A 71,448-nucleotide genomic window follows, 5' to 3' on the forward strand; every position below is an offset into this window, starting at 1 on the left:
GGTTAGCGTCAGGACAACTAGGGTTAGCGTCAGGACAACTAGGGTTAGCGTCAGGACAAGTAGGGTTAGCGTCAGGACAAGTAGGGTTAGCGTCAGGACAACTAGGTTTAGCGTCAGGAACAACAGGGTTAGCGTCAGGACTACTAGGGTTAGCGTCAGGACAACTAGGGTTAGCGTCAGGACAACTAGGGTTAGCGTCAGGACAACTAGGGTTAGCGTCAGGACAACTAGGGCTAGCGTCAGGACAACTAGGGTTAAAGTCAGGACAACTAGGGTTAGCGTCAGGACAACTAGGGTTAGCGTCAGGACAACTAGGGTTAGCTTCAGGACAACTAGGGTTAGCGTCAGGACAACTAGGGTTAGCGTCAGGACAACTAGGGTTAGCTTCAGGACAACTAGGGTTAGCGTCAGGACAACTAGGGTTATCGTCAGGACAACTAGGGTTAGCGTCACGACAACTAGGGTTAGCATCAGGACAACTAGGGTTAGCGTCACGACAACTAGGGTTAGCGTCAGGACAACTAGGGTTAGCATCAGGACAACTAGGGTTAGCGTCACGACAACTAGGGTTAGCGTCAGGACAACTAGGGTTAGCGTCACGACAACTAGGGTTAGCGTCAGGACAACTAGGGTTAGCGTCAGGACAACTAGGGTTAGCGTCAGGACAACTAGGGTTAGCGTCACGACAACTAGGGTTAGCGTCAGGACAACTAGGGTTAGCGTCAGGACAAATAGGGTTAGCGTCAGGACAACTAGGGTTAGCGTCAGGACAACTAGGGTTAGCGTCAGGACAACTAGGGTTAGCGTCAGGACAACTAGGGTTAGCGTCAGGACAACTAGGGTTAGAGTCAGGACAACTAGGGTTAGCATCAGGACAACTAGGGTTAGCGTCAGGACAACTAGGGTTAGCGTCAGGACAACTAGGGTTAGCGTCAGGACAACTAGGGTTAGCGTCACGACAACTAGGGTTAGCATCAGGACAACTAGGGTTAGCGTCAGGACAACTAGGGTTAGCGTCAGGACAACTAGGGTTAGCGTCAGGACAACTAGGGTTAGCGTCAGGACAACTTGGGTCAGCGTCAGTACAACTAGGGTTAGCGTCACGACAACTAGGGTTAGCATCACGACAACTAGGGTTAGCGTCAGGACAACTAGGGTTAGCGTCAGGACAACTAGGGTTAGCGTCAGGACAACTAGGGTTAGCGTCAGGACAACTAGGGTTAGCGTCAGGACAACTAGGGTTAGCGTCACGACAACTAGGGTTAGCGTCACGACAACTAGGGTTAGCGTCAGGACAACTAGGGTTACTTTCAGGACAACTAGGGTTAGCATCAGGACAACTAGGGTTAGCGTCAGGACAACTAGGGTTAGCGTCAGGACAACTAGGGTTAGCGTCAGGACAACTAGGTTTAGCGTCATTACAACTAGGGTTAGCATCAGGACAACTAGGGTTAGCGTCAGGACAACTAGTGTTAGCGTCAGGACAACTAGGGTTAGCGTCAGGACAACTAGGGTTAGCGTCAGGACACGTAGGGTTAGCGTCAGGACAAGAAGGGTTAGCGTCAGGACAAGTAGGGTTAGCGTCAGGACAAGTAGGGTTAGCGTCAGGACAACTAGGGTTAGCGTCAGGACAACTAGGGTTAGCGTCAGGACAACTAGGGTTTGCGTCAGGACAACAAGGGTTAGCGTCAGGACAAGTAGGGTTAGCGTCAGGACAAGTAGGGTTAGCATCAGGACAAGTAGGGTTAGCGTCAGGACAACTAGGGTTAGCGTCAGGACAACTAGGGTTAGCGTCAGGACAAGTAGGGTTAGCGTCAGGACAAGTAGGGTTAGCGTCAGGACAACTAGGTTTAGCGTCAGAACAACTAGGGTTAGCATCAGGACTACTAGGGTTAGCGTCAGGACAACTAGGGTTAGAGTCAGGACAACTAGGGTTAGCGTCAGGACAACTAGGGCTAGCGTCAGGACAACTAGGGTTAAAGTCAGGACAACTAGGGTTAGCGTCAGGACAACTAGGGTTAGCGTCAGGACAACTAGGGTTAGCGTCAGGACAACTAGGGTTAGCTTCAGGACAACTAGGGTTAGCTTCACGACAACTAGGGTTAGCGTCAGGACAACTAGGGTTAGCGTCAGGACAACTAGGGTTAGCGTCAGGACAACTAGGGTTAGCGTCACGACAACTAGGGTTAGCGTCAGGACAACTAGGGTTAGCGTCAGGACAAATAGGGTTAGCGTCACGACAACTAGGGTTAGCGTCAGGACAACTAGGGTTAGCGTCAGGACAACTAGGGTTAGCGTCAGGACAACTAGGGTTAGAGTCAGGACAACTAGGGTTAGCGTCAGGACAACTAGGGTTAGCGTCAGGACAACTAGGGTTAGCGTCAGGACAACTAGGGTTAGCGTCACGACAACTAGGGTTAGCATCAGGACAACTAGGGTTAGCGTCAGGACAACTAGGGTTAGCGTCAGGACAACTAGGGTTAGCGTCAGGACAACTAGGGTTAGCATCAGGACAACTAGGGTTAGCGTCAGGACAACTAGGGTTAGCGTCAGGACAACTAGGGTGAAAGTCAGGACAACTAGGGTTAGCGTCAGGACAACTAGGGTTAGCGTCAGGACAACTAGGGTTAGCGTCAGGACAACTAGGGTTAGCGTCAGGACAACTAGGGTTAGCGTCAGGACAACTAGGTTTAGCATCATTACAACAAGGGTTAGCATCAGGACAACTAGGGTTAGCGTCAGGACAACTAGGGTTAGCGTCAGGACAACTAGGGTTAGCGTCAGGACAAGTAGGGTTAGCGTCAGGACAAGAAGGGTTAGCGTCAGGACAAGTAGGGTTAGCGTCAGGACAACTAGGGTTAGCGTCAGGACAACTAGAGTTAGCGTCAGGACAACTAGGGTTAGCGTCAGGACAACTAGGGTTAGCGTCAGGACAACTAGGGTTAGAGTCAGGACAACTAGGGTTAGCGTCAGGACAACTAGGGTTAGCGTCAGGACAACTAGGGTTAGCGTCAGGACAACTAGGGTTACTTTCAGGACAACTAGGGTTAGCATCAGGACAACTAGGGTTAGCGTCAGGACAACTAGGGTTAGCGTCAGGACAACTAGGGTTAGCGTCAGGACAACTAGGTTTAGCGTCATTACAACTAGGGTTAGCATCAGGACAACTAGGGTTAGCGTCAGGACAACTAGTGTTAGCGTCAGGACAACTAGGGTTAGCGTCAGGACAACTAGGGTTAGCGTCAGGACAAGTAGGGTTAGCGTCAGGACAAGAAGGGTTAGCGTCAGGACAAGTAGGGTTAGCGTCAGGACAAGTAGGGTTAGCGTCAGGACAACTAGGGTTAGCGTCAGGACAACTAGGGTTAGCGTCAGGACAACTAGGGTTTGCGTCAGGACAACAAGGGTTAGCGTCAGGACAAGTAGGGTTAGCGTCAGGACAAGTAGGGTTAGCGTCAGGACAAGTAGGGTTAGCGTCAGGACAACTAGGGTTAGCGTCAGGACAACTAGGGTTAGCGTCAGGACAAGTAGGGTTAGCGTCAGGACAAGTAGGGTTAGCGTCAGGACAACTAGGTTTAGCGTCAGAACAACTAGGGTTAGCGTCAGGACTACTAGGGTTAGCGTCAGGACAACTAGGGTTAGCGTCAGGACAACTAGGGTTAGCGTCAGGACAACTAGGGCTAGCGTCAGGACAACTAGGGTTAAAGTCAGGACAACTAGGGTTAGCGTCAGGACAACTAGGGTTAGCGTCAGGACAACTAGGGTTAGCTTCAGGACAACTAGGGTTAGCGTCAGGACAACTAGGGTTAGCGTCAGGACAACTAGGGTTAGCTTCAGGACAACTAGGGTTAGCGTCAGGACAACTAGGGTTATCGTCAGGACAACTAGGGTTAGCGTCACGACAACTAGGGTTAGCATCAGGACAACTAGGGTTAGCGTCACGACAACTAGGGTTAGCGTCAGGACAACTAGGGTTAGCATCAGGACAACTAGGGTTAGCGTCACGACAACTAGGGTTAGCGTCAGGACAACTAGGGTTAGCGTCACGACAACTAGGGTTAGCGTCAGGACAACTAGGGTTAGCGTCAGGACAACTAGGGTTAGCGTCAGGACAACTAGGGTTAGCGTCACGACAACTAGGGTTAGCGTCAGGACAACTAGGGTTAGCGTCAGGACAAATAGGGTTAGCGTCACGACAACTAGGGTTAGCGTCAGGACAACTAGGGTTAGCGTCAGGACAACTAGGGTTAGCGTCAGGACAACTAGGGTTAGCGTCAGGACAACTAGGGTTAGCGTCAGGACAACTAGGGTTAGCGTCAGGACAACTAGGGTTAGCGTCAGGACAACTAGGGTTAGCGTCACGACAACTAGGGTTAGCATCAGGACAACTAGGGTTAGCGTCAGGACAACTAGGGTTAGCGTCAGGACAACTAGGGTTAGCGTCAGGACAACTAGGGTCAGCGTCAGTACAACTAGGGTTAGCGTCACGACAACTAGGGTTAGCGTCACGACAACTAGGGTTAGCGTCAGGACAACTAGGGTTAGCGTCAGGACAACTAGGGTTAGCGTCAGGACAACTAGGGTTACCGTCAGGACAACTAGGGTTACCGTCAGGACAACTAGGGTTAGCGTCACGACAACTAGGGTTAGCGTCACGACAACTAGGGTTAGCGTCAGGACAACTAGGGCTAGCGTCAGGACAACTAGGGTTAAAGTCAGGACAACTAGGGTTAGCGTCAGGACAACTAGGGTTAGCGTCAGGACAACTAGGGTTAGCTTCAGGACAACTAGGGTTAGCGTCAGGACAACTAGGGTTAGCGTCAGGACAACTAGGGTTAGCTTCAGGACAACTAGGGTTAGCGTCAGGACAACTAGGGTTATCGTCAGGACAACTAGGGTTAGCGTCACGACAACTAGGGTTAGCATCAGGACAACTAGGGTTAGCGTCACGACAACTAGGGTTAGCGTCAGGACAACTAGGGTTAGCATCAGGACAACTAGGGTTAGCGTCACGACAACTAGGGTTAGCGTCAGGACAACTAGGGTTAGCGTCACGACAACTAGGGTTAGCGTCAGGACAACTAGGGTTAGCGTCAGGACAACTAGGGTTAGCGTCAGGACAACTAGGGTTAGCGTCACGACAACTAGGGTTAGCGTCAGGACAACTAGGGTTAGCGTCAGGACAAATAGGGTTAGCGTCACGACAACTAGGGTTAGCGTCACGACAACTAGGGTTAGCGTCAGGACAACTAGGGTTAGCGTCAGGACAACTAGGGTTAGCGTCAGGACAACTAGGGTTAGCGTCAGGACAACTAGGGTTAGCGTCAGGACAACTAGGGTTAGCGTCAGGACAACTAGGGTTAGCGTCACGACAACTAGGGTTAGCATCAGGACAACTAGGGTTAGCGTCAGGACAACTAGGGTTAGCGTCAGGACAACTAGGGTTAGCGTCAGGACAACTAGGGTCAGCGTCAGTACAACTAGGGTTAGCGTCACGACAACTAGGGTTAGCATCACGACAACTAGGGTTAGCGTCAGGACAACTAGGGTTAGCGTCAGGACAACTAGGGTTAGCGTCAGGACAACTAGGGTTACCGTCAGGACAACTAGGGTTACCGTCAGGACAACTAGGGTTAGCGTCACGACAACTAGGGTTAGCGTCACGACAACTAGGGTTAGCGTCAGGACAACTAGGGTTACTTTCAGGACAACTAGGGTTAGCATCAGGACAACTAGGGTTAGCGTCAGGACAACTAGGGTTAGCGTCAGGACAACTAGGGTTAGCGTCAGGACAACTAGGTTTAGCGTCATTACAACTAGGGTTAGCATCAGGACAACTAGGGTTAGCGTCAGGACAACTAGTGTTAGCGTCAGGACAACTAGGGTTAGCGTCAGGACAACTAGGGTTAGCGTCAGGACACGTAGGGTTAGCGTCAGGACAAGAAGGGTTAGCGTCAGGACAAGTAGGGTTAGCGTCAGGACAAGTAGGGTTAGCGTCAGGACAACTAGGGTTAGCGTCAGGACAACTAGGGTTTGCGTCAGGACAACAAGGGTTAGCGTCAGGACAAGTAGGGTTAGCGTCAGGACAAGTAGGGTTAGCATCAGGACAAGTAGGGTTAGCGTCAGGACAACTAGGGTTAGCGTCAGGACAACTAGGGTTAGCGTCAGGACAAGTAGGGTTAGCGTCAGGACAAGTAGGGTTAGCGTCAGGACAACTAGGTTTAGCGTCAGAACAACTAGGGTTAGCGTCAGGACTACTAGGGTTAGCGTCAGGACAACTAGGGTTAGCGTCAGGACAACTAGGGTTAGCGTCAGGACAACTAGGGCTAGCGTCAGGACAACTAGGGTTAAAGTCAGGACAACTAGGGTTAGCGTCAGGACAACTAGGGTTAGCGTCAGGACAACTAGGGTTAGCGTCAGGACAACTAGGGTTAGCTTCAGGACAACTAGGGTTAGCGTCAGGACAACTAGGGTTAGCGTCAGGACAACTAGGGTTAGCTTCAGGACAACTAGGGTTAGCGTCAGGACAACTAGGGTTATCGTCAGGACAACTAGGGTTAGCGTCAGGACAACTAGGGTTAGCGTCACGACAACTAGGGTTAGCGTCAGGACAACTAGGGTTAGCGTCAGGACAAATAGGGTTAGCGTCACGACAACTAGGGTTAGCGTCAGGACAACTAGGGTTAGCGTCAGGACAACTAGGGTTAGCGTCAGGACAACTAGGGTTAGCGTCAGGACAACTAGGGTTAGCGTCAGGACAACTAGGGTTAGCGTCAGGACAACTAGGGTTAGCGTCACGACAACTAGGGTTAGCGTCACGACAACTAGGGTTAGCATCAGGACAACTAGGGTTAGCGTCAGGACAACTAGGGTTAGCGTCAGGACAACTAGGGTTAGCGTCAGGACAACTAGGGTCAGCGTCAGTACAACTAGGGTTAGCGTCACGACAACTAGGGTTAGCATCACGACAACTAGGGTTAGCGTCAGGACAACTAGGGTTAGCGTCAGGACAACTAGGGTTAGCGTCAGGACAACTAGGGTTACCGTCAGGACAACTAGGGTTACCGTCAGGACAACTAGGGTTAGCGTCACGACAACTAGGGTTAGCGTCACGACAACTAGGGTTAGCGTCAGGACAACTAGGGCTAGCGTCAGGACAACTAGGGTTAAAGTCAGGACAACTAGGGTTAGCGTCAGGACAACTAGGGTTAGCGTCAGGACAACTAGGGTTAGCTTCAGGACAACTAGGGTTAGCGTCAGGACAACTAGGGTTAGCGTCAGGACAACTAGGGTTAGCTTCAGGACAACTAGGGTTAGCGTCAGGACAACTAGGGTTATCGTCAGGACAACTAGGGTTAGCGTCACGACAACTAGGGTTAGCATCAGGACAACTAGGGTTAGCGTCACGACAACTAGGGTTAGCGTCAGGACAACTAGGGTTAGCATCAGGACAACTAGGGTTAGCGTCACGACAACTAGGGTTAGCGTCAGGACAACTAGGGTTAGCGTCACGACAACTAGGGTTAGCGTCAGGACAACTAGGGTTAGCGTCAGGACAACTAGGGTTAGCGTCAGGACAACTAGGGTTAGCGTCACGACAACTAGGGTTAGCGTCAGGACAACTAGGGTTAGCGTCAGGACAAATAGGGTTAGCGTCACGACAACTAGGGTTAGCGTCAGGACAACTAGGGTTAGCGTCAGGACAACTAGGGTTAGCGTCAGGACAACTAGGGTTAGCGTCAGGACAACTAGGGTTAGCGTCAGGACAACTAGGGTTAGCGTCAGGACAACTAGGGTTAGCGTCAGGACAACTAGGGTTAGCGTCACGACAACTAGGGTTAGCATCAGGACAACTAGGGTTAGCGTCAGGACAACTAGGGTTAGCGTCAGGACAACTAGGGTTAGCGTCAGGACAACTAGGGTCAGCATCAGTACAACTAGGGTTAGCGTCACGACAACTAGGGTTAGCATCACGACAACTAGGGTTAGCGTCAGGACAACTAGGGTTAGCGTCAGGACAACTAGGGTTAGCGTCAGGACAACTAGGGTTACCGTCAGGACAACTAGGGTTACCGTCAGGACAACTAGGGTTAGCGTCACGACAACTAGGGTTAGCGTCACGACAACTAGGGTTAGCGTCAGGACAACTAGGGTTACTTTCAGGACAACTAGGGTTAGCATCAGGACAACTAGGGTTAGCGTCAGGACAACTAGGGTTAGCGTCAGGACAACTAGGGTTAGCGTCAGGACAACTAGGTTTAGCGTCATTACAACTAGGGTTAGCATCAGGACAACTAGGGTTAGCGTCAGGACAACTAGTGTTAGCGTCAGGACAACTAGGGTTAGCGTCAGGACAACTAGGGTTAGCGTCAGGACAACTAGGGTTAGCGTCAGGACACGTAGGGTTAGCGTCAGGACAAGAAGGGTTAGCGTCAGGACAAGTAGGGTTAGCGTCAGGACAAGTAGGGTTAGCGTCAGGACAACTAGGGTTAGCGTCAGGACAACTAGGGTTTGCGTCAGGACAACAAGGGTTAGCGTCAGGACAAGTAGGGTTAGCGTCAGGACAAGTAGGGTTAGCATCAGGACAAGTAGGGTTAGCGTCAGGACAACTAGGGTTAGCGTCAGGACAACTAGGGTTAGCGTCAGGACAAGTAGGGTTAGCGTCAGGACAAGTAGGGTTAGCGTCAGGACAACTAGGTTTAGCGTCAGAACAACTAGGGTTAGCGTCAGGACTACTAGGGTTAGCGTCAGGACAACTAGGTTTAGCGTCAGGACAACTAGGGTTAGCGTCAGGACAACTAGGGCTAGCGTCAGGACAACTAGGGTTAAAGTCAGGACAACTAGGGTTAGCGTCAGGACAACTAGGGTTAGCGTCAGGACAACTAGGGTTAGCTTCAGGACAACTAGGGTTAGCGTCAGGACAACTAGGGTTAGCGTCAGGACAACTAGGGTTAGCGTCAGGACAACTAGGGTTAGCTTCAGGACAACTAGGGTTAGCGTCAGGACAACTAGGGTTATCGTCAGGACAACTAGGGTTAGCGTCACGACAACTAGGGTTAGCGTCACGACAACTAGGGTTAGCGTCACGACAACTAGGGTTAGCGTCAGGACAACTAGGGTTAGCGTCACGACAACTAGGGTTAGCGTCAGGACAACTAGGGTTAGCGTCACGACAACTAGGGTTAGCGTCACGACAACTAGGGTTAGCGTCAGGACAACTAGGGTTAGCGTCAGGACAACTAGGGTTAGCGTCAGGACAACTAGGGTTAGCGTCAGGACAACTAGGGTTAGCGTCAGGACAACTAGGGTTAGCGTCAGGACAAATAGGGTTAGCGTCACGACAACTAGGGTTAGCGTCAGGACAACTAGGGTTAGCGTCAGGACAACTAGGGTTAGCGTCAGGACAACTAGGGTTAGAGTCAGGACAACTAGGGTTAGCGTCAGGACAACTAGGGTTAGCGTCAGGACAACTAGGGTTAGCGTCACGACAACTAGGGTTAGCATCAGGACAACTAGGGTTAGCGTCAGGACAACTAGGGTTAGCGTCAGGACAACTAGGGTTAGCGTCAGGACAACTAGGGTCAGCGTCAGTACAACTAGGGTTAGCGTCACGACAACTAGGGTTAGCATCACGACAACTAGGGTTAGCGTCAGGACAACTAGGGTTAGCGTCAGGACAACTAGGGTTAGCGTCAGGACAACTAGGGTTACCGTCAGGACAACTAGGGTTAGCGTCAGGACAACTAGGGTTAGCGTCACGAGAACTAGGGTTAGCGCCAGGACAACTAGGGTTAGCGCCAGGACAACTAGGGTTAGCGCCAGGACAACTAGGGTTAGCGCCAGGACAACTAGGGTTAGCGTCAGGACAACTAGGGTTAGCGTCAGGACAACTAGGGTTAGCGTCAGGACAACTAGGGTTAGCTTCAGGACAACTAGGGTTAGCGTCAGGACAACTAGGGTTAGCGTCAGGACAACTAGGGTTAGAGTCACGACAACTAGGGTTAGCGTCAGGACAACTAGGGTTAGCGTCAGGACAACTAGGGTTAGCGTCAGGACAACTAGGGTTAGCGCCAGGACAACTAGGGTTAGCGCCAGGACAACTAGGGTTAGCGCCAGGACAACTAGGGTTAGCTTCAGGACAACTAGCGTTAGCGCCAGGACAACTAGGGTTAGCGCCAGGACAACTAGGGTTAGAGCCAGGACAACTAGGGTTAGCGCCAGGACAACTAGGGTTAGAGCCAGGACAACTAGGGTTAGCGTCAGGACAACTAGGGTTACCGTCAGGACAACTAGGGTTACTTTCAGGACAACTAGGGTTAGCATCAGGACAACTAGGGTTAGCGTCAGGACAACTAGGGTTAGCGTCAGGACAACTAGGTTTAGCGTCATTACAACTAGGGTTAGCATCAGGACAACTAGGGTTAGCGTCAGGACAACTAGTGTTAGCGTCAGGACAACTAGGGTTAGCGTCAGGACAACTAGGGTTAGCGTCAGGACACGTAGGGTTAGCGTCAGGACAAGAAGGGTTAGCGTCAGGACAACTAGGGTTAGCGTCAGGACAACTAGGGTTAGCGCCAGGACAACTATGGTTAGCGCCAGGACAACTAGGGTTAGCGCCAGGACAACTAGGGTTAGCGTCAGGACAACTAGCGTTAGCGCCAGGACAACTAGGGTTAGCGCCAGGACAACTAGGGTTAGAGCCAGGACAACTAGGGTTAGCGCCAGGACAACTAGGGTTAGCGCCAGGACAACTAGGGTTAGCGCCAGGACAACTAGGGTTAGCGTCAGGACAACTAGGGTTAGCGCCAGGACAACTAGGGTTAGCGTCAGGACAACTAGGGTTAGCGCCAGGACAACTAGGGTTAGCGCCAGGACAACTAGGGTTAGCGTCAGGACAACTAGGGTTAGCGCCAGGACAACTAGGGTTAGCGCCAGGACAGCTAGGGTTAGCGTCAGGACAACTAGGGTTAGCGTCGGGACAACTAGGGTTAGCGTCAGGACAACTAGGGTTAGCGCCAGGACAGCTAGGGTTAGCGTCAGGACAAGTAGGGTTAGCGTCGGGACAACTAGGGTTAGCGTCAGGACAACTAGGGTTAGCGTTAGGACAACTAGGGTTAGCGTCAGGACAACTAGGGTTAGCGTCAGGACAACTAGGGTTAGCGTCACGACAACTAGGGTTAGCATCAGGACAACTAGGGTTAGCGTCACGACAACTAGGGTTAGCGTCAGGACAACTAGGGTTAGCGTCAGGACAACTAGGGTTAGCGTCACGACAACTAGGGTTAGCGTCAGGACAACTAGGGTTAGCGTCACGACAACTAGGGTTAGCGTCAGGACAACTAGGGTTAGCGTCAGGACAACTAGGGTTAGAGTCAGGACAACTAGGGTTAGCGTCACGACAACTAGGGTTAGCGTCAGAACAACTAGGGTTAGCATCACGACAACTAGGGTTAGCGTCAGGACAACTAGAGTTAGCGTCAGGACAACTAGGGTTAGCGTCAGGACAACTAGGGTTAGCGTCAGGACAACTAGGGTTAGCGTCACGACAACTAGGGTTAGCGCCAGGACAACTAGGGTTAGCGCCAGGACAACTAGGGTTAGCGCCAGGACAACTAGGGTTAGCGCCAGGACAACTAGGGTTAGCGCCAGGACAACTAGGGTTAGTGCCAGGACAACTAGGGTTAGCGTCAGGACAACCTGGGTTAGCATCAGGACAACCAGGGTTAGAGTCAGGACAACTAGTGTTAACGTCAGGACAACTAGGGTTAGCTTCAGGACAACTAGGGTTAGCGTCAGGACAACTAGGGTTAGCGTCAGGACAACTAGGGTTAGCGTCACGACAACTAGGGTTAGCGTCAGGACAACTAGGGTTAGCGTCAGGACAACTAGGGTTAGCGTCAGGACAACTAGGGTTAGCGTCAGGACAACTAGGGTTAGCGCCAGGACAACTATGGTTAGCGCCAGGACAACTAGGGTTAGCGCCAGGACAACTAGGGTTAGCGTCAGGACAACTAGGGTTAGCACCAGGACAACTAGGGTTAGAGCCAGGACAACTAGGGTTAGCGCCAGGACAACTAGGGTTAGCGCCAGGACAACTAGGGTTAGCGCCAGGACAACTAGGGTTAGCGTCAGGACAACTAGGGTTAGCGCCAGGACAACTAGGGTTAGCGCCAGGACAACTAGGGTTAGCGTCAGGACAACTGGGGTTAGCGTCAGGACAACTAGGGTTAGCGCCAGGACAGCTAGGGTTAGCGTCAGGACAACTAGGGTTAGAGTCAGGACAACTAGGGTTAGCGTCAGGACAACTATGGTTAGCGTCAGGACAGCTAGGGTTAGCGTCAGGACAACTAGGGTTAGCGTCAGGACAAGTAGGGTTAGCGTCAGGACAACTAGGGTTAGCGTCAGGACAACTAGGGTTAGCGTCAGGACAGCTAGGGTTAGCGTCAGGACAACTAGGGTTTGCGTCAGGACAACTAGGGTTAGCGTCAGGACAACTAGGGTTAGCGTCAGGACAACTAGGGTAAGCGTCAGGACAACTAGTGTTAGCGTCAGGACAACTAGGGTTAGCGTCAGGACAACTAGGGTTAGCGTCAGGACAACTAATGTTAGCGTCAGGACAACTAGGGTTAGCGTCAGGACAACTAGGGTTAGCGTCGGGACAACTAGGGTTAGCGTCAGGACAACTAGGGTTAGCGTCACGACAACTAGGGTTAGCGCCAGGACAACTAGGGTTAGCGTCAGGACAACAAGGTTAGCGTTAGGACAACTAGGGTTAGCGTCAGGACAACTAGGGTTAGCGTCAGGACAACTAGGGTTAGCGTCACAACAACTAGGGTTAGCGTCAGGACAACTAGGGTTAGCGTCACGACAACTAGGGTTAGCGTCAGGACAACTAGGGTTAGCGTCACGACAACTAGGGTTAGCGTCAGGACAACTCGGGTTAGCGTCAGGACAACTAGGGTTAGCGTCAGGACAACTAGGGTTAGCGTCAGGACAACTAGGGTTAGCGTCACGACAACTAGGGTTAGCGTCACGACAACTAGGGTTAGCGTCAGGACAACTAGGGTTAGCGCCAGGACAACTAGGGTTAGCGTCAGGACAACTAGGAATAGCGTGACGACAACTAGGGTTAGCGTCAGGACAACTAGGGTTAGCGTCAGGACAACTAGGGTTAGCGTCAGGACAACTAGGGTTAGCGTCAGGACAACTAGGGTTAGCGTCACGACAACTAGGGTTAGCGTCACGACAACTAGGGTTAGCGTCAGGACAACTAGGGTTAGCATCACGACAACTAGGGTTAGCGTCAGGACAACTTGGGTTAGCGTCAGGACAACTAGGGTTAGCGTCAGGACAACTAGGGTTAGCTTCAGGACAACTAGGGTTAGCGTCAGGACAACTAGGGTTAGCGTCAGGACAACTAGGGTTAGCGTCAGGACAACTAGGGTTAGCATCAGGACAACTAGGATTAGCGTCACGACAACTAGGGTTAGCGTCAGGACAACTAGGGTTAGCGTCAGGACTACTAGGGTTAGCGTCACGACAACTAGGGTTAGCGTCAGGACAACTAGGGTTAGCGTCAGGACAACTAGGGTTAGCGTCAGGACAACTAGGGTTAGCGTCAGGACAACTAGGGTTAGCGTCAGGACAACTGGGTTAGCGTCAGGACAACTAGGGTTAGCCTCACGACAACTAGGGTTAGCATCAGGACAACTAGGGTTAACGTCAGGACAACTAGGGTTAGCGTCACAACAACTAGGGTTAGCGTCAGGACAAGTAGGGTTAGCGTCAGGACAACTAGGGTTAGCGTCAGGACAACTAGGGTTAGCGTCAGGACAACTAGGGTTAGCGTCAGGACAAGTAGGGTTAGCGTCAGGACAAGTAGGGTTAGCGTCAGGACAAGTAGGGTTAGCGTCAGGACAACTCGGGTTAGGCATCAGAACAACTCGGGTTAGCGTCAGGACAACTAGGGTTAGCGTCAGGACATCTCGGGTTAGCGTCAGGACAAATCGGGTTAGCGTCAGGACAACAAGGGTTAGCGTCAGGACAACTAGGGTTAGCGTCAGGACAACTAGGGTTAGCGTCAGGACAACTAGGGTTAGCGTCAGGACAACTAGGGTTAGCGTCACGACAACTAGGGTTAGCGTCAGGACAACTAGGGTTAGCATCACGACAACTAGGGTTAGCGTCAGGACAACTTGGGTTAGCGTCAGGACAACTAGGGTTAGCGTCAGGACAACTAGGGTTAGCTTCAGGACAACTAGGGTTAGCGTCAGGACAACTAGGGTTAGCGTCAGGACAACTAGGGTTAGCGTCAGGACAACTAGGGTTAGCATCAGGACATCTAGGATTAGCGTCACGACAACTAGGGTTAGCGTCAGGACAACTAGGGTTAGCGTCAGGACTACTAGGGTTAGCGTCACGACAACTGGGTTAGGTCAGACAACTGGTTAGCGTCAGGACAACTAGGGTTAGCGTCAGGACAACTAGGGTTAGCGTCAGGACAACTAGGGTTAGCGTCAGGACAACTAGGTTAGCGTCAGGACAACTGGGTTAGCGTCAGGACAACTAGGGTTAGCCTCACGACAACTAGGGTTAGCATCAGGACAACTAGGGTTAGCGTCAGGACAACTAGGGTTAGCATCAGGACAACTAGGGTTAGCGTCAGGACAACTAGGGTTACCGTCAGGACAACTAGGGTTAGCGTCACAACAACTAGGGTTAGCGTCAGGACAACTAGGGTTAGCGTCAGGACAACTAGGGTTAGCGTCAGGACAACTAGGGTTAGCGTCAGGACAACTAGGGTTAGCGTCAGGACAAGTAGGGTTGGCGTCAGGACAAGTAGGGGTTAGCGTCAGGACAACTCGGGTTAGCATCAGAACAACTCGGGTTAGCGTCAGGACAACTAGGGTTAGCGTCAGGACATCTCGGGTTAGCGTCAGGACAAATCGGGTTAGCGTCAGGACAACAAGGGTTAGCGTCAGGACAACTAGGGTTAGCGTCAGGACAACTAGGGTTAGCGTCAGGACAACTCGGGTTAGCGTCAGGACAACTAGGGTTAGCGTCAGGACAAGTAGGGTTAGCGTAAGGACATCTAGGGTTAGCGTCAGGACAACTAGGGTTAGCGTCAGGACAACTAGGGTTAGCGTCAGGACAACTCGGGTTAGCGTCAGGACAACTAGGGTTAGCGTCAGGACAACTAGGGTTAGCGTGACGACAACTAGGGTTAGCGTCAGGACAACTAGGGTTAGCGTCAGGACAACTAGGGTTAGCGTCAGGACAACTAGGGTTAGCGTCAGGACAACTAGGGTTAGCGTCACGACAACTAGGGTTAGCGTCAGGACAACTAGGGTTAGCATCACGACAACTAGGGTTAGCGTCAGGACAACTAGGGTTAGCGTCAGGACAACTAGGGTTAGCTTCAGGACAACTAGGGTTAGCGTCAGGACAGCTAGGGTTAGCGTCAGGACAACTCGGGTTAGCGTCAGGACAACTAGGGTTAGCGTCAGGACAACTAGGGTTAGCGTCAGGACAACTAGGGTTAGCGTCAGGACAACTAGGGTTAGCGTCACGACAACTAGGGTTAGCGTCACGACAACTAGGGTTAGCGTCAGGACAACTAGGGTTACCGTCAGGACAACTAGGGTTAGAGTCAGGACAACTAGGGTTAGCGTCAGGACAACTAGGGTTAGCGTCAGGACAACTAGGGTTAGCGTCAGGACAAGTAGGGTTAGCGTCAGGACAACTAGGGTTAGCGTCACGACAACTAGGGTTAGCGTCAGGACAACTAGGGTTAGCGTCACGACAAATAGGGTTAGCGTCAGGACAACTAGGGTTAGCGTCAGGACAACTAGGGTTAGCATCAGGACAACTAGGGTTAGCGTCACGACAACTAGGGTTAGAGTCAGGACACCTAGGGTTAGCGTCACGACAACTAGGGTTAGCGTCAGGACAACTAGGGTTAGCGTCACGACAACTAGGGTTAGCGTCATGACAACTAGGGTTAGCGTCAGGACAACTAGGGTTAGCGTCAGGACAACTAGGGTTAGCGTCAGGACAACTAGGGTTAGCGTCAGGACAACTAGGGTTAGTGTCACGACAACTAGGGTTAGTGTCAGGACAACTAGGGTTAGCGTCACGACAACTAGGGTTAGCGTCAGGACAACTAGGGTTAGCGTCAGGACAACTAGGGTTAGCGTCACGACAACTAGGGTTAGCGTCAGGACAACTAGGGTTAGCGTCAGGACAACTAGGGTTAGCGTCAGGACAACTAGGGTTAGCGTCAGCACAACTAGGGTTAGCGTCAGGACAAGTAGGGTTAGCGTCAGGACAAGTAGGGTTAGCGTCAGGACAACTAGGGTTAGCGTCAGTACAACTCGGGTTAGCGTCAGGACAACTCGGGTTAGCATCAGGACAACTCGGGTTAGCGTCAGGACAACTAGGGTTAGCTTCAGAACAACTCGGGTTAGCGTCAGGACAAATCGGGTTAGCGTCAGGACAACTAGGGTTAGCGTCAGGACAACTAGGGTTAGCATCAGGACAACTCGGGTTAGCGTCAGGACAACTCGGGTTAGCGTCAGGACAACTCGGGTTAACGTCAGGACAACTAGGGTTAGCGTCAGGACAGCTAGGGTTAGCGTCAGGACAACTCGGGTTAGCGTCAGGACAAATCGGGTTAGCGTCAGGACATCTAGGGTTAGCGTCAGGACAACTCGTTTTAGCGTCAGGACAACTAGGGTTAGCGTCAGGACAACTAGGTTTAGCGTCAGGACAAGTAGGGTTAGCGTCAGGACATCTAGGGTTAGCGTCAGGACAACTAGGGTTAGCGTCAGGACAAGTAGGGTTAGAGTCAGGACAACTAGGGTTAGCGTCAGGACAACTAGGGTTAGCGTCAGGACAAGTAGGGTTAGCGTCAGGACAACTAGGGTTAGCGTCAGGACAACTAGGGTTAGCGTCAGGACAAGTAGGGTTAGCGTCAGGACAAGTAGGGTTAGCGTCAGGACAACTCGGGTTAGCGTCAGGACAACTCGGGTTAGCATCAGAACAACTCGGGTTAGCGTCAGGACAACTCGGGTTAGCGTCAGGACAACTCGGGTTAGCGTCAGGACAACTCGGGATAGCGTCAGGACAACTAGGGTTAGCGTCAGGACAACTCGGGTTAGCGTCAGGACAACTCGGGTTAGCGTCAGGACAACTCGGGTTAGCGTCAGGACAACTAGGGTTAGCGTCAGGACAACTAGGGTTAGCGTCAGGACATCTCGGGTTAGCGTCAGGACAAATCGGGTTAGCGTCAGGACAACAAGGGTTAGCGTCGGGACAACTAGGGTTAGCGTCAGGACAACTAGGGTTAGCGTCAGGACAACTCGGGTTAGCGTCAGGACAACTAGGGTTAGCGTCAGGACAAGTAGGGTTAGCGTAAGGACATCTAGGGTTAGCGTCAGGACAACTAGGGTTAGCGTCAGGACAACTAGGGTTAGCGTCAGGACAAGTAGGGTTAGCATCAGGACAACTAGGATTAGCGTCAGGACGACTAGGGTTAGCATCAGGACAACTAGGGTTAGCATCAGGACAACTAGGGTTAGCGTCAGGACAACTAGGGTTAGTGTCAGGACAACTCGGGTTAGCGTCAGGACAACTAGGGTTAGCGTCAGGACAACTCGGGTTAGCGTCAGGACAACTCGGGTTAGCGTCAGGACAACTAGGGTTAGCATCAGGACAACTAGGGTCAGCGTCACGACAACTAGGGTTAGCGTCAGGACAACTAGCTTCAGCGTCACGACAACTAGGGTTAGCGTCACGACAACTAGGGTTAGCGTCAGGACAACTAGGGTTAGCGTCAGGACAACTAGGGTTAGCGTCAGGACAACTAGGGTTAGCGTCAGGACAACTAGGGTTACCGTCAGGACAACTAGGGTTAGAGTCAGGACAACTAGGGTTAGCGTCAGGACAACTAGGGTTAGCGTCAGGACAACTAGGGTTAGCGTCAGGACAAGTAGGGTTAGCGTCAGGACAACTAGGGTTAGCGTCACGACAACTAGGGTTAGCGTCAGGACAACTAGGGTTAGCGTCACGACAAATAGGGTTAGCGTCAGGACAACTAGGGTTAGCGTCAGGACAACTAGGGTTAGCGTCAGGACAACTAGGGTTAGCGTCACGACAACTAGGGTTAGAGTCAGGACACCTAGGGTTAGCGTCATGACAACTAGGGTTAGCGTCAGGACAACTAGGGTTAGCGTCACGACAACTAGGGTTAGCGTCACGACAACTAGGGTTAGAGTCAGGACACCTAGGGTTAGCGTCACGACAACTAGGGTTAGCGTCAGGACAACTAGGGTTAGCGTCACGACAACTAGGGTTAGCGTCACGACAACTAGGGTTAGCGTCAGGACAACTAGGGTTAGCGTCAGGACAACTAGGGTTAGCGTCAGGACAACTAGGGTTAGTGTCACGACAACTAGGGTTAGTGTCAGGACAACTAGGGTTAGCGTCACGACAACTAGGGTTAGCGTCAGGACAACTAGGGTTAGCGTCAGGACAACTAGGGTTAGCGTCAGGACAACTAGGGTTAGCGTCACGACAACTAGGGTTAGCGTCAGGACAACTAGGGTTAGCGTCAGGACAACTAGGGTTAGCGTCAGCACAACTAGGGTTAGCGTCAGGACAAGTAGGGTTAGCGTCAGGACAAGTAGGGTTAGCGTCAGGACAACTAGGGTTAGCGTCAGTACAACTCGGGTTAGCGTCAGGACAACTCGGGTTAGCGTCAGGACAACTCGGGTTAGCGTCAGGACAACTAGGGTTAGCTTCAGAACAACTCGGGTTAGCGTCAGGACAAATCGGGTTAGCGTCAGGACAACTAGGGTTAGCGTCAGGACAACTAGGGTTAGCATCAGGACAACTCGGGTTAGCGTCAGGACAACTCGGGTTAGCGTCAGGACAACTCGGGTTAACGTCAGGACAACTAGGGTTAGCGTCAGGACAGCTAGGGTTAGCGTCAGGACAACTCGGGTTAGCGTCAGGACAAATCGGGTTAGCGTCAGGACATCTAGGGTTAGCGTCAGGACAACTCGTTTTAGCGTCAGGACAACTAGGGTTAGCGTCAGGACAACTAGGTTTAGCGTCAGGACAAGTAGGGTTAGCGTCAGGACATCTAGGGTTAGCGTCAGGACAACTAGGGTTAGCGTCAGGACAAGTAGGGTTAGAGTCAGGACAACTAGGGTTAGCGTCAGGACAACTAGGGTTAGCGTCAGGACAAGTAGGGTTAGAGTCAGGACAACTAGGGTTAGCGTCAGGACAACTAGGGTTAGCGTCAGGACAAGTAGGGTTAGCGTCAGGACAACTAGGGTTAGCGTCAGAACAACTAGGGTTAGCATAAGAACAAGTAGGGTTAGCGTCAGGACAACTAGGATTATCGTCAGGACAACTAGGGTTAGCGTCAGGACAACTAGGGTTAGCGTCAGGACAAGTAGGGTTAGCGTCAGGACAAGTAGGGTTAGCGTCAGGACAAGTAGGGTTAGCGTCAGGACAAGTAGGGTAAGCGTAAGGATAAGTAGGGTTAGCGTCAGGACAAGTAGGGTTAGCGTCAGGACAACTAGGGTTAGCGTCAGGACAACTAGGGTTAGCGTCAGGACAACTAGGGTTAGCCTCAGGACAAATAGGGTTAGGGTCAGGACAACTAGGGTTAGCGTCAGGACAACTAGGGTTAGCGTCAGGACAACTAGGGTTAGCGTCAGGACAACTAGGGTTAGCGTCAGGACAACTAGGGTTGGCGTCACGACAAGTAGGGTTAGCGTCAGGACAACTAGGATTAGCGTCAGGACAAGTAGGGATAGCGTGAGGACAACTAGGGTTAGCGTCAGGACAACTCGGGTTAGCGTAAGGACAACTAGGGTTAGCGTCAGGACAACTCGGGTTAGCGTCAGGACAACTCGGGTTAGCGTCAGGACAACTCGGGTTAGCGTCAGGACAACTAGGGTTAGCGTCAGGACAACTCGGGTTAGCGTCAGGACAACTAGGGTTAGCGTCAGGACAAGTAGGGTTAGCGTCAGGACATCTAGGGTTAGCGTCAGGACAACTAGGGTTAGCGTCAGGACAAGTAGGGTTAGCGTCAGGACAACTACGGTTAGCGTCAGGACAACTAGGGTTAGCGTCAGGACAAGTAGGGTTAGCATCAGGACAACTAGGATTAGCGTCAGGACAACTAGGGTTAGCGTCAGGACAACTAGGGTTAGCATCAGGACAACTAGGGTTAGCATCAGGACAACTAGGGTTAGCGTCAGGACAACTAGGGTTAGTGTCAGGACAACTCGGGTTAGCGTCAGGACAACTAGGGTTAGCGTCAGGACAACTCGGGTTAGCGTCAGGACAACTCGGGTTAGCGTCAGGACAACTAGGGTTAGCATCAGGACAACTAGGGTCAGCGTCACGACAACTAGGGTTAGCGTCAGGACAACTAGCTTCAGCGTCACGACAACTAGGGTTAGCGTCACGACAACTAGGGTTAGCGTCAGGACAACTAGGGTTAGCGTCAGGACAACTAGGGTTAGCGTCAGGACAACTAGCTTCAGCGTCACGACAACTAGGGTTAGCGTCACGACAACTAGGGTTAGCGTCAGGACAACTAGGGTTAGCGTCAGGACAACTAGGGTTAGCGTCAGGACAACTAGGGTTAGAGTCAGGACAACTAGGGTTAGCGTCACGACAACTAGGGTTAGCATCAGAACAACTAGGGTTAGCATCACGACAACTAGGGTTAGCGTCAGGACAACTAGAGTTAGCGTCAGGACAACTAGGGTTAGCGTCAGGACAACTAGGGTTAGCGTCAGGACAACTAGGGTTAGCGTCACGACAACTAGGGTTAGCGCCAGGACAACTAGGGTTAGCGCCAGGACAACTAGGGTTAGCGCCAGGACAACTAGGGTTAGTGCCAGGACAACTAGGGTTAGCGTCAGGACAACTAGGGTTAGCGTCAGGACAACTAGGGTTAGCGTCAGGACAACTAGGGTTAGCTTCAGGACAACTAGGGTTAGCGTCAGGACAACTAGGGTTAGCGTCAGGACAACTAGGGTTAGCGTCAGGACAACTAGGGTTAGCGTCAGGACAACTAGGGTTAGCGTCAGGACAACTAGGGTTAGCGCCAGGACAACTATGGTTAGCGCCAGGACAACTAGGGTTAGCGCCAGGACAACTAGGGTTAGCGTCAGGACAACTAGGGTTAGCGCCAGGACAACTAGGGTTAGCACCAGGACAACTAGGGTTAGAGCCAGGACAACTAGGGTTAGCGTCAGGACAACTAGGGTTAGCGTCAGGACAACTAGGGTTAGCGTCGGGACAACTAGGGTTAGCGTCGGGACAACTAGGGTTAGCGTCGGGACAACTAGGGTTAGCGTCAGGACAACAAGGTTAGCGTTAGGACAACTAGGGTTAGCGTCAGGACAACTAGGGTTAGCGTCAGGACAACTAGGGTTAGCGTCACAACAACTAGGGTTAGCGTCAGGACAACTAGGGTTAGCGTCACGACAACTAGGGTTAGCGTCAGGACAACTAGGGTTAGCGTCACGACAACTAGGGTTAGCGTCACGACAACTAGGGTTAGCGTCAGGACAACTCGGGTTAGCGTCAGGACAACTAGGGTTAGCGTCAGGACAACTAGGGTTAGCGTCAGGACAACTAGGGTTAGCGTCACGACAACTAGGGTTAGCGTCACGACAACTAGGGTTAGCGTCAGGACAACTAGGGTTAGCGTCAGGACAACTAGGGTTAGCGTCAGGACAACTAGGGTTAGCGTGACGACAACTAGGGTTAGCGTCAGGACAACTAGGGTTAGCGTCAGGACAACTAGGGTTAGCGTCAGGACAACTAGGTTTAGCGTCAGGACAACTAGGGTTAGCGTCAGGACAACTAGGGTTAGCGTCAGGACAACTAGGGTTAGCGTCAGGACAACTAGGGTTAGCTTCAGGACAACTAGGGTTAGCGTCAGGACAACTAGGGTTAGCGACAGGACAACTAGGGTTAGCGTCAGGACAACTAGGGTTAGCATCAGGACAACTAGGATTAGCGTCACGACAACTAGGGTTAGCGTCAGGACAACTAGGGTTAGCGTCACGACAACTAGGGTTAGCGTCAGGACAACTAGGGTTAGCGTCAGGACAACTAGGGTTAGCGTCAGGACAACTAGGGTTAGCGTCAGGACAACTGGGGTTAGCGTCAGGACAACTAGGGTTAGCCTCACGACAACTAGGGTTAGCATCAGGACAACTAGGGTTAGCGTCAGGACAACTAGGGTTAGCATCAGGACAACTAGGGTTAGCGTCAGGACAACTAGGGTTACCGTCAGGACAACTAGGGTTAGCGTCACGACAACTAGGGTTAGCGTCACGACAACTAGGGTTAGCGTCAGGACAACTAGGGTTAGCGTCACGACAACTAGGGTTAGCGTCAGGACAACTAGGGTTAGCGTCAGGACAACTAGGGTTAGCGTCAGGACAACTAGGGTTAGCGTCAGGACAAGTAGGGTTAGCGTCAGGACAAGTAGGGTTAGCGTCAGGACAACTCGGGTTAGCGTCAGGACAACTCGGGTTAGCATCAGAACAACTCGGGTTAGCGTCAGGACAACTCGGGTTAGCGTCAGGACAACTCGGGTTAGCGTCAGGACAACTCGGGATAGCGTCAGGACAACTAGGGTTAGCGTCAGGACAACTCGGGTTAGCGTCAGGACAACTCGGGTTAGCGTCAGGACAACTCGGGTTAGCGTCAGGACAACTAGGGTTAGCGTCAGGACAACTAGGGTTAGCGTCAGGACATCTCGGGTTAGCGTCAGGACAAATCGGGTTAGCGTCAGGACAACAAGGGTTAGCGTCGGGACAACTAGGGTTAGCGTCAGGACAACTAGGGTTAGCGTCAGGACAACTAGGGTTAGCGTCAGGACAACTCGGGTTAGCGTCAGGACAACTAGGGTTAGCGTCAGGACAAGTAGGGTTAGCGTAAGGACATCTAGGGTTAGCGTCAGGACAACTAGGGTTAGCGTCAGGACAACTAGGGTTAGCGTCAGGACAACTAGGGTTAGCGTCAGGACAAGTAGGGTTAGCATCAGGACAACTAGGATTAGCGTCAGGACAACTAGGGTTAGCATCAGGACAACTAGGGTTAGCATCAGGACAACTAGGGTTAGCGTCAGGACAACTAGGGTTAGTGTCAGGACAACTCGGGTTAGCGTCAGGACAACTAGGGTTAGCGTCAGGACAACTCGGGTTAGCGTCAGGACAACTCGGGTTAGCGTCAGGACAACTAGGGTTAGCATCAGGACAACTAGGGTCAGCGTCACGACAACTAGGGTTAGCGTCAGGACAACTAGCTTCAGCGTCACGACAACTAGGGTTAGCGTCACGACAACTAGGGTTAGCGTCAGGACAACTAGGGTTAGCGTCAGGACAACTAGGGTTAGCGTCAGGACAACTAGGGTTAGCGTCAGGACAACTAGGGTTACCGTCAGGACAACTAGGGTTAGAGTCAGGACAACTAGGGTTAGCGTCAGGACAACTAGGGTTAGCGTCAGGACAACTAGGGTTAGCGTCAGGACAACTAGGGTTAGCGTCTGGACAACTAGGGTTAGCGTCAGGACAACTAGGGTTAGCGTGACGACAACTAGGGTTAGCGTCAGGACAACTAGGGTTAGCGTCAGGACAACTAGGGTTAGCGTCAGGACAACTAGGTTTAGCGTCAGGACAACTAGGGTTAGCGTCAGGACAACTAGGGTTAGCGTCAGGACAACTAGGGTTAGCGTCAGGACAACTAGGGTTAGCTTCAGGACAACTAGGGTTAGCGTCAGGACAACTAGGGTTAGCGACAGGACAACTAGGGTTAGCGTCAGGACAACTAGGGTTAGCATCAGGACAACTAGGATTAGCGTCACGACAACTAGGGTTAGCGTCAGGACAACTAGGGTTAGCGTCACGACAACTAGGGTTAGCGTCAGGACAACTAGGGTTAGCGTCAGGACAACTAGGGTTAGCGTCAGGACAACTAGGGTTAGCGTCAGGACAACTAGGGTTAGCGTCAGGACAACTGGGGTTAGCGTCAGGACAACTAGGGTTAGCCTCACGACAACTAGGGTTAGCATCAGGACAACTAGGGTTAGCGTCAGGACAACTAGGGTTAGCATCAGGACAACTAGGGTTAGCGTCAGGACAACTAGGGTTACCGTCAGGACAACTAGGGTTAGCGTCACGACAACTAGGGTTAGCGTCACGACAACTAGGGTTAGCGTCAGGACAACTAGGGTTAGCGTCACGACAACTAGGGTTAGCGTCAGGACAACTAGGGTTAGCGTCAGGACAACTAGGGTTAGCGTCAGGACAACTAGGGTTAGCGTCAGGACAAGTAGGGTTAGCGTCAGGACAAGTAGGGTTAGCGTCAGGACAACTCGGGTTAGCGTCAGGACAACTCGGGTTAGCATCAGAACAACTCGGGTTAGCGTCAGGACAACTCGGGTTAGCGTCAGGACAACTCGGGTTAGCGTCAGGACAACTCGGGATAGCGTCAGGACAACTAGGGTTAGCGTCAGGACAACTCGGGTTAGCGTCAGGACAACTCGGGTTAGCGTCAGGACAACTCGGGTTAGCGTCAGGACAACTAGGGTTAGCGTCAGGACAACTAGGGTTAGCGTCAGGACATCTCGGGTTAGCGTCAGGACAAATCGGGTTAGCGTCAGGACAACAAGGGTTAGCGTCGGGACAACTAGGGTTAGCGTCAGGACAACTAGGGTTAGCGTCAGGACAACTAGGGTTAGCGTCAGGACAACTCGGGTTAGCGTCAGGACAACTAGGGTTAGCGTCAGGACAAGTAGGGTTAGCGTAAGGACATCTAGGGTTAGCGTCAGGACAACTAGGGTTAGCGTCAGGACAACTAGGGTTAGCGTCAGGACAACTAGGGTTAGCGTCAGGACAAGTAGGGTTAGCATCAGGACAACTAGGATTAGCGTCAGGACAACTAGGGTTAGCATCAGGACAACTAGGGTTAGCATCAGGACAACTAGGGTTAGCGTCAGGACAACTAGGGTTAGTGTCAGGACAACTCGGGTTAGCGTCAGGACAACTAGGGTTAGCGTCAGGACAACTCGGGTTAGCGTCAGGACAACTCGGGTTAGCGTCAGGACAACTAGGGTTAGCATCAGGACAACTAGGGTCAGCGTCACGACAACTAGGGTTAGCGTCAGGACAACTAGCTTCAGCGTCACGACAACTAGGGTTAGCGTCACGACAACTAGGGTTAGCGTCAGGACAACTAGGGTTAGCGTCAGGACAACTAGGGTTAGCGTCAGGACAACTAGGGTTAGCGTCAGGACAACTAGGGTTACCGTCAGGACAACTAGGGTTAGAGTCAGGACAACTAGGGTTAGCGTCAGGACAACTAGGGTTAGCGTCAGGACAACTAGGGTTAGCGTCAGGACAACTAGGGTTAGCGTCAGGACAACTAGGGTTAGCGTCACGACAACTAGGGTTAGCGTCAGGACAACTAGGGTTAGCGTCACGACAAATAGGGTTAGCGTCAGGACAACTAGGGTTAGCGTCAGGACAACTAGGGTTAGCATCAGGACAACTAGGGTTAGCGTCACGACAACTAGGGTTAGAGTCAGGACACCTAGGGTTAGCGTCACGACAACTAGGGTTAGCGTCAGGACAACTAGGGTTAGCGTCACGACAACTAGGGTTAGCGTCACGACAACTAGGGTTAGCGTCAGGACAACTAGGGTTAGCGTCAGGACAACTAAGGTTAGCGTCAGGACAACTAGGGTTAGCGTCAGGACAACTAGGGTTAGCGTCAGGACAACTAGGGTTAGCGTCACGACAACTAGGGTTAGCGTCAGGACAACTAGGGTTAGCGTCAGGACAACTAGGGTTAGCGTCAGGACAACTAGGGTTAGCGTCAGGACAACTAGGGTTAGCGTCACGACAACTAGGGTTAGCGTCAGGACAACTAGGGTTAGCGTCAGGACAACTAGGGTTAGCGTCAGGACAACTAGGGTTAGCGTCAGCACAACTAGGGTTAGCGTAAGGACAACTAGGGTTAGCGTCAGGACAAGTAGGGTTAGCGTCAGGACAACTAGGGTTAGCGTCAGTACAACTCGGGTTAGCGTCAGGACAACTCGGGTTAGCATCAGGACAACTCGGGTTAGCGTCAGGACAACTAGGGTTAGCTTCAGAACAACTCGGGTTAGCGTCAGGACAAATCGGGTTAGCGTCAGGACAACTAGGGTTAGCGTCAGGACAACTAGGGTTAGCATCAGGACAACTCGGGTTAGCGTCAGGACAACTCGGGTTAGCGTCAGGACAACTCGGGTTAACGTCAGGACAACTAGGGTTAGCGTCAGGACAGCTAGGGTTAGCGTCAGGACAACTCGGGTTAGCGTCAGGACAAATCGGGTTAGCGTCAGGACATCTAGGGTTAGCGTCAGGACAACTCGTTTTAGCGTCAGGACAACTAGGGTTAGCGTCAGGACAACTAGGTTTAGCGTCAGGACAACTAGGGTTAGCGTCAGGACAAGTAGGGTTAGAGTCAGGACAACTAGGGTTAGCGTCAGGACAACTAGGGTTAGCGTCAGGACAAGTAGGGTTAGCGTCAGGACAACTAGGGTTAGCGTCAGGACAACTAGGGTTAGCATCAGAACAAGTAGGGTTAGCGTCAGGACAACTAGGATTATCGTCAGGACAACTAGGGTTAGCGTCAGGACAACTAGGGTTAGCGTCAGGACAACTAGGGTTAGCGTCAGGACAACTAGGGTTGGCGTCACGACAAGTAGGGTTAGCGTCAGGACAACTAGGATTAGCGTCAGGACAAGTAGGGTTAGCGTCAGGACAACTAGGGTTAGCGTCAGGACAAGTAGGGTTAGCTTCAGGACAACTAGGGTTAGCGTCAGGACAACTAGGGTTAGCGTCAGGACAACTAGGGTTAGCGTCAGGACAAGTAGGGTTAGCATCAGGACAACTAGGGTTAGCGTCAGGACAAGTAGGGTTAGCGTCAGGACAAGTAGGGTTAGCGTCAGGACAAGTAGGGTTAGCGTCAGGACAACTAGGGTTAGCGTCAGGACAAGTAGGGTTAGCGTCAGGACAAGTAGGGTTAGCGTCAGGACAACTAGGGATAGCGTCAGGACAACTAGGGTTAGCGTCAGGACAACTAGGGTTATCGTCAGGACAACTAGGGTTAGCGTCAGGACAACTAGGGTTAGCGTCAGGACAACTAGGGTTAGCGTCAGGACAACTCGGGTTAGCGTAAGGACAACTAGGGTTAGCGTCAGGACAACTCGGGTTAGCGTCAGGACAACTCGGGTTAGCGTCAGGACAACTCGGGTTAGCGTCAGGACAACTAGGGTTAGCGTCAGGACAACTCGGGTTAGCGTCAGGACAACTAGGGTTAGCGTCAGGACAAGTAGGGTTAGCGTCAGGACATCTAGGGTTAGCGTCAGGACAACTAGGGTTAGCGTCAGGACAAGTAGGGTTAGCGTCAGGACAACAACGGTTAGCGTCAGGACAACTAGGGTTAGCGTCAGGACAAGTAGGGTTAGCATCAGGACAACTAGGATTAGCGTCAGGACAACTAGGGTTAGCGTCAGGACAACTAGGGTTAGCATCAGGACAACTAGGGTTAGCATCAGGACAACTAGGGTTAGCGTCAGGACAACTAGGGTTAGCATCAGGACAACTAGGGTCAGCGTCACGACAACTAGGGTTAGCGTCAGGACAACTAGCTTCAGCGTCACGACAACTAGGGTTAGCGTCACGACAACTAGGGTTAGCGTCAGGACAACTAGGGTTAGCGTCAGGACAACTAGGGTTAGCGTCAGGACAACTAGCTTCAGCGTCAGGACAACTAGGGTTAGCGTCACGACAACTAGGGTTAGTGTCAGGACAACTAGGGTTAGCGTCAGGACAACTAGGGTTAGCGTCAGGACAACTAGGGTTAGAGTCAGGACAACTAGGGTTAGCGTCACGACAACTAGGGTTAGCGTCAGAACAACTAGGGTTAGCATCACGACAACTAGGGTTAGCGTCAGGACAACTAGAGTTAGCGTCAGGACAACTAGGGTTAGCATCAGGACAACTAGGGTTAGCGTCAGGACAACTAGGGTTAGCGTCACGACAACTAGGGTTAGCGCCAGGACAACTAGGGTTAGCGCCAGGACAACTAGGGTTAGTGCCAGGACAACTAGGGTTAGCGTCAGGACAACTAGGGTTAGCGTCAGGACAACTAGGGTTAGCGTCAGGACAACTAGGGTTAGCTTCAGGACAACTAGGGTTAGCGTCAGGACAACTAGGGTTAGCGTCAGGACAACTAGGGTTAGCGTCAGGACAACTAGGGTTAGCGCCAGGACAACTATGGTTAGCGCCAGGACAACTAGGGTTAGCGCCAGGACAACTAGGGTTAGCGTCAGGACAACTAGGGTTAGCGTCAGGACAAGTAGGGTTAGCGTCAGGACAACTAGGGTTAGCGTCAGGACAACTAGGGTTAGCATCAGAACAAGTAGGGTTAGCGTCAGGACAACTAGGATTATCGTCAGGACAACTAGGGTTAGCGTCAGGACAACTAGGGTTAGCGTCAGGACAACTAGGGTTAGCGTCAGGACAACTAGGGTTGGCGTCACGACAAGTAGGGTTAGCGTCAGGACAACTAGGATTAGCGTCAGGACAAGTAGGGTTAGCGTCAGGACAACTAGGGTTAGCGTCAGGACAAGTAGGGTTAGCGTCAGGACAACTAGGGTTAGCGTCAGGACAACTAGGGTTAGCGTCAGGACAACTAGGGTTAGCGTCAGGACAAGTAGGGTTAGCATCAGGACAACTAGGGTTAGCGTCAGGACAAGTAGGGTTAGCGTCAGGACAAGTAGGGTTAGCGTCAGGACAAGTAGGGTTAGCGTCAGGACAACTAGGGTTAGCGTCAGGACAAGTAGGGTTAGCGTCAGGACAAGTAGGGTTAGCGTCAGGACAACTAGGGATAGCGTCAGGACAACTAGGGTTAGCGTCAGGACAACTAGGGTTATCGTCAGGACAACTAGGGTTAGCGTCAGGACAACTAGGGTTAGCGTCAGGACAACTAGGGTTAGCGTCAGGACAACTCGGGTTAGCGTAAGGACAACTAGGGTTAGCGTCAGGACAACTCGGGTTAGCGTCAGGACAACTCGGGTTAGCATCAGGACAACTCGGGTTAGCGTCAGGACAACTAGGGTTAGCGTCAGGACAACTAGGGTTAGTGTCAGGACAACTCGGGTTAGCGTCAGGACAACTAGGGTTAGCGTCAGGACAACTCGGGTTAGCGTCAGGACAACTAGGGTTAGCATCAGGACAACTAGGGTCAGCGTCACGACAACTAGGGTTAGCGTCAGGACAACTAGCTTCAGCGTCACGACAACTAGGGTTAGCGTCACGACAACTAGGGTTAGCGTCAGGACAACTAGGGTTAGCGTCAGGACAACTAGGGTTAGCGTCAGGACAAGTAGGGTTAGCGTCAGGACAACTACGGTTAGCGTCAGGACAACTAGGGTTAGCGTCAGGACAAGTAGGGTTAGCATCAGGACAACTAGGATTAGCGTCAGGACAACTAGGGTTAGCGTCAGGACAACTAGGGTTAGCATCAGGACAACTAGGGTTAGCATCAGGACAACTAGGGTTAGCGTCAGGACAACTAGGGTTAGTGTCAGGACAACTCGGGTTAGCGTCAGGACAACTAGGGTTAGCGTCAGGACAACTCGGGTTAGCGTCAGGACAACTAGGGTTAGCATCAGGACAACTAGGGTCAGCGTCACGACAACTAGGGTTAGCGTCAGGACAACTAGCTTCAGCGTCACGACAACTAGGGTTAGCGTCACGACAACTAGGGTTAGCGTCAGGACAACTAGGGTTAGCGTCAGGACAACTAGGGTTAGCGTCAGGACAACTAGCTTCAGCATCACGACAACTAGGGTTAGCGTCACGACAACTAGGGTTAGCGTCAGGACAACTAGGGTTAGCGTCAGGACAACTAGGGTTAGCGTCAGGACAACTAGGGTTAGAGTCAGGACAACTAGGGTTAGCGTCACGACAACTAGGGTTAGCGTCAGAACAACTAGGGTTAGCATCACGACAACTAGGGTTAGCGTCAGGACAACTAGAGTTAGCGTCAGGACAACTAGGGTTAGCATCAGGACAACTAGGGTTAGCGTCAGGACAACTAGGGTTAGCGTCACGACAACTAGGGTTAGCGCCAGGACAACTAGGGTTAGCGCCAGGACAACTAGGGTTAGCGCCAGGACAACTAGGGTTAGTGCCAGGACAACTAGGGTTAGCGTCAGGACAACTAGGGTTAGCGTCAGGACAACTAGGGTTAGCGTCAGGACAACTAGGGTTAGAGTCAGGACAACTAGGGTTAGAGTCAGGACAACTAGGGTTAGCGTCAGGACAACTAGGGTTAGCGTCAGGACAACTAGGGTTAGCGTCAGGACAACTAGGGTTAGCGTCTGGACAACTAGGGTTAGCGTCAGGACAACTAGGGTTAGCGTGACGACAACTAGGGTTAGCGTCAGGACAACTAGGGTTAGCGACAGGACAACTAGGGTTAGCGTCAGGACAACTAGGATTAGCGTCACGACAACTAGGGTTAGCGTCAGGACAACTAGGGTTAGCGTCAGGACAACTAGGGTTAGCGTCAGGACAACTAGGGTTAGCGTCAGGACAACTAGGGTTAGCGACAGGACAACTAGGGTTAGCGTCAGGACAACTAGGGTTAGCGTCAGGACAACTGGGGTTAGCGTCAGGACAACTAGGGTTAGCGTCAGGACAACTAGGGTTAGCCTCACGACAACTAGGGTTAGCATCAGGACAACTAGGGTTAGCGTCAGGACAACTAGGGTTAGCATCAGGACAACTAGGGTTAGCGTCAGGACAACTAGGGTTACCGTCAGGACAACTAGGGTTAGCGTCACGACAACTAGGGTTAGCGTCACGACAACTAGGGTTAGCGTCACGACAACTAGGGTTAGCGTCAGGACAACTAGGGTTAGCGTCAGGACAAGTAGGGTTAGCGTCAGGACAAGTAGGGTTAGCGTCAGGACAAGTAGGGTTAGCATCAGGACAAGTAGGGTTAGCGTCAGGACAACTCGGGTTAGCGTCAGAACAACTCGGGTTAGCGTCAGGACAACTCGGGTTAGCGTCAGGACAACTCGGGTTAGCGTCAGGACAACTCGGGTTAGCGTCAGGACAACTCGGGATAGCGTCAGGACAACTAGGGTTAGCGTCAGGACAACTCGGGTTAGCGTCAGGACAACTCGGGTTAGCGTCAGGACAACTAGGGTTAGCGTCAGGACAACTAGGGTTAGCGTCAGGACAACTAGGGTTAGCGTCAGGACATCTCGGGTTAGCGTCAGGACAAATCGGGTTAGCGTCAGGACAACAAGGGTTAGCGTCGGGACAACTAGGGTTAGCGTCAGGACAACTAGGGTTAGCGTCAGGACAACTAGGGTTAGCGTCAGGACAACTCGGGTTAGCGTCAGGACAACTAGGGTTAGCGTCAGGACAAGTAGGGTTAGCGTAAGGACATCTAGGGTTAGCGTCAGGACAACTAGGGTTAGCGTCAGGACAACTAGGGTTAGCGTCAGGACAACTAGGGTTAGCGTCAGGACAAGTAGGGTTAGCATCAGGACAACTAGGATTAGCGTCAGGACAACTAGGGTTAGCATCAGGACAACTAGGGTTAGCATCAGGACAACTAGGGTTAGCGTCAGGACAACTAGGGTTAGTGTCAGGACAACTCGGGTTAGCGTCAGGACAACTAGGGTTAGCGTCAGGACAACTCGGGTTAGCGTCAGGACAACTCGGGTTAGCGTCAGGACAACTAGGGTTAGCATCAGGACAACTAGGGTCAGCGTCACGACAACTAGGGTTAGCGTCAGGACAACTAGCTTCAGCGTCACGACAACTAGGGTTAGCGTCACGACAACTAGGGTTAGCGTCAGGACAACTAGGGTTAGCGTCAGGACAACTAGGGTTAGCGTCAGGACAACTAGGGTTAGCGTCAGGACAACTAGGGTTACCGTAAGGACAACTAGGGTTAGAGTCAGGACAACTAGGGTTAGCGTCAGGACAACTAGGGTTAGCGTCAGGACAACTAGGGTTAGCGTCAGGACAACTAGGGTTAGCGTCAGGACAACTAGGGTTAGCGTCACGACAACTAGGGTTAGCGTCAGGACAACTAGGGTTAGCGTCACGACAAATAGGGTTAGCGTCAGTACAACTAGGGTTAGCGTCAGGACAACTAGGGTTAGCATCAGGACAACTAGGGTTAGCGTCACGACAACTAGGGTTAGAGTCAGGACACCTAGGGTTAGCGTCACGACAACTAGGGTTAGCGTCAGGACAACTAGGGTTAGCGTCACGACAACTAGGGTTAGCGTCACGACAACTAGGGTTAGCGTCAGGACAACTAGGGTTAGCGTCAGGACAACTAAGGTTAGCGTCAGGACAACTAGGGTTAGCGTCAGGACAACTAGGGTTAGTGTCAGGACAACTAGGGTTAGCGTCACGACAACTAGGGTTAGCGTCAGGACAACTAGGGTTAGCGTCAGCACAACTAGGGTTAGCGTAAGGACAACTAGGGTTAGCGTCAGGACAAGTAGGGTTAGCGTCAGGACAACTAGGGTTAGCGTCAGTACAACTCGGGTTAGCGTCAGGACAACTCGGGTTAGCATCAGGACAACTCGGGTTAGCGTCAGGACAACTAGGGTTAGCTTCAGAACAACTCGGGTTAGCGTCAGGACAAATCGGGTTAGCGTCAGGACAACTAGGGTTAGCGTCAGGACAACTAGGGTTAGCATCAGGACAACTCGGGTTAGCGTCAGGACAACTCGGGTTAGCGTCAGGACAACTCGGGTTAACGTCAGGACAACTAGGGTTAGCGTCAGGACAGCTAGGGTTAGCGTCAGGACAACTCGGGTTAGCGTCAGGACAAATCGGGTTAGCGTCAGGACATCTAGGGTTAGCGTCAGGACAACTCGTTTTAGCGTCAGGACAACTAGGGTTAGCGTCAGGACAACTAGGTTTAGCGTCAGGACAACTAGGGTTAGCGTCAGGACAAGTAGGGTTAGAGTCAGGACAACTAGGGTTAGCGTCAGGACAACTAGGGTTAGCGTCAGGACAAGTAGGGTTAGCGTCAGGACAACTAGGGTTAGCGTCAGGACAACTAGGGTTAGCATCAGAACAAGTAGGGTTAGCGTCAGGACAACTAGGATTATCGTCAGGACAACTAGGGTTAGCGTCAGGACAACTAGGGTTAGCGTCAGGACAACTAGGGTTAGCGTCAGGACAACTAGGGTTGGCGTCACGACAAGTAGGGTTAGCGTCAGGACAACTAGGATTAGCGTCAGGACAAGTAGGGTTAGCGTCAGGACAACTAGGGTTAGCGTCAGGACAAGTAGGGTTAGCTTCAGGACAACTAGGGTTAGCGTCAGGACAACTAGGGTTAGCGTCAGGACAACTAGGGTTAGCGTCAGGACAAGTAGGGTTAGCATCAGGACAACTAGGGTTAGCGTCAGGACAAGTAGGGTTAGCGTCAGGACAAGTAGGGTTAGCGTCAGGACAAGTAGGGTTAGCGTCAGGACAACTAGGGTTAGCGTCAGGACAAGTAGGGTTAGCGTCAGGACAAGTAGGGTTAGCGTCAGGACAACTAGGGATAGCGTCAGGACAACTAGGGTTAGCGTCAGGACAACTAGGGTTATCGTCAGGACAACTAGGGTTAGCGTCAGGACAACTAGGGTTAGCGTCAGGACAACTAGGGTTAGCGTCAGGACAACTCGGGTTAGCGTAAGGACAACTAGGGTTAGCGTCAGGACAACTCGGGTTAGCGTCAGGACAACTCGGGTTAGCGTCAGGACAACTCGGGTTAGCGTCAGGACAACTAGGGTTAGCGTCAGGACAACTCGGGTTAGCGTCAGGACAACTAGGGTTAGCGTCAGGACAAGTAGGGTTAGCGTCAGGACATCTAGGGTTAGCGTCAGGACAACTAGGGTTAGCGTCAGGACAAGTAGGGTTAGCGTCAGGACAACAACGGTTAGCGTCAGGACAACTAGGGTTAGCGTCAGGACAAGTAGGGTTAGCATCAGGACAACTAGGATTAGCGTCAGGACAACTAGGGTTAGCGTCAGGACAACTAGGGTTAGCATCAGGACAACTAGGGTTAGCATCAGGACAACTAGGGTTAGCGTCAGGACAACTAGGGTTAGTGTCAGGACAACTCGGGTTAGCGTCAGGACAACTAGGGTTAGCGTCAGGACAACTCGGGTTAGCGTCAGGACAACTCGGGTTAGCGTCAGGACAACTAGGGTTAGCATCAGGACAACTAGGGTCAGCGTCACGACAACTAGGGTTAGCGTCAGGACAACTAGCTTCAGCGTCACGACAACTAGGGTTAGCGTCACGACAACTAGGGTTAGCGTCAGGACAACTAGGGTTAGCGTCAGGACAACTAGGGTTAGCGTCAGGACAAGTAGGGTTAGCGTCAGGACAACTACGGTTAGCGTCAGGACAACTAGGGTTAGCGTCAGGACAAGTAGGGTTAGCATCAGGACAACTAGGATTAGCGTCAGGACAACTAGGGTTAGCGTCAGGACAACTAGGGTTAGCATCAGGACAACTAGGGTTAGCATCAGGACAACTAGGGTTAGCGTCAGGACAACTAGGGTTAGTGTCAGGACAACTCGGGTTAGCGTCAGGACAACTAGGGTTAGCGTCAGGATAACTCGGGTTAGCGTCAGGACAACTCGGGTTAGCGTCAGGACAACTAGGGTTAGCATCAGGACAACTAGGGTCAGCGTCACGACAACTAGGGTTAGCGTCAGGACAACTAGCTTCAGCGTCACGACAACTAGGGTTAGCGTCACGACAACTAGGGTTAGCGTCAGGACAACTAGGGTTAGCGTCAGGACAACTAGGGTTAGCGTCAGGACAACTAGCTTCAGCGTCAGGACAACTAGGGTTAGCGTCACGACAACTAGGGTTAGTGTCAGGACAACTAGGGTTAGCGTCAGGACAACTAGGGTTAGCGTCAGGACAACTAGGGTTAGAGTCAGGACAACTAGGGTTAGCGTCACGACAACTAGGGTTAGCGTCAGAACAACTAGGGTTAGCATCACGACAACTAGGGTTAGCGTCAGGACAACTAGAGTTAGCGTCAGGACAACTAGGGTTAGCATCAGGACAACTAGGGTTAGCGTCAGGACAACTAGGGTTAGCGTCACGACAACTAGGGTTAGCGCCAGGACAACTAGGGTTAGCGCCAGGACAACTAGGGTTAGTGCCAGGACAACTAGGGTTAGCGTCAGGACAACTAGGGTTAGCGTCAGGACAACTAGGGTTAGCGTCAGGACAACTAGGGTTAGCTTCAGGACAACTAGGGTTAGCGTCAGGACAACTAGGGTTAGCGTCAGGACAACTAGGGTTAGCGTCAGGACAACTAGGGTTAGCGTCAGGACAACTAGGGTTAGCGCCAGGACAACTATGGTTAGCGCCAGGACAACTAGGGTTAGCGCCAGGACAACTAGGGTTAGCGTCAGGACAACTAGGGTTAGCGTCAGGACAAGTAGGGTTAGCGTCAGGACAACTAGGGTTAGCGTCAGGACAACTAGGGTTAGCATCAGAACAAGTAGGGTTAGCGTCAGGACAACTAGGATTATCGTCAGGACAACTAGGGTTAGCGTCAGGACAACTAGGGTTAGCGTCAGGACAACTAGGGTTAGCGTCAGGACAACTAGGGTTGGCGTCACGACAAGTAGGGTTAGCGTCAGGACAACTAGGATTAGCGTCAGGACAAGTAGGGTTAGCGTCAGGACAACTAGGGTTAGCGTCAGGACAAGTAGGGTTAGCGTCAGGACAACTAGGGTTAGCGTCAGGACAACTAGGGTTAGCGTCAGGACAACTAGGGTTAGCGTCAGGACAAGTAGGGTTAGCATCAGGACAACTAGGGTTAGCGTCAGGACAAGTAGGGTTAGCGTCAGGACAAGTAGGGTTAGCGTCAGGACAAGTAGGGTTAGCGTCAGGACAACTAGGGTTAGCGTCAGGACAAGTAGGGTTAGCGTCAGGACAAGTAGGGTTAGCGTCAGGACAACTAGGGATAGCGTCAGGACAACTAGGGTTAGCGTCAGGACAACTAGGGTTATCGTCAGGACAACTAGGGTTAGCGTCAGGACAACTAGGGTTAGCGTCAGGACAACTAGGGTTAGCGTCAGGACAACTCGGGTTAGCGTAAGGACAACTAGGGTTAGCGTCAGGACAACTCGGGTTAGCGTCAGGACAACTCGGGTTAGCGTCAGGACAACTCGGGTTAGCGTCAGGACAACTAGGGTTAGCGTCAGGACAACTCGGGTTAGCGTCAGGACAACTAGGGTTAGCGTCAGGACAAGTAGGGTTAGCGTCAGGACATCTAGGGTTAGCGTCAGGACAACTAGGGTTAGCGTCAGGACAAGTAGGGTTAGCGTCAGGACAACTACGGTTAGCGTCAGGACAACTAGGGTTAGCGTCAGGACAAGTAGGGTTAGCATCAGGACAACTAGGATTAGCGTCAGGACAACTAGGGTTAGCGTCAGGACAACTAGGGTTAGCATCAGGACAACTAGGGTTAGCATCAGGACAACTAGGGTTAGCGTCAGGACAACTAGGGTTAGTGTCAGGACAACTCGGGTTAGCGTCAGGACAACTAGGGTTAGCGTCAGGACAACTCGGGTTAGCGTCAGGACAACTAGGGTTAGCATCAGGACAACTAGGGTCAGCGTCACGACAACTAGGGTTAGCGTCAGGACAACTAGCTTCAGCGTCACGACAACTAGGGTTAGCGTCACGACAACTAGGGTTAGCGTCAGGACAACTAGGGTTAGCGTCAGGACAACTAGGGTTAGCGTCAGGACAACTAGCTTCAGCATCACGACAACTAGGGTTAGCGTCACGACAACTAGGGTTAGCGTCAGGACAACTAGGGTTAGCGTCAGGACAACTAGGGTTAGCGTCAGGACAACTAGGGTTAGAGTCAGGACAACTAGGGTTAGCGTCACGACAACTAGGGTTAGCGTCAGAACAACTAGGGTTAGCATCACGACAACTAGGGTTAGCGTCAGGACAACTAGAGTTAGCGTCAGGACAACTAGGGTTAGCATCAGGACAACTAGGGTTAGCGTCAGGACAACTAGGGTTAGCGTCACGACAACTAGGGTTAGCGCCAGGACAACTAGGGTTAGCGCCAGGACAACTAGGGTTAGCGCCAGGACAACTAGGGTTAGCGCCAGGACAACTAGGGTTAGCGTCAGGACAACTAGGGTTAGCGTCAGGACAACTAGGGTTAGCGTCAGGACAACTAGGGTTAGCTTCAGGACAACTAGGGTTAGCGTCAGGACAACTAGGGTTAGCGTCAGGACAACTAGGGTTAGCGCCAGGACAACTAGGGTTAGCACCAGGACAACTAGGGTTAGAGCCAGGACAACTAGGGTTAGCGTCAGGACAACTAGGGTTAGCGTCAGGACAACTAGGGTTAGCGTCAGGACAACTAGGGTTAGCGTCAGGACAACTAGGGTTAGCGTCGGGACAACTAGGGTTAGCGTCAGGACAACAAGGTTAGCGTCAGGACAACTAGGGTTAGCGTCAGGACAACTAGGGTTAGCGTCAGGACAACTAGGGTTAGCGTCACAACAACTAGGGTTAGCGTCAGGACAACTAGGGTTAGCGTCACGACAACTAGGGTTAGCGTCAGGACAACTAGGGTTAGCGTCACGACAACTAGGGTTAGCGTCACGACAACTAGGGTTAGCGTCAGGACAACTCGGGTTAGCGTCAGGACAACTAGGGTTAGCGTCACGACAACTAGGGTTAGCGTCAGGACAACTAGGGTTAGCGTCAGGACAACTAGGGTTAGCGTCAGGACAAGTAGGGTTAGCGTCAGGACAAGTAGGGTTAGCGTCAGGACAACTCGGGTTAGCGTCAGGACAACTCGGGTTAGCATCAGAACAACTCGGGTTAGCGTCAGGACAACTCGGGTTAGCGTCAGGACAACTCGGGTTAGCGTCAGGACAACTCGGGATAGCGTCAGGACAACTAGGGTTAGCGTCAGGACAACTCGGGTTAGCGTCAGGACAACTCGGGTTAGCGTCAGGACAACTCGGGTTAGCGTCAGGACAACTAGGGTTAGCGTCAGGACAACTAGGGTTAGCGTCAGGACATCTCGGGTTAGCGTCAGGACAAATCGGGTTAGCGTCAGGACAACAAGGGTTAGCGTCGGGACAACTAGGGTTAGCGTCAGGACAACTAGGGTTAGCGTCAGGACAACTCGGGTTAGCGTCAGGACAACTAGGGTTAGCATCAGGACAAGTAGGGTTAGCGTAAGGACATCTAGGGTTAGCGTCAGGACAACTAGGGTTAGCGTCAGGACAACTAGGGTTAGCGTCAGGACAACTAGGGTTAGCGTCAGGACAAGTAGGGTAAGCATCAGGACAACTAGGATTAGCGTCAGGACAACTAGGGTTAGCATCAGGACAACTAGGGTTAGCATCAGGACAACTAGGGTTAGCGTCAGGACAACTAGGGTTAGCGTCAGGACAACTCGGGTTAGCGTCAGGACAACTCGGGATAGCGTCAGGACAACTAGGGTTAGCGTCAGGACAAGTAGGGTTAGCATCAGGACAACTAGGATTAGCGTCAGGACAACTAGGGTTAGCATCAGGACAACTAGGGTTAGCATCAGAACAACTCGGGTTAGCGTCAGGACAACTCGGGTTAGCGTCAGGACAACTCGGGTTAGCGTCAGGACAACTCGGGATAGCGTCAGGACAACTAGGGTTAGCGTCAGGACAACTCGGGTTAGCGTCAGGACAACTCGGGTTAGCGTCAGGACAACTCGGGTTAGCGTCAGGACAACTAGGGTTAGCGTCAGGACAACTAGGGTTAGCGTCAGGACATCTCGGGTTAGCGTCAGGACAAATCGGGTTAGCGTCAGGACAACAAGGGTTAGCGTCGGGACAACTAGGGTTAGCGTCAGGACAACTAGGGTTAGCGTCAGGACAACTCGGGTTAGCGTCAGGACAACTAGGGTTAGCGTCAGGACAAGTAGGGTTAGCGTAAGGACATCTAGGGTTAGCGTCAGGACAACTAGGGTTAGCGTCAGGACAACTAGGGTTAGCGTCAGGACAACTAGGGTTAGCGTCAGGACAAGTAGGGTTAGCATCAGGACAACTAGGATTAGCGTCAGGACAACTAGGGTTAGCGTCAGGACAACTAGGGTTAGCATCAGGACAACTAGGGTTAGCGTCAGGACAACTAGGGTTAGTGTCAGGACAACTCGGGTTAGCGTCAGGACAACTAGGGTTAGCGTCAGGACAACTCGGGTTAGCGTCAGGACAACTCGGGTTAGCGTCAGGACAACTAGGGTTAGCGTCAGGACATCTCGGGTTATCGTCAGGACAAATCGGGTTAGCGTCAGGACAACAAGGGTTAGCGTCGGGACAACTAGGGTTAGCGTCAGGACAACTAGGGTTAGCGTCAGGACAACTCGGGTTAGCGTCAGGACAACTAGGGTTAGCGTCAGGACAAGTAGGGTTAGCGTAAGGACATCTAGGGTTAGCGTCAGGACAACTAGGGTTAGCGTCAGGACAACTAGGGTTAGCGTCAGGACAACTAGGGTTAGCGTCAGGACAAGTAGGGTTAGCATCAGGACAACTAGGATTAGCGTCAGGACAACTAGGGTTAGCGTCAGGACAACTAGGGTTAGCATCAGGACAACTAGGGTTAGCGTCAGGACAACTAGGGTTAGTGTCAGGACAACTCGGGTTAGCGTCAGGACAACTAGGGTTAGCGTCAGGACAACTCGGGTTAGCGTCAGGACAACTCGGGTTAGCGTCAGGACAACTAGGGTTAGCATCAGGACAACTAGGGTCAGCGTCACGACAACTAGGGTTAGCGTCAGGACAACTAGCTTCAGCGTCACGACAACTAGGGTTAGCGTCACGACAACTAGGGTTAGCGTCAGGACAACTAGGGTTAGCGTCAGGACAACTAGGGTTAGCGTCAGGACAACTAGGATTAGCGTCAGGACAACTAGGGTTAGAGTCAGGACAACTAGGGTTAGCGTCAGGACAACTAGGGTTAGCGTCAGGACAACTAGGGTTAGCGTCAGGACAACTAGGGTTAGCGTCAGGACAACTAGGGTTAGCGTCACGACAACTAGGGTTAGCGTCAGGACAACTAGGGTTAGCGTCAGGACAACTAGGGTTAGCGTCAGGACAAGTAGGGTTAGCATCAGGACAACTAGGATTAGCGTCAGGACAACTAGGGTTAGCATCAGGACAACTAGGGTTAGCATCAGGACAACTAGGGTTAGCGTCAGGACAACTAGGGTTAGCGTCAGGACAACTAGGGTTAGCGTCAGGACAACTAGGGTTAGCGTCAGGACAACTAGGGTTAGAGTCAGGACAACTAGGGTTAGCGTCAGGACAACTAGGGTTAGCGTCAGGACAACTAGGGTTAGCGTCAGGACAACTAGGGTTAGCGTCACGACAACTAGGGTTAGAGTCAGGACACCTAGGGTTAGCGTCACGACAACTAGGGTTAGCGTCACGACAACTAGGGTTAGAGTCAGGACACCTAGGGTTAGCGTCACGACAACTAGGGTTAGCGTCAGGACAACTAGGGTTAGCGTCACGACAACTAGGGTTAGCGTCAGGACAACTAGGGTTAGCGTCAGGACAACTAGGGTTAGCGTCAGGACAACTAGGGTTAGTGTCACGACAACTAGGGTTAGTGTCAGGACAACTAGGGTTAGCGTCACGACAACTAGGGTTAGCGTCAGGACAACTAGGGTTAGCGTCAGGACAACTAGGGTTAGCGTCAGGACAACTAGGGTTAGCGTCACGACAACTAGGGTTAGCGTCAGGACAACTAGGGTTAGCGTCAGGACAACTAGGGTTAGCGTCAGGACAACTAGGGTTAGCGTCAGCACAACTAGGGTTAGCGTCAGGACAAGTAGGGTTAGCGTCAGGACAAGTAGGGTTAGCGTCAGGACAACTAGGGTTAGCGTCAGTACAACTCGGGTTAGCGTCAGGACAACTCGGGTTAGCATCAGGACAACTCGGGTTAGCGTCAGGACAACTAGGGTTAGCGTCAGAACAACTCGGGTAAGCGTCAGGACAAATCGGGTTAGCGTCAGGACAATTAGGGTTAGCGTCAGGACAACTAGGGTTAGCGTCAGGACAACTCGGGTTAGCGTCAGGACAACTCGGGTTAGCGTCAGGACAACTCGGGTTAACGTCAGGACAACTAGGGTTAGCGTCAGGACAGCTAGGGTTAGCGTCAGGACAACTCGGGTTAGCGTCAGGACAAATCGGGTTAGCGTCAGGACATCTAGGGTTAGCGTCAGGACAACTCGTTTTAGCGTCAGGACAAATAGGGTTAGCGTCAGGACAACTAGGTTTAGCGTCAGGACAAGTAGGGTTAGCGTCAGGACATCTAGGGTTAGCGTCAGGACAACTAGGGTTAGCGTCAGGACAAGTAGGGTTAGAGTCAGGACAACTAGGGTTAGCGTCAGGACAACTAGGGTTAGCGTCAGGACAAGTAGGGTTAGCGTCAGGACAACTAGGGTTAGCGTCAGGACAACTAGGGTTAGCATCAGAACAAGTAGGGTTAGCGTCAGGACAACTAGGATTATCGTCAGGACAACTAGGGTTAGCCTCAGGACAACTAGGGTTAGCGTCAGGACAAGTAGGGTTAGCGTCAGGACAAGTAGGGTTAGCGTCAGGACAAGTAGGGTAAGCGTAAGGATAAGTAGGGTTAGCGTCAGGACAAGTAGGGTTAGCGTCAGGACAACTAGGGTTAGCGTCAGGACAACTAGGGTTAGCGTCAGGACAAGTAGGGTTAGCGTCAGGACAACTAGGGTTAGCGTCAGGACAAGTAGGGTTAGCGTCAGGACAACTAGGGTTAGCGTCAGGACAACTAGGGTTAGCGTCAGGACAAGTAGGGTTAGCATCAGGACAACTAGGGTTAGCGTCAGGACAAGTAGGGTTAGCGTCAGGACAAGTAGGGTTAGCGTCAGGACAAGTAGGGTTAGCGTCAGGACAACTAGGGTTAGCGTCAGGACAAGTAGGGTTAGCGTCAGGACAAGTAGGGTTAGCGTCAGGACAACTAGGGATAGCGTCAGGACAACTAGGGTTAGCGTCAGGACAACTAGGGTTATCGTCAGGACAACTAGGGTTAGCGTCAGGACAACTAGGGTTAGCGTCAGGACAACTAGGGTTAGCGTCAGGACAACTCGGGTTAGCGTAAGGACAACTAGGGTTAGCGTCAGGACAACTCGGGTTAGCGTCAGGACAACTCGGGTTAGCGTCAGGACAACTAGGGTTAGCGTCAGGACAACTCGGGTTAGCGTCAGGACAACTAGGGTTAGCGTCAGGACAAGTAGGGTTAGCGTCAGGACATCTAGGGTTAGCGTCAGGACAACTAGGGTTAGCGTCAGGACAAGTAGGGTTAGCGTCAGGACAACTACGGTTAGCGTCAGGACAACTAGGGTTAGCGTCAGGACAAGTAGGGTTAGCATCAGGACAACTAGGATTAGCGTCAGGACAACTAGGGTTAGCGTCAGGACAACTAGGGTTAGCGTCAGGACAACTAGGGTTAGCGACAGGACAAGTAGGGTTAGCGTCAGGACAAGTAGGGTTAGCATCAGGACAAGTAGGGTTAGCGTCAGGACAAGTAGGGTTAGCGTCAGGACAAGTAGGGTTAGCGTCAAGACAAGTAGGGTTAGCGTCACGACAACTAGGGTTAGCATCAGGACAACTAGGGTCAGCGTCAGGACAACTAGGGTTAGCGTCAGGACAACTAGGGTTAGCGTCAGGACAACTAGGGTCAGCGTCACGACAACTAGGGTTAGCGTCACGACAACTAGGGTTAGCGTCAGGACAACTAGGGTTAGCGTCAGGACAACTAGGGTTACCGTCAGGACAACTAGGGTTAGAGTCAGGACAACTAGGGTTAGCGTCAGGACAACTAGGGTTAGCGTCAGGACAACTAGGGTTAGCGTCACGACAACTAGGGTTAGCATCAGGACAACTAGGGTTAGCGTCAGGACAACTAGGGTTAGCGTCAGGACAACTAGGGTTAGCGTCACGACAACTAGGGTTAGCGTCAGGACAACTAGGGTTAGCATCAGGACAACTAGGGTTAGCGTCAGGACAACTAGGGTTAGCGTCAGGACAACTAGGGTTAGCGTCACGACAACTAGGGTTAGAGTCAGGACACCTAGGGTTAACATCACGACAACTAGGGTTAGCGTCAGGACAACTAGGGTTAGCGTCAGGACAACTAGGGTTAGCGTCAGGACAACTAGGGTTAGCGTCAGGACAACTAGGGTTAGCGTCAGGACAACTAGGGTTAGCGTCAGAACAACTAGGGTTAGCGTCAGGATAAGTAGGGTTAGCGTCAGGACAAGTAGGAATAGCGTCAGGACAAGTAGGGTTAGCGTCAGGACTACTAGGGTTAGCGTCAGGACAACTAGGGTTAGCGTCAGGACAACTAGGGTTAGCGTCAGGACAACTAGGATTAGCCTCAGGACAAATAGGGTTAGGGTCAGGACAACTAGGTTTAGCATCAGGACAACTAGGGTTAGCGTCAGGACAACTAGGGTTAGCGTCAGGACAACTAGGGTTAGCGTCAGGACAACTAGGGTTAGCGTCAGGACAAGTAGGGTTAGCGTCAGGACAAGTAGGGTTAGCGTCAGGACAAGTAGGGTTAGCGTCAGTACAACTAGGGTTGGCGTCATGACAAGTAGGGTTAGCGTCAGGACAACTAGGGTTAGCGTCAGGACAAGTAGGGTTAGCGTCAGGACAACTAGGGTTAGCGTCAGGACAACTAGGGTTAGCGTCAGGACAAGTAGGGTTAGCGTCAGGACAAGTAGGGTTAGCGTCAGGACAACTAGGGTTAGCGTCAGGACAACTAGGGTTAGCGTCAGGACAAGTAGGGTTAGCATCAGGACAACTAGGGTTAGCGTCAGGACAAGTAGGGTTAGCGTCAGGACAAGTAGGGTTAGCGTCAGGACAAGTAGGGTTAGCGTCAGGACAACTAGGGTTAGCGTCAGGACAAGTAGGGTTAGCGTCAGGACAAGTAGGGTTAGCGTCAGGACAACTAGGGATAGCGTCAGGACAACTAGGGTTAGCGTCAGGACAACTAGGGTTATCGTCAGGACAACTAGGGTTAGCGTCAGGACAACTAGTGTTAGCGTCAGGACAAATAGGGTTAGCGTCAGGACAACTCGGGTTAGCGTAAGGACAACTAGGGTTAGCGTCAGGACAACTCGGGTTAGCGTGAGGACAACTCGGGTTAGCGTCAGGACAACTTGGGTTAGCGTCAGGACAACTCGGGTTAGCATCAGGACAACTAGGGTCAGCGTCACGACAACTAGGGTAAGCGTCAGGACAACTAGGGTTAGCGTCAGGACAACTAGGGTCAGCGTCACGACAACTAGGGTTAGCGTCACGACAACTAGGGTTAGCGTCAGGACAACTAGGGTTAGAGTCAGGACACCTAGGGTTAGCGTCACGACAACTAGGGTTAGCGTCAGGACAACTAGGGTTAGCGTCAGGACAACTAAGGTTAGCGTCAGGACAACTAGGGTTAGCGTCAGGACAACTAGGGTTAGCGTCAGGACAACTAGGGTTAGCGTCACGACAACTAGGGTTAGCGTCAGGACAACTAGGGTTAGCGTCAGGACAACTAGGGTTAGCGTCAGAACAACTAGGGTTAGTGTCAGGACAACTAGGGTTAGCGTCAGGATAAGTAGGGTTAGCGTCAGGACAAGTAGGAATAGCGTCAGGACAAGTAGGGTTAGCGTCAGGACAACTAGGGTTAGCGTCAGGACAACTAGGGTTAGCGTCAGGACAACTAGGGTTAGCGTCAGGACAACTAGGATTAGCCTCAGGACAAATTGGGTTAGGGTCAGGACAACTAGGTTTAGCGTCAGGACAACTAGGGTTAGCGTCAGGACAACTAGGGTTAGCATCAGGACAACTAGGGTTAGTGTCAGGACAACTAGGGTTAGCGTCACGACAACTAGGGTTAGCGTCACGACAACTAGGGTTAGCGTCAGGACAACTAGGGTTAGCGTCAGGACAACTAGGGTTAGCGTCACGACAACTAGGGTTAGCGTCAGGACAACTAGGGTTAGCGTCAGGACAACTAGGGTTAGCGTCAGGACAACTAGGGTTAGAGACAGGACAAGTAGGGTTAGCGTCAGGACAAGTAGGGTTAGCGTCAGGACAACTATGGTTAGCGTCAGGACAACTCGGGTTAGCATCAGTACAACTCGGGTTAGCGTCAGGACAACTCGGGTTAGCGTCAGGACAACTAGGGTTAGCGTCAGGACAACTCGGGTTAGCGTCAGGACAACTAGGGTTAGCGTCAGGACAACTAGGGTTAGCGTCAGGACAAATTGGGTTAGGGTCAGGACAACTAGGTTTAGCGTCAGGACAACTAGGGTTAGCGTCAGGACAACTAGGGTTAGCATCAGGACAACTAGGGTTAACGTCAGGACAACTAGGGTTAGCGTCACGACAACTAGGGTTAGCGTCACGACAACTAGGGTTAGCGTCAGGACAACTAGGGTTAGCGTCAGGACAACTAGGGTTAGCGTCACGACAACTAGGGTTAGCGTCACGACAACTAGGGTTAGCGTCAGGACAACTAGGGTTAGCGTCAGGACAACTAGGGTTAGCGTCAGGACAACTAGGGTTAGAGACAGGACAAGTAGGGTTAGCGTCAGGACAAGTAGGGTTAGCGTCAGGACAACTAGGGTTAGCGTCAGGACAACTCGGGTTAGCATCAGTACAACTCGGGTTAGCGTCAGGACAACTCGGGTTAGCGTCAGGACAACTAGGGTTAGCGTCAGGACAACTCGGGTTAGCGTCAGGACAAATCGGGTTAGCGTCAGGACAACTAGGGTTAGCGTCAGGACAACTAGGGTTAGCATCAGGACAACTCGGGTTAGCGTCAGGACAACTCGGGTTAGCGTCAGGACAACTCGGGTTAACGTCAGGACAACTCGGGTTAGCGTCAGGACAACTAGGGTTAGCGTCAGGACAACTCGGGTTAGCGTCAGGACAAATCGGGTTAGCGTCAGGACAACTAGGGTTAGCGTCAGGACAACTAGGGTTAGCGTCAGGACAACTCGTGTTAGCGTCAGGACAACTAGGGTTAGCGTCAGGACAAGTAGGGTTAGAGTCAGGACAACTAGGGTTAGCGTCAGGACAAGTAGGGTTAGCGTCAGGACAACTAGGGTTAGCGTCAGGACAACTAGGGTTAGCGTCAGAACAAGTAGGGTTAGCGTCAGGACAACTAGGATTAGCGTCAGGACAACTAGGGTTAGCGTCAGGACAACTAGGGTTATCGTCAGGACAACTAGGGTTAGCGTCAGGACAACTAGTGTTAGCGTCAGGACAAATAGGGTTAGCGTCAGGACAACTCGGGTTAGCGTAAGGACAACTAGGCTCAGCGTCACGACAACTAGGGTTAGCGTCAGGACAACTTGGGTTAGCGTCAGGACAACTCGGGTTAGCATCAGGACAACTAGGGTCAGCGTCACGACAACTAGGGTAAGCGTCAGGACAACTAGGGTTAGCGTCAGGACAACTAGGCTCAGCGTCACGACAACTAGGGTTAGCGTCACGACAACTAGGGTTAGCGTCAGGACAACTAGGGTTAGAGTCAGGACACCTAGGGTTAGCGTCACGACAACTAGGGTTAGCGTCAGGACAACTAAGGTTAGCGTCAGGACAACTAAGGTTAGCGTCAGGACAACTTGGGTTAGCGTCAGGACAACTAGGGTTAGCGTCAGGACAACTAGGGTTAGCGTCAGAACAACTAGGGTTAGCGTCAGGACAACTAGGGTTAGCGTCACGACAACTAGGGTTAACGTCAGGACAACTAGGGTTAGCGTCAGAACAACTAGGGTTAGCGTCAGGACAACTAGGGTTAGCGTCAGGACAACTAGGGTTAGCGTCAGGACAACTAGGGTTAGAGACAGGACAAGTAGGGTTAGCGACAGGACAAGTAGGGTTAGCGTCAGGACAACTAGGGTTAGCGTCAGGACAACTCGGGTTAGCTTCAGTACAACTCGGGTTAGCGTCAGGACAACTCGGGTTAGCGTCAGGACAACTAGGGTTAGCGTCAGGACAACTCGGGTTAGCGTCAGGACAAATCGGGTTAGCGTCAGGACAACTAGGGTTAGCGTCAGGACAACTAGGGTTAGCATCAGGACAACTCGGGTTAGCGTCAGGACATCTCGGGTTAGCGTCAGGACAACTCGGGTTAACGTCAGGACAACTCGGGTTAGCGTCAGGACAACTAGGGTTAGCGTCAGGACAACTCGGGTTAGCGTCAGGACAAATCGGGTTAGCGTCAGGACAACTAGGGTTAGCGTCAGGACAACTAGGGTTAGCGTCAGGACAACTCGGGTTAGCGTCAGGACAACTCGGGTTAGCATCAGGACAACTACGGTTAGCGTCAGGACAAGTAGGGTTAGCGTCAGGACATCTAGGGTTAGCGTCAGGACAACTAGGGTTAGCGTCAGGACAAGTAGGGTTAGAGTCAGCACAACTAGGGTTAGCATCAGGACAACTAGGGTTAGCGTCAGGACAACTCGGGTTAGCGTCAGGACAACTAGGGTTAGCGTCAGGACAAGTAGGGTTAGCGTCAGGACATCTAGGGTTAGCGTCAGGACAACTAGGGTTAGCGTCAGGACAAGTAGGGTTAGAGTCAGGACAACTAGGGTTAGCATCAGGACAACTAGGGTTAGCGTCAGGACAACTAGGGTTAGCGTCAGGACAACTAGGGTTAGCGTCAGGACAAGTAGGGTTAGCGTCAGGACAACTAGGGTTAGCGTCAGGACAACTAGGGTTAGCGTCAGGACAACTAGGGTTAGCGTCAGGACAACTAGGATTAGCGTCAGGACAACTAGGGTTAGCGTCAGGACAACTAGGGTTAGCGTCAGGACAAGTAGGGTTAGCGTCAGGACAAGTAGGGTTAGCGTCAGGACAAGTAGGGTTAGCATCAGGATAAGTAGGGTTAGCATCAGGACAAGTAGGGTTAGCGTCAGGACAACTAGGGTTAGCGTCAGGACAACTAGGGTTAGCGTCAGGACAACTAGGGTTAGCATCAGGACAACTAGGATTAGCCTCAGGACAACTAGGGTTAGCGTCAGGACAACTAGGATTAGCCTCAGGACAAAAAGGGTTAGGGTCAGGACAACTAGGGTTAGCGTCAGGACAAGTAGGGTTAGCGTCAGGACAACTAGGGTTAGCGTCAGGACAACTAGGGTTGGCGTCACGACAAGTAGGGTTAGCGTCAGGACAACTAGGGTTAGCGTCAGGACAAGTAGGGTTAGCGTCAGGACAACTAGGGTTAGCGTCAGGACAACTAGGGTTAGCGTCAGGACAAGTAGGGTTAGCGTCAGGACAACTAGGGTTAGCGTCAGGACAACTAGAGTTAGCGTCAGGACAAGTAGGGTTAGCATCAGGACAACTAGGGTTAGCGTCAGGACAACTAGGGTTAGCGTCAGGACAACTAGGGTTAGCGTCAGGACAAGTAGGGTTAGCGTCAGGACAACTAGGGTTAGCGTCAGGACAAGTAGTGTTAGCGTCAGGACAAGTAGGGTTAGCGTCAGGACAAGTAGGGTTAGCGTCAGGACAACTAGGGTTAGCGTCAGGACAACTAGGGATAGCGTCAGGACAACTAGGGTTAGCGTCAGGACAACTAGGGTTATCGTCAGGACAACTAGGGTTAGCGTCAGGACAACTAGGGTAAGCGTCAGGACAACTAGGGTTAGCGTCAGGACAACTCGGGTTAGCGTAAGGACAACTAGGGTTAGCGTCAGGACAACTCGGGTTAGCGTCAGGACAACTCGGGTTAGCGTCAGGACAACTAGGGTTAGCGTCAGGACAACTAGGGTTAGCGTCAGGACAACTAGGGTTAGCGTCAGGACAACTAGGGTTATCATCAGGACAACTAGGGTTAGCGTCAGGACAAGTAGGGTTAGCGTCAGGACAACTAGGGTTAGCGTCAGGACAACTAGGGTTAACGTCAGGACAACTAGGGTTAGCGTCAGGACAAGTAGGGTTAGCTTCAGGACAACTAGGGTTAGCGTCAGGACAACTAGGGTTAGCGTCAGGACATGTAGGGTTAGCATCAGGAAAACTCGGGTTAGCGTCAGGACAACTTGGGTTAGCGTCCGGACAACTCGGGTTAACGTCCGGACAACTCGGGTTAACGTCAGGACAGCTAGGGTTAGCGTCAGGACAGCTAGGGTTAGCGTCAGGACAACTAGGGTTACTGTCAGGACAACTAGGGTTAGCGTCAGGACAGATAGGGTTAGCGTCAGCACAACTAGGGTTAGCGTCAGGACAACTAGGGTTAGCATCAGGACAACTAGGGTTAGCGTCAGGACAACTAGGTTTAGCGTCAGGACAAGTAGGGTTAGCTTCAGGACAACTAGGGTAAGCGTCAGGACAACTAGGGTTAGCGTCAGGACAACTAGGGTTAGCGTCAGGACAACTAGGGTTAGCGCCAGGACAACTAGGGTTAGCGCCAGGACAACTAGGGTTAGCGCCAGGACAACTAGGGTTAGCGCCATTACAACTAGGGTTAGCGCCAGGACAACTAGGGTTAGCGCCAGGACAACTAGGGTTAGCGCCAGGACAACTAAGGTTAGCGCCAGGACAACTAGGGTTAGCGTCAGGACAACTAGGGATAGCGTCAGGACAACTAGGGTTAGCGTCAGGACAACTAGGGTTAGCGTCAGGACAACTAGGGTAAGCGTCAGGACAACTAGGGTTAGCGTCAGGACAACTAAGGTTAGCGTCAGGACAACTAGGGTTAGCGTCAGGACAACTAGGGTTTGCGTCAGGACAACTAGGGTTAGCGTCAGGACAACTAGGGTTAGCGTCAGGACAACTAGGGTTAGCGTCAGGACAACAAGGGTTAGCGTCAGGACAACTAGGGTTAGCGTCAGGACAACTAGGGTTAGCGCCAGGACAACTAGGGTTAGCGCCAGGACAACTAGGGTTAGCGCCAGGACAACTAGGGTTAGCGTCAGGACAACTAGGGTTAGCGTCACGACAACTAGGGTTAGCGCCAGGACAACTAGGGTTAGCGTCACGATAACTAGGGTAAGCGTCAGGACAACTAGGGTTAGCGTCACGACAACTAGGGTTAGCGTCAGGACAACTAGGGTTAGCGTCAGGACAACTAGGGTTAGCGTCAGGACAACTAGGGTTAGCATCACGACAACTAGGGTTAGCGTCAGTACAACTAGGGTTAGCGTCAGGACAACTAGGGTTAGCGTCAGGACAACTAGGGTTAGCGTCACGACAACTAGGGTTAGCGTCCCGACAACTAGGGTTAGCGTCCCGACAACTAGGGTTAGCGTCAGGACAACTAGGGTTAGCGTCAGGACAACTAGGGTTAGCGTCAGGACAAGTAGGGTTAGCGTCACGACAAGTAGGGTTAGCGTCAGGACAACTAGGGTTAGCGTCAGGACAACTAGGGTTAGCGTCAGGACAACTAGGGTTAGCGTCAGGACAACTAGGGTTAGCGTCAGGACAACTAGGGTTAGCGTCAGGACAACTAGGGTTAGCATCAGGACAACTAGGGTTAGCGTCAGGACAACTAGGGTTAGCGTCAGGAAAACTAGGGTTAGCGTCAGGACAAGTAGGGTTAGCGTCAGGACAACTAGGGTTAGCGTCACGACAACTAGGGTTAGCGTCAGGACAACTAGGGTTAGCGTCAGGACAACTAGGGTTAGCGTCACGACAACTAGGGTTAGCGTCAGGACAAGTAGGGTTAGCGTCAGGACAACTAGGGTTAGCGTCAGGACAACTAGGGTTAGCGTCAGGACAACTAGGGTTAGCGTCACGACAACTAGGGTTAGCGTCAGGACAACTAGGGTTAGCGTCAGGACAACTAGGGTTAGCGTCAGGACAACTAGGGTTAGCGTCACGACAACTAGGGTTAGCGTCAGGATACCTAGGGTTAGCGTCACGAAAACTAGGGTTAGCGTCAGGACAACTAGGGTTAGCGCCAGGACAACTAGGGTTAGCGCCAGGACAACTAGGGTTAGCGCCATTACAACTAGGGTTAGCGCCAGGACAACTAGGGTTAGCGTCAGGACAACTAGGGTTAGCGTCAGGACAACTGGGGTTAGTGTCAGGACAACTAGGGTTAGCGTCACGACAACTAGGGTTAGCGTCAGGACAACTAGGGTTAGCGTCACGACAACTAGGGTTAGCGTCAGGACAACTAGGGTTAGCGTCACGACAACTAGGGTTAGCGTCAGGACAACTAGGGTTAGCGTCAGGACAACTAGGGTTAGCGTCAGGACAACTAGGGTTAGCGTCACGACAACTAGGGTTAGCGTCAGTACAACTAGGGTTAGCGTCAGGACAACTAGGGTTAGCGTCAGGACAACTAGGGTTAGCGTCACGACAACTAGGGTTAGCGTCCCGACAACTAAGGTTAGCGTCAGGACACCTAGGGTTAGCGTCAGGACAACTAGGGTTAGCGTCAGGACAACTAGGGTTAGCGCCAGTACAACTAGGGTTAGCGCCAGGACAACTAGGGTTAGCGTCAGGACAACTAGGGTTAGCGTCAGGACAACTAGGGTTAGAGTCAGGACAACTAGGGTTAGCGTCAGGACAACTAGGGTTAGCGTCAGGACAACTAGGGTTAGCGTCACGACAACTAGGGTTAGCGTCAGGACAACTAGGGTTAGCGTCAGGACAACTAGGGTTAGCGTCACAACTCGGGTTAGCATCAGGACAACTAGGGTTAGCGTCACGACAACTAGGGTTAGCGTCAGGACAACTAGGGTTAGCGTCAGGACAACTAGGTTTAGCATCAGGACAACTAGGGTTAGCGTCATGACAACTAGGGTTAGCATCAGGACAACTAGGGTTAGCGTCAGGACATGTAGGGTTAGCGTCAGGACAACTAGGGTTAGCGTCAGGACAAGTAGGGTTAGCGTCAGGACAAGTAGGGTTAGCGTCAGGACAACTAGGGTTAGCGTCAGGACAACTAGGGTTAGCTTCAGGACAAGTAGGGTTAGCGTCAGGACAACTAGGGTTAGCGTCAGGACAACTAGGGTTAGCGTCAGGACAACTAGGGTTAGCGTCAGGACAAGTAGGGTTAGCGTCACGACAAGTAGGGTTAGCGTCAGGACAACTAGGGTTAGCGTCAGGACAACTAGGGTTAGCGTCAGGACAACTAGGGTTAGCATCAGAACAACTAGGGTTAGCGTCAGGACAACTAGGGTTAGCGTCAGGACAACTAGGGTTAGCATCAGGACAACTAGGGTTAGCGTCAGGACAACTAGGGTTAGCGTCAGGAAAACTAGGGTTAGAGTCAGGACAAGTAGGGTTAGCGTCAGGACAAGTAGGGTTAGCGTCAGGACAACTAGGGTTAGCGTCAGGACAACTAGGGTTAGCGTCAGGACAACTAGGGTTAGCGTCAGGACAAATAGGGTTAGCGTCAGGACAACTAGGTTTAGCGTCAGGACAACTAGGGTTAGCGTCAGGACAAGTAGGGTTAGCGTCAGGACAAGTAGGTTTAGCATCAGGACAAGTAGGGTTAGCGTCAGGACAAGTAGGGTTAGCGTCAGGACAACTAGGGTTAGCGTCAGGACAACTAGGGTTAGCGTCAGGACAAGTAGGGTTAGCGTCAGGACAACTAGGGTTAGCGTCAGGACAACTAGGGTTAGCTTCAGGACAAGTAGGGTTAGCGTCAGGACAACTAGGGTTAGCGTCAGGACATCTAGGGTTAGCGTCAGGACAAGTAGGGTTAGCGTCAGGACAACTAGGGTTAGCGTCAGGAAAAGTAGGGTTAGCGTCAGGACAACTAGGGTTAGCGTCAGGACAACTAGGGTTAGCGTCAGGACAACTAGGGTTAGCGTCAGGACAAGTAGGGTTAGCGTCAGGACAACTAAGGTTAGCGTCAGGACAACTAGGGTTAGCGTCAGGACAAGTAGGGTTAGCATCAGGACAACTAGGGTTAGCGTCAGGACAACTAGGGTTAGCGTCAGGACAACTAGGGTTAGCGTCAGGACAATTAGGGTTAGCGTCAGGACAACTCGGGTTTGCGTCAGGACAACTCGGGTTAGCGTCAGGACAACTCGGGTTAGCGTCAGGACAACTCGGGTTAGCCTCAGGAAAACTCGAGTTGGCGTCAGGACAACTCGGGTTAGCGTCAGGACAACTCGGGTTAGCGTCAGGACAACTCGGGTTAGCGTCAGGACAACTCGGTTTAGCATCAGGATAACTCGGGTTAGCTTCAGGACAACTCGGGTTAGCGTCAGGACAACTAGGGTTAGAGTCAGGACAAGTAGGGTTAGCGTCAGGACAACTAGGGTTAGCGTCAGGACAACTAGGGTTAGCGTCAGGACAACTAGGGTTAGCTTCAGGACAAGTAGGGTTAGCGTCAGGACAACTAGGGTTATCGTCAGGACAACTAGGGTTAGCGTCAGGACAACTAGGGTTAGCGTCAGGACAAGTAGGGTTAGCGTCACGACAAGTAGGGTTAGCGTCAGGACAACTAGGGTTAGCGTCAGGACAACTAGAGTTAGCGTCAGGACAACTAGGGTTAGCATCAGGACAACTAGGGTTAGCGTCAGAACAACTAGGGTTAGCGTCAGGACAACTAGGGTTAGCGTCAGGACAACTAGGGTGAGCATCAGGACAACTAGGGTTAGCGTCAGGACAACTAGGGTTAGCGTCAGGAAAACTAGGGTTAGCGTCAGGACAAGTAGGGTTAGCGTCATGACAAGTAGGGTTAGCGTCAGGACAACTAGGGTTAGCGTCAGGACAACTAGGGTTGCCGTCAGGACAACTAGGGTTAGCGTCAGGACAAGTAGGGTTAGCGTCAGGACAACTAGGTTTAGCGTCAGGACAACTAGGGTTAGCGTCAGGACAAGTAGGGTTAGCGTCAGGACAAGTAGGGTTAGCGTCAGGACAAGTAGGGTTAGCGTCAGGACAAGTAGGTTTAGCGTCAGGACAAGTAGGGTTAGCGTCAGGACAAGTAGGGTTAGCGTCAGGACAAATAGGGTTAGCGTCAGGACAACTAGGGTTAGCATCAGGACAAGTAGGGTTAGCGTCAGGACAACTAGGGTTAGCGTCAGGACAAGTAGGGTTAGCTTCAGGACAACTAGGGTTAGCTTCAGGACAAGTAGGGTTAGCGTCAGGACAACTCGGGTTAGCGTCAGGACAACTCGGGTTAGCGTCAGGACAACTCGGGTTAGCGTCAGGACAACTCGGGTTAACGTCAGGACAACTAGGGTTAGCGTCAGGACAACTCGGGTTAGCTTCAGGACAACTCGGGTTAGCGTCAGGACAAGTAGGGTTAGCGTCAGGACAACTAGGGTTAGCGTCAGGACAACTAGGGTTAGCGTCAGAACAACTAGGGTTAGCGTCAGGACAAGTAGGGTTAGCATCAGGACAACTAGGGTTAGCGTCAGGACAACTAGGGTTAGCGTCAGGACAAGTAGGGTTAGCGTCAGGACAACTAGGGTTAGCGTCAGGACAACCTGGGTTAGCGTCAGGACAACTAGGGTTAGCGTCAGGACAAGTAGGGTTAGCGTCAGGACAACTAGGGTTAGCGTCAGGACAACTAGGGTTAGCGTCAGGACAACAAGGGTTAGCGTCAGGACAACTAGGGTTAGCATCAGGACAACTAGGGTTAGCGTCAGGACAACTAGGGTTAGCGTCAGGACAACTAGGGTTAGCTTCAGGACAACTAGGGTTAGCGTCAGGACAACTAGGGCTAGCGTCAGGACAAGTAGGGTTAGCGTCAGGACAAGTAGGGTTAGCGTCAGGACAACTAGGGTTAGAGTCAGGACAACTAGGGTTAGCGTCAGGACAACTAGGTTTAGCGTCAGGACAACTAGGGTTAGCGTCAGGACAACTAGGGTTAGCGTCAGGACAACTAGGGTTAGCGTCACGACAACTAGGGTTAGCGTCAGGACAACTAGGGTTAGCGTCAGGACAACTAGGGTTAGCGTCACAACTCGGGTTAGCATCAGGACAACTAGGGTTAGCGTCACGACAACTAGGGTTAGCATCAGGACAACTAGGGTTAGCGTCAGGACAAGTAGGGTTAGCGTCAGGACAACTAGGGTTAGCGTCAGGACAAGTAGGGTTAGCGTCAGGACAAGTAGGGTTAGCGTCAGGACAACTAGGGTTAGCGTCAGGACAACTAGGGTTAGCTTCAGGACAAGTAGGGTTAGCGTCAGGACAACTAGGGTTAGCGTCAGGACAAGTAGGGTTAGCGTCACGACAAGTAGGGTTAGCGTCAGGACAACTAGGGTTAGCGTCAGGACAACTAGGGTTAGCGTCAGGACAACTAGGGTTAGCGTCAGGACAACTAGGGTTAGCGTCAGAACAACTAGGGTTAGCATCAGGACAAATAGGGTTAGCATCAGGACAACTAGGGTTAGCGTCAGGACAACTAGGGTTAGCGTCAGGAAAACTAGGGTTAGCGTCAGGACAAGTAGGTTTAGCGTCAGGACAAGTAGGGTTAGCGTCAGGACAACTAGGGTTAGCGTCAGGACAACTAGGGTTAGCGTCAGGACAACTAGGGTTAGCGTCAGGACAAGTAGGGTTAGCGTCAGGACAACTAGGTTTAGCGTCAGGACAACTAGGGTTAGCGTCAGGACAAGTAGGGTTAGCGTCAGGACAACTAGGGTTAGCGTCAGGACAAGTAGGGTTAGCTTCAGGACAACTAGGGTTAGCTTCAGGACAAGTAGGGTTAGCGTCAGGACAACTAGGGTTAGCGTCAGGACATCTAGGGTTAGCGTCAGGACAAGTAGGTTTAGCGTCAGGACAACTAGGGTTAGCGTCAGGAAAAGTAGGGTTAGCGTCAGGACAACTAGGGTTAGCGTCAGGACAACTAGGGTTAGCGTCAGGACAAGTAGGGTTAGCGTCAGGACAAGTAGGGTTAGCGTCAGGACAACTAAGGTTAGCGTCAGGACAACTAGGGTTAGCGTCAGGACAAGTAGGGTTAGCATCAGGACAACTAGGGTTAGCGTCAGGACAACTAGGGTTAGCGTCAGGACAACTAGGGTTAGCGTCAGGACAATTAGGGTTAGCGTCAGGACAACTCGGGTTTGCGTCAGGACAAGTAGGGTTAGCATCAGGACAACTAGGGTTAGCGTCAGGACAACTAGGGTTAGCGTCAGGACAAGTAGGGTTAGCGTCAGGACAATTAGGGTTAGCGTCAGGACAACTCGGGTTTGCGTCAGGACAACTAGGGTTAGCGTCAGGACAACTAGGGTTAGCGTCAGGACAAGTAGGGTTAGCGTCAGGACAACTAGGGTTAGCGTCAGGACAACTAGGGTTAGCGTCAGGACAAGTAGGGTTAGCTTCAGGACAAGTAGGGTTAGCTTCAGGACAACTAGGGTTAGCGTCAGGACAACTAGGGTTAGCGTCAGGACAACTAGGGTTAGCGTCAGGACAACTAGGGTTAGCGTCAGAACAACTAGGGTTAGCATCAGGACAACTAGGGTTAGCATCAGGACAACTAGGGTTAGCGTCAGGACAACTAGGGTTAGCGTCAGGAAAACTAGGGTTAGCGTCAGGACAAGTAGGTTTAGCGTCAGGACAAGTAGGGTTAGCGTCAGGACAACTAGGGTTAGCGTCAGGACAACTAGGGTTAGCGTCAGGACAAGTAGGGTTAGCGTCAGGACAAGTAGGGTTAGCGTCAGGACAACTAGGTTTAGCGTCAGGACAACTAGGGTTAGCGTCAGGACAAGTAGGGTTAGCGTCAGGACAACTAGGGTTAGCGTCAGGACAAGTAGGGTTAGCTTCAGGACAACTAGGGTTAGCTTCAGGACAAGTAGGGTTAGCGTCAGGACAACTAGGGTTAGCGTCAGGACATCTAGGGTTAGCGTCAGGACAAGTAGGTTTAGCGTCAGGACAACTAGGGTTAGCGTCAGGAAAAGTAGGGTTAGCGTCAGGACAACTAGGGTTAGCGTCAGGACAACTAGGGTTAGCGTCAGGACAAGTAGGGTTAGCGTCAGGACAAGTAGGGTTAGCGTCAGGACAACTAAGGTTAGCGTCAGGACAACTAGGGTTAGCGTCAGGACAAGTAGGGTTAGCATCAGGACAACTAGGGTTAGCGTCAGGACAACTAGGGTTAGCGTCAGGACAACTAGGGTTAGCGTCAGGACAATTAGGGTTAGCGTCAGGACAACTCGGGTTTGCGTCAGGACAACTCGGGTTAGCGTCAGGACAACTCGGGTTAGCGTCAGGACAACTCGGGTTAGCCTCAGGAAAACTCGAGTTAGCGTCAGGACAACTCGGGTTAGCGTCAGGACAACTCGGGTTAGCGTCAGGACACCTTGGGTTAGCGTCAGGACAACTCGGTTTAGCGTCAGGACAACTCGGGTTAGCGTCAGGACAACTCGGGTTAGCGTCAGGACAAGTAGGGTTAGCGTCAGGACAACTAGGTTTAGCGTCAGGACAACTAGGGTTAGCGTCAGGACAAGTAGGGTTAGCGTCAGGACAAGTAGGGTTAGCGTCAGGACAAGTAGGGTTAGCGTCAGGACAAGTAGGTTTAGCGTCAGGACAAGTAGGGTTAGCGTCAGGACAAGTAGGGTTAGCGTCAGGACAACTAGGGTTAGCATCAGGACAACTAGGGTTAGCGTCAGGACAACTAGGGTTAGCATCAGGACAAGTAGGGTTAGCGTCAGGACAACTAGGGTTAGCGTCAGGACAAGTAGGGTTAGCTTCAGGACAAGTAGGGTTAGCTTCAGGACAAGTAGGGTTAGCGTCAGGACAACTCGGGTTAGCGTCAGGACAACTCGGGTTAGCGTCAGGACAACTCGGGTTAGCGTCAGGACAACTCGGGTTAACGTCAGGACAACTAGGGTTAGCGTCAGGACAACTCGGGTTAGCTTCAGGACAACTCGGGTTAGCGTCAGGACAACTAGGGTTAGCGTCAGGACAAGTAGGGTTAGCGTCAGGACAACTAGGGTTAGCGTCAGGACAACTAGGGTTAGCGTCAGGACAACTAGGGTTAGCGTCAGGACAAGTAGGGTTAGCGTCAGGACAACTAGGGTTAGCGTCAGGACAAGTAGGGTTAGCGTCAGGACAACTAGGGTTAGCATCAGGACAACCTGGGTTAGCGTCAGGACAACTAGGGTTAGCGTCAGGACAAGTAGGGTTAGCGTCAGGACAACTAGGGTTAGCGTCAGGACAACAAGGGTTAGCGTCAGGACAACTAGGGTTAGCGTCAGGACAACTAGGGTTAGCGTCAGGACAACTAGGGTTAGCGTCAGGACAACTAGGGTTAGCTTCAGGACAACTAGGGTTAGCGTCAGGACAACTAGGGCTAGCGTCAGGACAAGTAGGGTTAGCGTCAGGACAAGTAGGGTTAGCGTCAGGACAACTAGGGTTAGCGTCACGACAACTAGGGTTAGCGTCAGGACATCTAGGGTTAGTGTCAGGACAACTAGGGTTAGCGTCAGGACAACTAGGGTTAGCGTCAGGACAAGTAGGGTTAGCGTCAGGACAACTAGGGTTAGCGTCAGGACAAGTAGGGTTAGCGTCAGGACAAGTAGGGTTAGCGTGAGGACAACTAGGGTTAGCGTCAGGACAACTAGTGTTAGCGTCAGGACAACTAGGGTTAGCGTCAGGACAACTAGGGTTAGCGTCAGGACAACTAGGGTTAGCGTCAGGACAAGTAGGGTTAGCGTCAGGACAAGTAGGGTTAGCGTCAGGACAAGTAGGGTTAGCGTCAGGACAACTAGGGTTAGCGTCAGGACAACTAGGGTTAGCCTCAGGACAAGTAGGGTTAGCGTCAGGACAACTAGGGTTAGCGTCAGGACAAGTAGGGTTAGCATCAGGACAACTAGGGTTAGCGTCAGGACAACTAGGGTTAGCGTCAGGACAACTAGGGTTAGCGTCAGGACAATTAGGGTTAGCGTCAGGACAACTCGGGTTTGCGTCAGGACAACTCGGGTTAGCGTCAGGACAACTCGGGTTAGCGTCAGGACAACTCGGGTTAGCCTCAGGAAAACTCGAGTTAGCGTCAGGACAACTCGGGTTAGCGTCAGGACAACTCGGGTTAGCGTCAGGACACCTTGGGTTAGCGTCAGGACAACTCGGTTTAGCGTCAGGACAACTCGGGTTAGCGTCAGGACAACTCGGGTTAGCGTCAGGACAAGTAGGGTTAGCGTCAGGACAACTAGGTTTAGCGTCAGGACAACTAGGGTTAGCGTCAGGACAACTAGGGTTAGCGTCAGGACAACTAGGGTTAGCGTCAGGACAAGTAGGGTTAGCTTCAGGACAAGTAGGGTTAGCTTCAGGACAAGTAGGGTTAGCGTCAGGACAACTCGGGTTAGCGTCAGGACAACTCGGGTTAGCGTCAGGACAACTCGGGTTAGCGTCAGGACAACTCGGGTTAACGTCAGGACAACTAGGGTTAGCGTCAGGACAACTCGGGTTAGCTTCAGGACAACTCGGGTTAGCGTCAGGACAACTAGGGTTAGCGTCAGGACAAGTAGGGTTAGCGTCAGGACAACTAGGGTTAGCGTCAGGACAACTAGGGTTAGCGTCAGAACAACTAGGGTTAGCGTCAGGACAAGTAGGGTTAGCGTCAGGACAACTAGGGTTAGAGTCAGGACAAGTAGGGTTAGCGTCAGGACAACTAGGGTTAGCATCAGGACAACCTGGGTTAGCGTCAGGACAACTAGGGTTAGCGTCAGGACAAGTAGGGTTAGCGTCAGGACAACTAGGGTTAGCGTCAGGACAACAAGGGTTAGCGTCAGGACAACTAGGGTTAGCATCAGGACAACTAGGGTTAGCGTCAGGACAACTAGGGTTAGCGTCAGGACAACTAGGGTTAGCTTCAGGACAACTAGGGTTAGCGTCAGGACAACTAGGGCTAGCGTCAGGACAAGTAGGGTTAGCGTCAGGACAAGTAGGGTTAGCGTCAGGACAACTAGGGTTAGCGTCACGACAACTAGGGTTAGCGTCAGGACATCTAGGGTTAGCGTCAGGACAACTAGGGTTAGCGTCAGGACAACTAGGGTTAGCGTCAGGACAAGTAGGGTTAGCGTCAGGACAACTAGGGTTAGCGTCAGGACAAGTAGGGTTAGCGTCAGGACAAGTAGGGTTAGCGTGAGGACAACTAGGGTTAGCGTCAGGACAACTAGTGTTAGCGTCAGGACAACTAGGGTTAGCGTCAGGACAACTAGGGTTAGCGTCAGGACAACTAGGGTTAGCGTCAGGACAAGTAGGGTTAGCGTCAGGACAAGTAGGGTTAGCGTCAGGACAAGTAGGGTTAGCGTCAGGACAAGTAGGGTTAGCGTCAGGACAACTAGGGTTAGCGTCAGGACAACTAGGGTTAGCCTCAGGACAAGTAGGGTTAGCGTCAGGACAACTAGGGTTAGCGTCAGGACAAGTAGGGTTAGCTTCAGGACAAGTAGGGTTAGCGTCAGGACAACTCGGGTTAGCGTCAGGACAACTCGGGTTAGCGTCAGGACAACTCCGGTTAGCGTCAGGACAACTCGGGTTAACGTCAGGACAACTAGGGTTAGCGTCAGGACAACTCGGGTTAGCTTCAGGACAACTCGGGTTAGCGTCAGGACAACTAGGGTTAGCGTCAGGACAAGTAGGGTTAGCGTCAGGACAACTAGGGTTAGCGTCAGGACAACTAGGGTTAGCGTCACGACAACTAGGGTTAGCGTCAGGACAACTAGGGGTAGCGTCAGGACAAGTAGGGTTAGCGTCAGGACAACTAGGGTTAGCGTCAGGACAAGTAGGGTTAGCGTCAGGACAAGTAGGGTTAGCGTCAGGACAACTAGGGTTAGCGTCAGGACAACTAGGGTTAGCGTCAGGACAACTAGGGTTAGCTTCAGGACAAGTAGGGTTAGCGTCAGGACAACTAGGGTTAGCGTCAGGACAACTAGGGTTAGCGTCAGAACAACTAGGGTTAGCGTCAGGACAACTAGGGTTAGCATCAGGACAACTAGGGTTAGCGTCAGGACAACTAGGGTTAGCGTCAGGAAAACTAGGGTTAGCGTCAGGACAAGTAGGGTTAGCGTCAGGACAAGTAGGGTTAGCGTCAGGACAACTAGGGTTAGCGTCAGGACAACTAGGGTTAGCGTCAGGACAACTAGGGTTAGCGTCAGGACAAGTAGGGTTAGCGTCAGGACAACTAGGTTTAGCGTCAGGACAACTAGGGTTAGCGTCAGGACAAGTAGGGTTAGCGTCAGGACAACTAGGGTTAGCGTCAGGACAAGTAGGGTTAGCTTCAGGACAACTAGGGTTAGCTTCAGGACAAGTAGGGTTAGCGTCAGGACAACTAGGGTTAGCGTCAGGACATCTAGGGTTAGCGTCAGGACAAGTAGGGTTAGCGTCAGGACAACTAGGGTTAGCATCAGGAAAAGTAGGGTTAGCGTCAGGACAACTAGGGTTAGCGTCAGGACAACTAGGGTTAGCGTCAGGACAAGTAGGGTTAGCGTCAGGACAAGTAGGGTTAGCGTCAGGACAACTAAGGTTAGCGTCAGGACAACTAGGGTTAGCGTCAGGACAAGTAGGGTTAGCATCAGGACAACTAGGGTTAGCGTCAGGACAACTAGGGTTAGCGTCAGGACAACTAGGGTTAGCGTCAGGACAATTAGGGTTAGCGTCAGGACAACTCGGGTTTGCGTCAGGACAACTCGCGTTAGCGTCAGGACAACTCGGGTTAGCGTCAGGACAACTAGGGTTAGCGTCAGGACAATTAGGGTTAGCGTCAGGACATCTCGGGTTAGCGTCAGGACAACTCGGGTTAACGTCAGGACAAGTAGGGTTAGCGTCAGGACAACTAGGGTTAGCGTCAGGACAACTAGGGTTAGCGTCAGGACAATTAGGGTTAGCGTCAGGACAAGTAGGGTTAGCGTCAGGACAACTAGGGTTAGCATCAGGACAAGTAGGGTTAGCGTCAGGACAACTAGGGTTAGCATCAGGACAAGTAGGGTTAGCGTCAGGACAACTAGGGTTAGCGTCAGGACAAGTAGGGTTAGCTTCAGGACAACTAGGGTTAGCTTCAGGACAAGTAGGGTTAGCGTCAGGACAACTCGGGTTAACGTCAGGACAACTAGGGTTAGCGTCAGGACAACTCGGGTTAGCTTCAGGACAACTCGGGTTAGCGTCAGGACAACTAGGGTTAGCGTCAGGACAAGTAGGGTTAGCGTCAGGACAACTAGGGTTAGCGTCAGGACAACTATGGTTAGCGTCACGACAACTAGGGTTAGCATCAGGACAACTAGGGTTAGCGTCAGGACAAGTAGGGTTTGCGTCAGGACAACTAGGGTTAGCGTCAGGACAAGTAGGGTTAGCGTCAGGACAAGTAGGGTTAGCGTCAGGACAAGTAGGGTTAGCGTCAGGACAACTAGGGTTAGCTTCAGGACAAGTAGGGTTAGCGTCAGGACAACTAGGGTTAGCGTCAGGACAACTAGGGTTAACGTCAGGACAACTAGGGTTAGCGTCAGGACAAGTAGGGTTAGCGTCACGACAAGTAGGGTTAGCGTCAGGACAACTAGGGTTAGCGTCAGGACAACTAGGGTTAGCGTCAGGACAACTAGGGTTAGCGTCAGGACAACTAGGGTTAGCGTCAGAACAACTAGGGTTAGCGTCAGGACAACTAGGGTTAGCGTCAGGACAACTAGGGTTAGCATCAGGACAACTAGGGTTAGCGTCAGGACAACTAGGGTTAGCGTCAGGAAAACTAGGGTTAGCGTCAGGACAAGTAGGGTTAGCGTCAGGACAAGTAGGGTTAGCGTCAGGACAACTAGGGTTAGCGTCAGGACAACTAGGGTTAGCGTCAGGACAACTAGGGTTAGCTTCAGGACAAGTAGGGTTAGCGTCAGGACAACTAGGTTTAGCGTCAGGACAACTAGGGTTAGCGTCAGGACAAGTAGGGTTAGCGTCAGGACAAGTAGGTTTAGCGTCAGGACAAGTAGGGTTAGCGTCAGGACAAGTAGGGTTAGCGTCAGGACAACTAGGGTTAGCGTCAGGACAACTAGGGTTAGCGTCAGGACAAGTAGGGTTAGCGTCAGGACAACTAGGGTTAGCGTCAGGACAAGTAGGGTTAGCTTCAGGACAACTAGGGTTAGCTTCAGGACAAGTAGGGTTAGCGTCAGGACAACTAGGGTTAGCGTCAGGACATCTAGGGTTAGCGTCAGGACAAGTAGGGTTAGCGTCAGGACAACTAGGGTTAGCGTCAGGAAAAGTAGGGTTAGCGTCAGGACAACTAGGGTTAGCGTCAGGACAACTAGGGTTAGCGTCAGGACAACTAGGGTTAGCGTCAGGACAAGTAGGGTTAGCGTCAGGACAACTAAGGTTAGCGTCAGGACAAGTAGGGTTAGCATCAGGACAACTAGGGTTAGCGTCAGGACAACTAGGGTTAGCGTCAGGACAACTAGGGTTAGCGTCAGGACAATTAGGGTTAGCGTCAGGACAACTCGGGTTTGCGTCAGGACAACTCGGGTTAGCGTCAGGACAACTCGGGTTAGCGTCAGGACAACTCGGGTTAGCCTCAGGAAAACTCGAGTTAGCGTCAGGACAACTCGGGTTAGCGTCAGGACAACTCGGGTTAGCGTCAGGACAACTTGGGTTAGCGTCAGGACAAATCGGTTTAGCGTCAGGACAACTCGGGTTAGCGTCAGGACAACTCGGGTTAGCGTCAGGACAACTAGGGTTAGCGTCAGGACAACTAGGGTTAGCGTCAGGACAACTCGGGTTAGCGTCAGGACAACTAGGGTTAGCGTCAGGATAACTCGGGTTAGCTTCAGGACAACTCGGGTTAGCGTCAGGACAACTAGGGTTAGCGTCAGGACAAGTAGGGTTAGCGTCAGGACAAGTAGGGTTAGCGTCAGGACAACTAGGGTTAGCGTCAGGACAACTAGGGTTAGCTTCAGGACAAGTAGGTTTAGCGTTAGGACAACTAGGGTTATCGTCAGGACAACTAGAGTTAGCGTCAGGACAAGTAGGGTTAGCGTCACGACAAGTAGGGTTAGCGTCAGGACAACTAGGGTTAGCATCAGGACAACTAGGGTTAGCGTCAGGACAACTAGGGTTAGCGTCAGGACAACTAGGGTTAGCGTCAGAACAACTAGGGTTAGCGTCAGGACAACTAGGGTTAGCGTCAGGACAACTAGGGTTAGCGTCAGGACAACTAGGGTTAGCGTCAGGAAAACTAGGGTTAGCGTCAGGACAAGTAGGGTTAGCGTCAGGACAAGTAGGGTTAGCGTCAGGACAACTAGGGTTAGCGTCAGGACAACTAGGGTTGCCGTCAGGACAACTAGGGTTAGCGTCAGGACAAGTAGGGTTAGCGTCAGGACAACTAGGTTTAGCGTCAGGACAACTAGGGTTAGCGTCAGGACAAGTAGGGTTAGCGTCAGGACAAGTAGGGTTAGCGTCAGGACAAGTAGGGTTAGCGTCAGGACAAGTAGGTTTAGCGTCAGGACAAGTAGGGTTAGCGTCAGGACAAGTAGGGTTAGCGTCAGGACAACTAGGGTTAGCGTCAGGACAACTAGGGTTAGCGTCAGGACAACTAGGGTTAGCGTCAGGACAAGTAGGGTTAGCGTCAGGACAACTAGGGTTAGCGTCAGGACAAGTAGGGTTAGCTTCAGGACAACTAGGGTTAGCTTCAGGACAAGTAGGGTTAGCGTCAGGACAACTCGGGTTAGCGTCAGGACAACTCGGGTTAGCGTCAGGACAACTCGGGTTAGCGTCAGGACAACTCGGGTTAACGTCAGGACAACTAGGGTTAGCGTCAGGACAACTCGGGTTAGCTTCAGGACAACTCGGGTTAGCGTCAGGACAACTGGGGTTAGCGTCAGGACAAGTAGGGTTAGCGTCAGGACAACTAGGGTTAGCGTCAGGACAACTAGGGTTAGCGTCAGGACAACTAGGGTTAGCGTCAGGACAACTAGGGTTAGCTTCAGGACAACTAGGGTTAGCGTCAGGACAACTAGGGCTAGCGTCAGGACAAGTAGGGTTAGCGTCAGGACAAGTAGGGTTAGCGTCAGGACAACTAGGGTTAGCGTCACGACAACTAGGGTTAGCGTCAGGACATCTAGGGTTAGTGTCAGGACAACTAGGGTTAGCGTCAGGACAACTAGGGTTAGCGTCAGGACAAGTAGGGTTAGCGTCAGGACAACTAGGGTTAGCGTCAGGACAAGTAGGGTTAGCGTCAGGACAAGTAGGGTTAGCGTGAGGACAACTAGGGTTAGCGTCAGGACAACTAGTGTTAGCGTCAGGACAACTAGGGTTAGCGTCAGGACAACTAGGGTTAGCGTCAGGACAACTAGGGTTAGCGTCAGGACAAGTAGGGTTAGCGTCAGGACAAGTAGGGTTAGCGTCAGGACAAGTAGGGTTAGCGTCAGGACAACTAGGGTTAGCGTCAGGACAACTAGGGTTAGCGTCAGGACAACTAGGGTTAGCGTCAGGACAAGTAGGGTTAGCTTCAGGACAACTAGGGTTAGCTTCAGGACAAGTAGGGTTAGCGTCAGGACAACTCGGGTTAGCGTCAGGACAACTCGGGTTAGCGTCAGGACAACTCGGGTTAGCGTCAGGACAACTCGGGTTAACGTCAGAACAACTAGGGTTAGCGTCAGGACAAGTAGGGTTACCGTCAGGACAACTAGGGTTAGCTTCAGGACAACTAGGGTTAGCGTCAGGACAACAAGGGTTAGCGTCAGGACAACTAGGGTTAGCATCAGGACAACTAGGGTTAGCGTCAGGACAACTAGGGTTAGCGTCAGGACAACTAGGGTTAGCTTCAGGACAACTAGGGTTAGCGTCAGGACAACTAGGGCTAGCGTCAGGACAAGTAGGGTTAGCGTCAGGACAAGTAGGGTTAGCGTCAGGACAACTAGGGTTAGCGTCACGACAACTAGGGTTAGCGTCAGGACATCTAGGGTTAGCGTCAGGACAACTAGGGTTAGCGTCAGGACAACTAGGGTTAGCGTCAGGACAAGTAGGGTTAGCGTCAGGACAACTAGGGTTAGCGTCAGGACAAGTAGGGTTAGCGTCAGGACAAGTAGGGTTAGCGTGAGGACAACTAGGGTTAGCGTCAGGACAACTGGGGTTAGCGTCAGGACAAGTAGGGTTAGCGTCAGGACAACTAGGGTTAGCGTCAGGACAACTAGGGTTAGCGTCACAACAACTAGGGTTAGCGTCAGGACAAGTAGGGTTAGCGTCAGGACAAGTAGGGTTAGCGTCAGGACAAGTAGGGTTAGCGTCAGGACAAGTAGGGTTAGCGTCAGGACAACTAGGGTTAGCGTCAGGACAACCTGGGTTAGCGTCAGGACAACTAGGGTTAGCGTCAGGACAAGTAGGGTTAGCGTCAGGACAACTAGGGTTAGCGTCAGGACAACTAGGGTTAGCGTCAGGACAACAAGGGTTAGCGTAAGAACAACAACGGTTAGCGTCAGGACAACTAGGGTTAGCTTCAGGACATCTAGGGTTAGCGTCAGGACAACTAGGGCTAGCGTCAGGACAAGTAGGGTTAGCGTCAGGACAAGTAGGGTTAGCGTCAGGACAACTAGGGTTAGCGTCACGACAACTAGGGTTAGCGTCAGGACATCTAGGGTTAGCATCAGGACAACTAGGGTTAGCGTCAGGACAACTAGGGTTAGCGTCAGGACAAGTAGGGTTAGCGTCAGGACAACTAGGGTTAGCGTCAGGACAAGTAGGGTTAGCGTCAGGACAAGTAGGGTTAGCGTCAGGACAAGTAGGGTTAGCGTCAGGACAACTAGTGTTAGCGTCAGGACAACTAGGGTTAGCGTCAGGACAACTAGGGTTAGCGTCAGGACAACTAGGGTTAGCGTCAATACAAGTAGGGTTAGCGTCAGGACAAGTAGGGTTAGCGTCAGGACAAGTAGGGTTAGCGTCAGGACAAGTAGGGTTAGCGTCAGGACAAGTAGGGTTAGCGTCAGGACAACTAGGGTTAGCGTCAGGACAACTAGGGTTAGCATCAGTACAAGTAGGGTTAGCGTCAGGACAACTAGGGTTAGCGTCAGGACAAGTAGGGTTAGCTTCAGGACAACTAGGGTTAGCTTCAGGACAAGTAGGGTTAGCGTCAGGACAACTCGGGTTAGCGTCAGGACAACTCGGGTTAGCGTCAGGACAACTCGGGTTAGCGTCAGGACAACTCGGGTTAACGTCAGAACAACTAGGGTTAGCGTCAGGACAACTCGGGTTAGCTTCAGGACAACTCGGGTTAGCATCAGGACAACTAGGGTTAGCGTCAGGACAACTAGGGTTAGCGTCAGAACAACTAGGGTTAGCGTCAGGACAAGTAGGGTTAGCGTCAGGACAACTAGGGTTAGCGTCAGGACAACTAGGGTTAGCGTCAGGACAAGTAGGGTTAGCGTCAGGACAACTAGGGTTAGCATCAGGACAACCTGGGTTAGCGTCAGGACAACTAGGGTTAGCGTCAGGACAAGTAGGGTTAGCGTCAGGACAAGTAGGGTTAGCGTCAGGACAACTAGGGTTAGCGTCAGGACAACAAGGGTTAGCGTCAGGACAACTAGGGTTAGCATCAGGACAACTATGGTTAGCGTCAGGACAACTAGGGTTAGCGTCAGGACAACTAGGGTTAGCTTCAGGACAACTAGGGTTAGCATCAGGACAACTAGGGCTAGCGTCAGGACAAGTAGGGTTAGCGTCAGGACAAGTAGGGTTAGCGTCAGGACAACTAGGGTTAGCGTCACGACAACTAGGGTTAGCGTCAGGACATCTAGGGTTAGTGTCAGGACAACTAGGGTTAGCGTCAGGACAACTAGGGTTAGCGTCAGGACAAGTAGGGTTAGCGTCAGGACAACTAGGGTTAGCGTCAGGACAAGTAGGGTTAGCGTCAGGACAAGTAGGGTTAGCGTCAGGACAACTAGGGTTAGCGTCAGGACAACTAGTGTTAGCGTCAGGACAACTAGGGTTTGCGTCAGGACAACTAGGGTTAGCGTCAGGACAACTAGGGTTAGCGTCAGGACAACTAGGGTTAGCGTCAGGACAAGTAGGGTTAGCGTCAGGACAACTAGGGTTAGTGTCAGGACAACTAGGGTTAGCGTAAGGACAACTAGGGTTAGCGTCAGGACAACTAGGGTTAGCGTCAGGACAACTAGGGTTAGCATCAGGACAATTAGGGTTAGCGTCAGGACATCTAGGGTTAGCGTCAGGACATCTAGGGTTAGCGTCAGGACAAGTACGGTTAGCGTCAGGACAACTAGGGTTAGCGTAAGGACAACTAGGGTTAGCGTCAGGACAACTAGGGTTAGCGTCAGGACAAGTAGGGTTAGCATCAGGACAAGTAGGGTTAGCGTCAGGACAAGTAGGGTTAGCGTCAGGACAAGTAGGGTTAGCGTCAGGACAAGTAGGGTTAGCGTCAGGACAACTAGGGTTAGCGTCAGGACAACTAGGGTTAGCGTCAGGACAACTAGGGTTAGTATCAGGACAACTAGGGTTAGCGTCAGGACATCTAGGGTTAGCGTCAGGACATCTATGGTTAGCGTCAGGACAACTAGGGTTAGCGTCAGGACAACTAGGGTTAGCGTCAGGACAACTAGGGTTAGCGTCAGGACAACTAAGGTTACCATCAGGACAACTAGGGTTAGCGTCAGTACATATAGGGTTAGCGTCAGGACAAGTAGGGTTAGCGTCAGGACAAGTAGGGTTAGTGTCAGGACAACTAGGGTTAGCGTAAGGACAACTAGGGTTAGCGTCAGGACAACTAGGGTTAGCGTCAGGACAAGTAGGGTTAGCATCAGGACAAGTAGGGTTAGCGTCAGGACAAGTAGGGTTAGCGTCAGGACAAGTAGGGTTAGCGTCAGGACAAGTAGGGTTAGCGTCAGGACAACTAGGGTTAGCGTCAGGACAACTAGGGTTAGTATCAGGACAACTAGGGTTAGAGTCAGGACATCTAGGGTTAGCGTCAGGACAACTAGGGTTAGCGTCAGGACATCTATGGTTAGCGTCAGGACAACTAGGGTTAGCGTCAGGACAACTAGGGTTAGCGTCAGGACAACTAGGGTTAGCGTCAGGACAACTAAGGTTAGCGTCAGGACAACTAGGGTTAGCGTCAGTACATCTAGGGTTAGCGTCAGGACAAGTAGGGTTAGCGTCAGGACAAGTAGGGTTAGCGTCAGGACAACTAGGGTTAGCGTCAGGACAACTAGGGTTAGCGTCAGGACAAGTAGGGTTAGCGTCAGGACAAGTAGGGTTAGCGTCAGGACAACTAGGGTTAGCATCAGGACAAGTAGGGTTAGCGTCAGGACAAGTAGGGTTAGCGTCAGGACAACTAGGGTTAGCGTCAGGACAACTAGGGTTAGCGTCAGGACATCTATGGTTAGCGTCAGGACAACTAGGGTTAGCGTCAGGACAACTAGGGTTAGCTTCAGGACAAGTAGGGTTAGCGTCAGGACAACTAGGGTTAGCGTCAGGACAACAAGGGTTAGCGTCAGGACAAGTAGGGTTAGCATCAGGACAAGTAGAGTTAGCGTCAGGACAACTAGGGTTAGCTTCAGGACAAGTAGGGTTAGCGTCAGGACAAGTAGGGTTAGCGTCAGGACAACTAGGGTTAGCGTCAGGACAACTAGGGTTAGCGTCAGGACAAGTAGGGTTAGCGTCACGACAAGTAGGGTTAGCGTCAGGACAACTAGGGTTAGCGTCAGGACAACTAGGGTTAGCGTCAGGACAAGTAGGGATAGCGTCAGGACAACTAAGGTTAGCGTCAGCACAACTAGGGTTAGCGTCAGGACAAGTAGGGTTAGCGTCAGGACAACTAGGGTTAGCATCGGGACAACTAGGGTTAGCGTCAGGACAACTCGTGTTAGCGTCAGGACAATTAGGTTTAGCGTCAGGACAACTCGGGTTAGCATCAGGACAACTCAGGTTAGCGTCAGGACAACTCGGGTTAGCGTCAGGACAACTCGGGTTAGCGTCAGGACAACTCGGGTTAGCGTCAGGACAACTCGAGTTAGCGTCAGGACAACTCGGGTTAGCGTCAGGACAACTCGGGTTAGCGTCAGGACAACTCGGGTTAGCGTCAGGACAACTTGGGTTAGCGTCAGGACAACTCGGGTTAGCATCAGGACAACTCGGGTTAGCGTCAGGACAACTAGTATTAGCGTCAGGACAACTCGGGTTAGCGTCAGGACAACTCGGGTTAGCGTCAGGACAACTAGGGTTAGCGTCAGGACAACTAGGGTTAGCGTCAGGACAAGTAGGGTTAGCGTCAGGACAAGTAGGGTTAGCGTCAGGACAACTAGGGTTAGCGTCAGGACAACTAGGGTTAGCGTCAGGACAACTGGGGTTAGCGTCAGGACAACTAGGGTTAGCGTCAGGACAACTAGGGTTAGCGTCAGGACAACTAGGGTTAGCGTCAGGACAACTAGGGTTAGCGTCAGGACAACTCGGGTTAGCGTCAGGACAACTCGGGTTAGCGTCAGGACAACTCGGGTTAGCGTCAGGACAACTCGGGTTAGCGTCAGGACAATTTGGGTTAGCGTCAGGACAACTCGGGTTAGCGTCAGGACAACTCGGGTTAGCGTCAGGACAACTCGGGTTAGCGTCAGGACAACTCGGGTTAGCGTCAGGACAACTTAGGTTAGCGTCAGGACAACTCGGGTTAGCGTCAGGACAAATCGGGTTAGCGTCAGGACAACTAGGGTTAGCGTCAGGACAACTCGGGTTAGCGTCAGGACAACTAGGGTTAGCATCAGGACAAGTAGGGTTAGCGTCAGGACAACTAGGGTTAGCGTCAGGATAACTAGGGTTAGCGTCAGGACAACTAGGGTTAGCGTCAGGACAACTAGGGTTAGCGTCAGGACAACTAGGGTTAGCGTCAGGACAACTAGGGTTAGCGTCAGGACAACTAGGGTTAGCGTCAGGACAACTAGGGTTAGCGTCAGGACAACTAGGGTTAGCGTCAGGACAACTAGGGTTAGCGTCAGGACAACTAGGGTTAGCGTCAGCACAACTAGGGTTAGCGTCAGGACAACTAGGGTTAGCGTCAGGACAACTAGGGTTACCGTTAGGACAACTAGGGTTAGCGTCAGGACAACTAGGGTTAGCGTCAGGACAACTAGGGTTAGCGTCAGGACAAGTAGGGTTAGCGTCAGGACAACTAGGGTTAGCGTCAGGACAACTAGGGTTAGCGTCAGGACAACTGGGGTTAGCGTCAGGACAACTAGGGTTAGCGTCAGGACAACTAGGGTTAGCGTCAGGACAACTAGGGTTAGCGTCAGGACAACTAGGGTTAGTGTCAGGACAACTCGGGTTAGCGTCAGGACAACTCGGGTTAGCGTCAGGACAACTCGGGTTAGCGTCAGGACAACTCGGGTTAGCGTCAGGACAATTTGGGTTAGCGTCAGGACAACTCGGGTTAGCGTCAGGACAACTCG

The sequence above is a fragment of the Phyllobates terribilis genome, unplaced genomic scaffold, assembly GCF_046119375.1.
Source record: "Phyllobates terribilis strain yellow unplaced genomic scaffold, ASM4611937v1 Scaffold_10__3_contigs__length_209671492, whole genome shotgun sequence".
NCBI classification, from domain to species: domain Eukaryota; kingdom Metazoa; phylum Chordata; class Amphibia; order Anura; family Dendrobatidae; genus Phyllobates; species Phyllobates terribilis.